Genomic DNA, 72,089 nt, shown 5'->3' on the forward strand with positions numbered 1-72,089 from the left:
CAAGAGTATGAAGGGTGGTGTCCTTCCATCCCAAAACACATCAGTATTGCTGTGGTTCATTGTCTCATCCTCTGCTATGAATATTTTCATTGTTTAAGCACCTAATATGGATTTCTGCTTCTTATGGAAGCTTGGCTCGAGGGTTTTGAGATGAGGCAATGTCTTGTGCTGCAGAGACAGCCACAGCTCTGCTCTCCTGTATTTTCAGTCCTACAGCTTATGGGAGTTTGTGTATCTACCTAACCTGTTTGATCAGTATATCCCTCTATCATCATGGTAGAACCTTTTGTGTCAGAGAGATGCTTTGTCCCTTTCCTCATAGGCAATCCTCCCTTGTTTTGTGTTTCCTTCCTCAAGTAGGGAAAAATGGTGTAGTTAATGAGGACAGAAGTGCAGAGACCAAAAGGCTGGGTTTGCTTTCCTTGCCTGCTATGATTTGTTCTGTTTTTGTGCTCACATATGTTTCAGTCCCTTCTAGGGCTACCAGGGTGCACTCAAGATAAGAACCTTAGAAATTCTCTGAGTTGGAACAAAACAATATTGGGGGATTTCAGATTTTTTTTTAATGTCCAACCCCTACAAGTTGGGAGTTTTTTGCTTGTGTGAGACTGCTTTGGCTCACCACTCTCCACCCCAATAACTTGAAAAACATGAGTTTCAGACTTACTAAATAGCAAAGTTTGGCAGGAAAGGGTCTGTCTTTTCAGTGTTCTGAAACATCTCCTCCCTCCCCCAGTTCTCCAGGTTGTATAAGGTGAATATCCTGTAAATTTAAATTACTTTTATACAATCTGAAGTAGAAGATAGTCAGGAAACTCAATCACCCAAAACTTGTTTTGGGAACAAAAATTACTATTCTGGGAAAAAAAGTCCCTGAAAAGCTTTAATAAAAGTGTTCCAGTAAAGCACATTTTACCAATTATGTTTCCATATTAAAAGGTCTCATAAAAACTGTACATTCCTGATCCCTTATCTGTCCTCAGATAAGGATTATTGTATGCTATAGGACAAAACTTTGTAGAAGTCCTTTGCAAATACATCTGTAGTATATGATGGCTGTTCCTATTTCATTATGAAGAACAGGGACTGGAAGGTCTACAAAGAAGGAAAATCAGATATTTTTTGCTGGTAGTGCAATAAGTCTGGCCAGAAATGTTCACAGTTTGCTAAAATGATTGAATAGTGGTTGGGGACTACTTCAGTAGGAGTACCTGACTGCTTAGTACTCCTGACATATGCTCCTTTTCTAAAACAAATGTAGAGGATCTGAGATTTGTCAGGGAACTTTTGTCTCAAGTAAATACAGAGAAGGAAATAATTAAATCATTGCTGTAATGCTGCTGTACTTAGCAAGGCTTGGGAACATTGCAAATGGCGTTCAACTAGAAGCTAAAGCAAAGTCATTATTAAAATAAATGATTCTACTTGTGAACCTAGAGTTGAAAAAGTGCCACAACAGTTGCTGAAAGAAGGAAAAAACCAGTATAAATTGAAGTAAAAAGAAACTAAAAGGATATACAAGAGTGATGAGACCTCAATGTAGCTGATCACAATTTTAATTTTTTTCCTCTTTCAAGGCATTACTTATTTGAAATGGAGATAAATGTCACGCAGCCACCCCAGTGTCTATTTTCCTTTTCTATCCTGCATAAAAGATCCTAAGATCACAGTTTTTGAGAAAAAAAGGGCCATGGATTCTCTCAGTTCTTTCATTTTGAATACTCCCTAATTATATTAACTTTTGGCAATTAGAGAATTGGGACATGAAATTTAAAGATACACCCTGTCTTCTGTCATCATAAAAAACTCAGAGCAGTCCCTCAGAGGAATAAAGCAGTATAAGGAAAGCAAGTTATTTGCCTTGCATGTCCCAGTTTTGATCTTTGATATTCTTCAGTGTGATAATCTAAGTACCAAAGACACTTTGTGATGAGTTTGAGGAAAGAAGAGAAGGAGTCATTGAATCTGAGAGATCATACAGCCCTCAAGTGGGAGTAATTCTGTAGAAGTCTGGTCTTACTCCATAGAGTGAGGAATCAGCATCCTGTGGCTTGAATGCCAAAGCTAACCAGCCCTATGTAATCTTAGTTCTTTTAGAGGAGCCAGAACTAGAACACTTCTTAAGGTCTTTTAAAAATCAGTTCTCAATCCCTTTATCCAAAAGCTGTCACAAGCCTCATTCCCTGCTCCTTCAGGCTGTTCTTCAGCCAGCATGAGTCCTCACACAGGCATTTACAGACAGGCTGTTCACAGCCACAGACTGAGCCCCAGAAGGCACAGCCTTCAGCAGCTGACATCATCACTTGCAAATGAGTGCATGTGTGAGGAACACTATTCCCTTGGTGATCCAACCCAACCCAACCCAATCCAATCCAATCCAACCCAATCCAATCCAATGCAATCCAATCCAATCCAATCCAATCCAATCCAATCCAATCCAATCCAATCCAATCCAATCCAATCCAATCCAATCCAATCCAATCCAACCCAATCCAATCCAATCCAATCCAATCCAATCCAATCCAATCCAATCCAATCCAACCCAACCCAATCCAATCCAATCCAATCCAATCCAATCCAATCCAATCCAACCCAACCCAATCCAATGCAACCCAATCCAATGCAATCCAATCCAATCCAATCCAATCCAATCCAATCCAATCCAATCCAATCCAATCCAATCCAATCCAATGCAATCCAATCCAATGCAATCCAATCCAATCCAATCCAATCCAATCCCAAAACCAACCCAACCCAATCCAACCCAACCCAATCCAATCCAGTCCAACCCAATCCAATGCAATCCAATCCCAAATCCAATCCAACCCAATCCAATCCAATCCAATCCAATCCAATCCAATCCAATCCCAAATCCAATCCCAGATCCAATCCAACCCAACCCAACCCAACCCAATCCAATGCAATCCAACCCAATCGAATCCAATCCAACCCAACCCAATCCAATCCAATCCAACCCAATGCAATCCAATCCCAAACATATTCCTGAGCCCTGTGCCCTACTGGCACCTCTCTAGGCAGAGCTCTCCCAGCTGGGGTTGCCTGTCTGTACAAAATTGATGATTGTCCAGTCACTCAGAGCACAATTATCACTACATTTATTAAAGGTGAAAATGCCTGAAAAAGGCATGTCTTCACAGCATATCACTGTGCTAAGCAGGAAGAATTTTCAACCCCAAACAAAGAATACCTTATCCACATCAACACTGATTTCCCCTTATCAGCAGAGGCTACTTCCATGTCTGTGACTCCTGGTATGAAAACAGCTAAAGTTTAGAAGAAAGTGACTCAATGTAACAGGGATATTTTTGCTTATGTGCCTTCGTGTGACAGCAAAAGCACTAAGAATGATAAAAATGAGGTGATATCAACAACCATAGCACATACATCAACTGCAGTAAGATAGTGTTGAGAGGTGGTTGGTTTGGTTGGATTTTTTTTTTTTTCCTGCTTTCTCCCTGCAAAAACACACACCAAAAGAAATATCTGAGCCCTCAGAAGCACAAGGGAAGGGCTGCAGCCTGACATCCAGCTTTCAGGAAGGCAGTATACTGACAGACACACGGATAAATAGCCAGGGGCTCTCCCAGGCCCCAGCCAGGAGTAAACACATGTGGGTTCCACATGTTCACTTCTGATCTCAGGCTGGTTTCAGGCTCTAAATAGAACTTGGCAAGCTTCTTCCAAGTCCTGGGGACTGTTTTCTTACCAGACCTGAGATGTCTGCTCCAGAGCCAGCCAACTTGTCCCTCAGCAAATGAACCCCTCCAATTGCTGCTGAGAGCTCCCACAGCTCCACCTCTGCAAAATCGTCCTTGCCTGGCACAAGGCTTTAAAAACTGAAACTAATTTTTTATTTTATTTAAGTCCCTTTATATCTTTGTTTTGCTTTTGAACTTTAGGCCATAATAAAAGATTAGCAAGCAAAGTTTTGAACAGAATAAAGTTTAGGAGTACGGAGATCTATTATTTTACAGGCTTAAAATATTTTACCTTTTAAATTATTTTTGTTCATAATTTATTCAGTATTCACATTTTTCACAAACATTACCAAGAGGCTCCTGATCTCTTCTATTCAGATACATATTAAAAAAGCTAAGGAGTTCCAAGAATACTGATAAACCCCTCATTTAATCCAGAACCATGGCTATTTTTATATCCTCCAGATACATACAAACCTCTGAAACACTTTATACTGTAAACAGATTTTTAAAATACAGTCCTAATGACAGAAGATTGGGAGGGGGATAAGTTAATGACAATTTTAGTGCACTGAAGCCGTGCTTTCTGGGAGTTCAGCTATGGTAACACTGATTTAGAGAACAGCCAAAGTCTTTAATCTAGAGATACTAGCACAATCAATGCTCTGCTCTGCTCTTTCAAGCCAAAATATTTGCACGCAGTTTTACCTCAGCCTTCCCTTCCTCTTGAAACATCATGCCTGTCTTCACAAGCCAAATCTTAAAATGTGACAGATGTTGAAGCACTTTATAAATGGCCCTTGAAAATTAAGACAGCTACTTCTAGAGATCTATCCCTGAAAAGTGGTGAAATATTTCTGCAGCACATACAATATCCTTGGCTCCTTCCATCATCATAGCCAAGAATGGCTCATTTTTTCCACAGAATGTACTGCAGGAGTTTCAGATACCTGAACTAGCCCTAAACACAAGCTCTGAGCTGTATCAAAGACCCAGACTTCAGCAAATCTTTTACTTGCCTAATACAGTGTGTTTCCCTTTTCCATGATCAGTGTTGTGTCCCTTAAACATGAACAGACTTTCTCAACAGAGAGCTTTTAGATATTTTGCTTTTTGGATATTTGCTTTTTCCAGTGAAACCCTATGCCTCAAAGTTCTTAACTTGAAAATTCATATTGTCTTTCAATTATTCTATTATCATATGTATTTGAAGGAGGTAACCAGTGTAAAAAAAACAGTGGATATTTTTAAGGTCCAACGTTTTGTGTTTATTACTAACCTTGCAGGTTTATCTGATGTCCAGTGGTTTGATCTCTCTCCTTCCTTTTTCTCTTCTTTTCAACAACAAACAAAACACGAAACCAAAATAATATAAATGTGCCTGAACTGAAAGTGTGAATTTCAGAGGTTGCTCACACAGATTCAGGAGATGAAAACTGATTTTATGTATAGGTGAAACACTGAAGCAAATAAAACTCCTCTGAGGCCTGAATTGCCTATTGATCCCCAGCCACACAACTAGTTCTGGTAATCTTTGGTACAAACTAACAGAAATCTAGATTTCTTTCCTCCAGGTGTGCAGTCTTGCTACCATCTAGTGGCTAAAATAAAACTTTACACTAGTTTCTTTCCATACAGGGATTCAGACAATACAGTCATCTGTATCTGCCCTAAAATTTTGTTTGGCAATCTTATATTCATCAGCAAAAACAAGACAGGTGAGAAAATTATAAACTGATGCCAAAAAATGAAGCCCAAAACAGAGTTTTTTGTGGTTTTGTTTTCCAGATGAGTAGGAAGGTATGATTTCTTTACAGTACAGAAACGTGGCATAATTTTATTGGAAATTTAGACCTCTACTTATTTCAAAAGAGAAGTCTGGGAAGCATTTGATGTTGGCTCTTTCTGCCAATCAAGTACCAAACTAGTAGATCTCACTTGGTCTTAAAAGACACACAAGGTGAATTATTCTGACATGGATAATGAGGACTGATAGCTAATGGCAAAAATTTTGTTGAACGGGATGTGAGACCTAAAGACAAATATTTTCTAGAGAACATTTGCTGCATCCTAAGTTTAGTAGATGGATGCAATCAGTGGAAGAAAATTAGATCTGTTCAGGACATGAACTGGGCAGCAACATCATGCAACCTATAAATTATTTAATCTTTTTTGCATGGTCAATCTCATTGTCAAATAGTTTTGCATAAAGTTTTTTATTCCAGGCTGGGGAGCAGTTTTCTGGTGGATTTTTGCATATACTGACACTGCCATCTAGTGACACATGTATGAAAAAATAACAAAAGTTGAATTAGAACCGCTGAGTGGCTTGGAGCTTCTGGTAACTCAAGGAAGAAACTCCAGCTATTAATGAATTTTTCCATTTGGTCTTCTGAATTAATCTTTCCACATTTATAACTGAACGAAGGGAGTGCTTAGATATGTTGGACATAAGTGTTATTTTTGAGAAGGAACTGCAGTGTGGAAAACTATTCACTCAGGTTTTCTAGGCAAGGCAAAGTATTGGTTTAGTAGTACCTCAAGGCCATGCTCATAATTACAGCCCCACTGGAGCTTAGTGAAGGATTAACAATGATTTTAAGCAAGTTCTCCAAGTAAGCCAGAGGGATGTTTGGCAATACTAAAGTTATTTCTAGTTTTTCCAGCAGAGAAATCAAGGCACATAATATTTTACAGAAATTCTCTGACTCAGCCCAACAAGGAGAACAATACCAGCAATTTCCTCAACCCTGTCTTCACCATAATCTCCCACAGTACTCTCCATATACTTTCAAAAGTGATTTCTTATGTTAGTAAAGGCATTTTGGGGTAAATCTTAAATGTTCAATGTGATCTAGATACCAACAATATTTATTTAAAACTTTATACTGTCTTTTGGGATCCCTGAGAATTACAATTGTTAGTGTTTATATCTGTATGTGTTCCAGACCTTGAAGACTTTGCTCCTTCCCTACCTTTAGGGAAAAGTCTACCTAAAGGCAAGCTGATGTAAATATTGTAAATAAAATAAATAGTGCATTAAGAAATTCCACAGGAATGGATGAAGGAGAAACTACTCCTAGCCAATTAATAAAAAGAATGAGTAATGCCCCAGGAAAGTGCGGGAATTACAGTATTTTTCTTCCCCAGTTTTAAAAAATTGACATTGTGTGAGTGCTGCTTTCAGCTCAGAGTGACAGAATGGGCTAGAAATAATGACTAGAATGGAAACATGCAAGTGAGATCAATCACATCTGTAACTCTTGGCAGGCCAAGATGCACAACCTGCACATGTTCAGTCTCCCTGTTGCCTGTTCTGCTGCTGAGCCAGTACCTGAGGCAATGTCCAGTGTATGAAATCATAAAACTAGAGACTTGTGGGGCTGCATTGTGCCAGGGAATGTATCACACAGCACAGTGCAGACAATAATAGTTTTGAGCTAGAAGTCCACACCAAAGCTGCAGGCTCAGGGCTCCTCCTGCCAGCCCCAACAGGCATCCCATGCTTCTGTTAACAACCAATCTTTAGCCAGACAAGGAACAGAAATGTCATCCAGAAGCTGACAAAGTCACAGGACTATCTCAAACATGGGGAGTTGCAGGTCTACTGATGTCTGAAGTCTGCACTGTTGCACAATTTGAGCAATGGTCTAGTGAGAGGTGTCATTGCCTGTGGCAGGGGGATTGGAACTAGATGATCTTTACCCAAGTTATTCTATGAACCCAAAACATGGTCACTTTATGGTTATTTTATTTAACTGTATATGAGAAGTTCATAATTTCTGATATAAGTTTGTGGGGAACATGTACATATTCTTTTTCCTTTCTGTATCAAAATCCCCTATTTTTAGGAGTTTACACCTCAGCTTGTAAAAACTGAATTACTTTACCTCATGCCTGTAATTTCACTGAGTCTGCATTTATCCCAGTTTGTAATTTCCTACGTTTAATTTGGACTTCCATGATAATTATTTTTTGTGCCCAGGTTGTAGGAGTTTGGAAGGCCTATGTCAGCTCTGAAAATAAGACAGTTTTGACCTGGCCATGCAATGAGTTCCAGGTGTGATTTCCATGTTCAAATGCAGAACCCCTCCTAAAACACCCTGTAGCCAAACCCATTTTTTTTGCATGTTGGTCTTGTCCCAGTGCTTACTGCAGCAATCTGCACTACAGAAGTCCTGAACTGCTATACAAGCCTGAACTGGAATTAAGCCTTGAACTCAGCTCTGAGCACAGCTCTGATGGCAGGAACCTCATCCACCATATGAACTTGCAGACATGTGGCAAAAATGTCTGCATCTTTTGATGACATCTTGTCTCTTACATTGCCAGAGGTTTTATTTTAGACTCTTACCTAAATTATCAGATGGAGAAGAAAACAAAACAGGCTTCCTTCCTCCAAAGGATATGACAGAAATGTCACTGGAGTAATACGATGATTACAGGTTAAACAGAATTTGAGTTTTTCAGTTCTGGCTAATATTTTTCACAAATATAAAATATCTACAGATCTCTGATGGACCCTTCAAATTTTGTCCAGTAAGAATTGTAAGATGCACAGGTTTACCATCTCCAAACACATAGTCAGAGACTAGGGCAAAATTCTTGAGCACCTATTTGTCTTTACTGTATTTTACCTCAAGGAGCAGTGGTGTTTTTCTATTGTCAAGAGCACAAAGATTAAGGGGAAAATGTGAAGGCTATTTAGGCATTAAATTGAAACCAAAATTGATGAGGTCTCAACCCTTAAATATTTTTTATGCATGTCTGGTCAGTTGAAAAAAATGCATCAGATCTATCCAGAAAGATTACTTCTCCTCATCATTTTCCTCTTAAAATTAATGTAGTTCCAGAATCATTTATAGTAGGCAAATATTTAGTTTTCTTAACTTTGTAATTACTATGATAATTATTCTTTCAGAGAAATAACTGATGGAATCAAGCTGGAAAAAGCAACAGGATTAAACTCTCATGGTTTCAAGTTAAGGTTTATTCAAGGAGAACACAATGCTCTTTAGATATGGTTTCTCCTGCTATAATATACCTGTCATGCATCTCTGCAATTTAAAATGAGATCATACCAAGAGACAGCACAGTGTAAAAGGGAAGGTACTAGACCATTTGTCTATCTTTGATTAACAGGTAGGAGGGAGATGAAAGATGATTAGCAAGTGGGAGATAGATGAAGGAAGAATTTAGATTGAGACAAAATTACATATAATATTTGGCTTTCATGTATTTTCAGTAATTAGTAAAAGACAGCCTTTCTGTGTTCAAAGGTAGTTTAATCATGAAAGGTTATAAATTCTATAAAGACAGGCAGATTAAAAGCAAGCAAACAAAGAATATCTCATGCTGAAATAAAAAGTCATATGTGGTAATGACATTAAAAATAATTTGCACCAAAGAACAGGACCTTGAAAGGTGGTGGTATCTTTTCACAGTCAGGCATTTGGAATCCTAACAGCCTTAATTAATTAATGGAGATTATCTGTTTAGGCAATGGAGATCATCAAATCCCTGGACAGATGAGCAAAATTTAGAAGAATTAATAGAGTAAACAACTGGAACAACAGCCTGGCAAAATTTCAAATTGTGTAATCGGAGAAGCTTAATGTAGTGTTTGCCTGAATTTATTGCCTGGAAAACAGCTAGTCCCTCAAACTGAACAGATTCAGGGAGGACACACAGGAGCAGGGTGGGATGAGCTGAAGCTCCCCAAAGTTCTGGTTCTGTGACCAGCACAGGAGGTGAGGGTGACCCAGGCTCTGATAACAGATCCCTTGGGGCAGATTCGAGTGAAACACTCTGAGTGATCAGTGCTTGTAGATATACACCTGCAGGCTTTGTTGTAGACATGATTTGGTTGCAATACAAAACAAGTGTGTAGGCATTTTGGTTATTGCTGTCTGTAATAAAACAGCAATGTGAAAGCACACATGCAAAAATATCACCCAAGGCCATGCAAAAGGGAAAAGAGAAAGAAAAATGGCAAAAGTGTGAAGCACAAAAGAAAGGGAGAGAGAGAAAGGACAGGAGTGTGAGACTGTCACCAGCCCTGGGCCCCATGATGAGACTGGTGCTGTTGTCATTGGTGGTCACAGAACAGATCTGTGGTGTGGTGAGGGAAGCCCAGAATAAATGGATAAGAAAATCCTCGGAAATTCCCCAGAACACAACTTCCATTGGGTTTATAGTCATGCATGTTCAGGTGGGAATCCCTGGGGTGGATGAGGTGGATCATGGGCACTCCAGGAGCCCTTCTCAGCTCCTGAGAGAGCAGAGCTGTCTGAGCCCCCCAGAGCTGAAGCAGCTATGGCCCATCAGAGATGAAAACCTCAGGGCACCCCCAGTGTCCCAGGGGAGGATGGGACCCACATGCCAGTGGTTTGTGCAAGGTGAGACAATTCATCGTGGCAGGAGGCACCATCTCCACAGGATTCCACATCTCCTGTCTCACTCAGCCCACCTTTCACCCTCTGTCCCATGAGATCCTCACGAGAAAAGCTCACCTGCTCCACCTCAGCCAAGCCCCCTGCACACACAGGGGACGTTTGGAGTCATTCTCCCTTGGCCATTCAGTCTCACACTGGTCTGAGCCCTGTGCCATCACACTCACATGGCCCCTGTGAAAAATGGAGGCTTAATTTTATCATAGTCCCAATAGGAGATAAACAAGGAGAAACAGAAAATAAATAAATTGAGAAACAAAATAAAATATAAGTTTTGGAGTGACAGCTGCCTGAGATGGACAGCTACAACCTGAGGCAGAAGAAGGTGTGAGCCATTAAAGCTACTGGATTGCTCCATTCTAGATTAGGTGAGGAGCTGCTCTTTCACTGTCAAGATCACACTGTACCAGACATCAGGTAAAAGGAAAATACAAAATTCTGTGCATTTCCATTGCTTTAGTCATGTCTGTGTGGTTCTGCTTTGCTCACTGTTCACTCACTAAAACTAAGTTTATTTTCTGGATCTTTTTTTGTCTGCATTGAGCATATTTAGTTACTTTCTCATCTGAAATCACACAAATGATAGCAGAATAAAACCTGAAAAAAAAAATTATCTGACTCTGCTTTCTCCTTTAGATACTTGTATTTAAGATGTTTGTGATTTTGTACTCGAGAAAAAGAATATTTCTCTTAGGACTTCCAGAAGAGCTGCAGCACTAGCAGACACCAAAGTCAATATTAAAGGATTTTTGCTCCTATTAGGCTTGTAGGTTAAATCCCATGGGAGTATCTACAGCACAGCTTCTCTGTCTTAGAGAAAATTTTTGCATGTATAGCAGGATTCTTCCAACAAACATTACGGACATTGTAAAATAAATATTTTTTCCCAGAATCCATCCCTCTTTTGTTTCTTTCCTCTTTTCAATACTAATCTCACAGCTGCCATGCTAAAAAAGTACAGTTTGCAGTTACGGAATTCAGACAAAGCAACTAACTTGTCCAAAGTGAAACTAAGTTCCAACCAGTGGTATTAATTTTATAAGTCTGGAACAGCTATACCTGGATGCTGGAGTAAGACCTGACTGCCCTAGTTAAGCTGTGGCTTTTTGAGATGTACATCAGAGTCTTTATAGTGATTGTGTTGAATTGAAGATCTGATTTCAAGCCATTTCTTCTAGTTGACTAAATGTTTCTTTTCCATCTCCATTTTTAACTTTGTATTAAAAAATAAAACCTTGTGTTAAAAAGAAAAGATAAGATGATTTTCTTTCACGAAGAGGATAAAAGATAGAAAGTATGGAGTTACTTTAACATCAAAATCAAAGGGTTGCTGACAATAAGCAATCAGTAAAAAACTTTTCACTCCTAGAGCCCTTTAATGTACCTGAACATTTTCAGTTTCCATCATCTGATTGGAAGCAAGACATAGACTGAAAAACAGTTCAGGCTTTCTTCTGATAGATTTGAAAACTTTTAAAAAATGTAACTAATGTTTTAAGTTTGGTTTCAGGTCACATTTTTTCTCTCTTATCCTCAGATCTCCATATCCACTTTAAGTTCAATGTACTTATTTTGAAGATATGTATTTGATCATGGGTCATTCAATAAGTGAATAATCCTTTGAATTAATTCAGTTAGGGTAGTTTTGGGGATAAACCATTATTGTTATGATCTTACTAATTTTTATGGGTAATACTGATAGAAGTATTTTTTCTTCAGAAAAATCTCAAGCCTTAAAGAAGTTGTACCTGAATTTAAGACTCCATCTAAAGCCAAAGTCCCATGATAGTCACTGTGGGTCTGGCACTCAGTACAGTTGCCTAAACCCTCTACTTTGTTGTCTAAGGGTTTCATATTATCTCTAGGGCAGAGAAATTGTAGTGCCCGAAGAGTTTGGTGTATCATATTATGCTGGATTTGTTAGCAATAAATTGATTCCTTTGTTTTGTTTTGCTTAATATTTAGAAAATGAGACCTGTCCTTGGTCCTTCATCATATCTGTTGGCCCATAAGAAACTTTTGGAAATCCAAAAGTAGCTGAAATGCTATAAGGCTTTTGCAACTGAACTGATTCTCACAGGTCCAGTGGTGTATTAACAGCCTTGTGCTGATATTCCAAATATACTTGTTCTGGCAGGTTCTGCTGACTGTATTGTCTGGAATGCTGTGATCTAAGAGATCTTAGACACCTAGTTTATACAGACAGCTAAATGTAGGTGTTTCATCTTGAAATGAATCCCACACAAAGTAACAAATCAGTCATTGGTAAATGACAAGTTTGTTATCATATGTCATGTATGATTTCTATGAAAATCTAGAATAACACTTCATAATTCATTAAGTAAAGTCACTTTTCTTTTTTGGAAATAGAGTGTCTCTCAAGCTAATTTAAAAATATGGCAAAAGTGGGAATGGAAAGAAACATTTGAAAGGAGTAACTCACACTTTCCATAATTTTCATTGCCCAAATCCAGAAAATAAAGGGAATTAAATTAAGTTGCTACAGTTTTATGTTTAATAAAGAACATTATGTTGTTAAATCTACTTTCTAAAGATAAAACAGTAAAGAAGACATTGGATATGAGCTGTGGAAATAGGACTGGGAAAAGAAACAGAAAAACTACTACCTGTAGTTGAGGAGATGGGAAAGAGGGAGAAGAGAGGGACAGGAGCTGTGGCAGACATTTCCCCAGGACCCTCTGGAAAAACCATACTGAGCACCTGGCTGGTGATATTCACACATCCATGTCTTGTTTATTGTGCACATCAGTGACAAGAGTAAGCAGCAGACACATGAGAGGATGAAGGCTGAGACAATGGATACAGAGCCACTGGCCTGGCACTGTGGAGATCTCATGGGAGTCATGAATTTCCAATTACCATTACATGGTTAAAAACTAATCAGCAAGAACACAAAGGCCCAGTGAAGATCAGCAGGACAATTTCCAGACTCAGGAACACTTAACAGGTTTGGGATTATCCAAGGACAGTGGTGGGAATGTTGTCCCTGGTGAGAAGCTGAACAAGAACCAGGGACCCCAGAACACCTTGCAGAGCTCTTCACCTCCTACACCACCTTGGGGCTGAGGGAGCTGCTGCCTGCACAGACAGAGGTCTCCAGAGGGGTACAGCAGAAACAGCACTTGAGGCTTGCATAAAACTTATGGGGTATTCTAAAGGAATTGTGGCAATGTGTGCAACATTATAGGATGCTTAGGGAAGGAATGGAAGGAGGAAAGGGAGCTGTCAAGGTGGATTATGCAGAAACAAGCAGGAAAGAACAGCGAGAAAAGGCAATAACACAAGCTGATCAGGTATAATTGTCTTAATTGCCTGTTGTTGTTACACTTGTAAAACAGTTTTTCATAATTGTGTTCTCATTAAATCCTCTTTCTGGTTCTGTATGGTGTGCTCTCTATTCTGAGTATGTTTGAAAACTGGTGAAATTCAAACTGAATTAGACAGCAAGTAGAATAGAAATAGCAGTTACAGGATGAAAGAGACCAGCCACTGGAGCACAATGCAGATCTCTGGGGTTTGTCTGTCTGCAGCCCAGCAGCTGGGGAGACCAGGGCAGCTGGGGAGCAGCGTTACAGGATCACACTCAGAGTGATTAATGTTTTGTGTTTTCTTTCCCCACCACTGGATTTCCATCCCAATAGCCAGAAATCCAGAACAGGAGCAGGGCATCCACACTGCTGCTGTTTGTGAGGGTGCTGTGTGCATTTCTGTGGGTGCTGAGCTGGGGGGCAGCTCTATGTGTGTGTGTCTGTGTGTGTGTCTGTGTGTCTGTGCATCTGTCTGTGTGTCTGTGTGTCTGTGTGTCTGTGTGTCTGTGTGTCTGTGTATGTATCTGTGTGTCCGTGCATCTGTCTGTGTGTCTGTGTGTCTGTGTGTCTGTGTGTCTGTGTGTCTGTGTGTGTGTCTGTGTGTGTGTGTCTGTGTGTGTGTCTGTGTATGTGTCTGTGTGTGTGTGTGTGTCTGTGTGTGTGTGTGTGTGTGTGTGTGTCTGTCTGTGTGTCTGTGTGTGTGTGTGTCTGTGTGTGTGTCTGTGTGTGTGTGTGTGTCTGTGTGTGTGTGTGTGTGTGTGTGTCTGTCTGTGTGTCTGTGTGTGTGTGTGTCTGTGTGTGTGTGTGTCTGTGTGTCTCTGTGTGTGTGTGTCTGTGTGTGTCTGTGTGTCTGTGTGTGTGTGTGTCTGTGTGTGTGTGTGTCTGTGTGTGTGTGTGTCTGTGTGTCTGTGTGTGTGTGTCTGTGTCTGTGTGTGTCTGTGTGTCTGTGTGTCTGTCTGTGTGTCTGTGTGTCTGTGTGTCTGTGTATGTGTCTGTGTGTCCGTGCATGTGTCTGTGTGTCTGTGTGTCTGTGTGTCTGTGTATGTATCTGTGTGTCTGTGTGTCTGTGTGTCTGTGTATGTATCTGTGTGTCCATGCATGTGTCTGTGTGTCTGTGTGTGTGTCTGTGTGTGTGTGTATGTATCTGTGTGTCCATGCATGTGTCTGTGTGTCTGTTTGTCTGTGTGTCTGTGCATCTCTCTGTCTGTCGGTGTGTCCATGCATGTGTCTGTGTGTCTGTCTGTGTCTGTGTGTCCATACATGTGTCTGTGTGTCTGTGCATCTGTCTGTGTGTCGGTGTGTCCGTGCATGTGTCTGCGTGTCTGTTCAGGTGTCTGTGTGTCTGTTCAGGTGTCTGTGTGTCCATGCATGTGTCGGTGTGTCCGTGCATGTGTCTGTGTGTCCGTGCATGTGTCTGCGTGTCTGTTCAGGTGTCTGTGTGTCTGTTCAGGTGTCTGTGTGTCTGTGCATGTGTCTGTGTGTCTGTGTGTCTGTGTGTCTGTGTGTCTGTGTGTCTGTGTGTCTGTGTATGTGTCTGTGTGTCTGTGTGTCTGTGTGTCTGTGTATGTATCTGTGTGTCCGTGCATGTGTCTGTGTGTCTGTGTGTGTGTCTGTGTGTCTGTGCATGTGTCTGTGTGTCTGTGCATCTGTCTGTGTGTCTGTGTGTCTGTGCACATGTCTCTGTGTCCCTGCATGTATCTGTGTGTCCATGCATGTGTCTGTGTGTCTGTTCAGGTGTCTGTGTGTCTGTGCATCTGTCTGTGTGTCAGTGTGTCCGTGCATGTGTCTGCGTGTCTGTGCATGTGTCTGCGTGTCTGTTCAGGTGTCTGTGTGTCCGTGCATGTGTCTGTGTGTCCGTGCATGTGTGTGCGTGTCTGTTCAGGTGTCTGTGTGTCTGTTCAGGTGTCTGTGTGTCCATGCATGTGTCTGTGTGTCTGTGCATGTGTGTGCAGCCTTGCTGCCTTGGGACACAGCCACAGCAACCTCACATCCATCAGGCTTTCAGCTGCCTCAAACAAGAAATATGTATTTTCTAAGGGAGGAAAGTGGGACAATCCTTCAGAGAGAGAATATGACACTGTCAGCTGAGATCAACAGAACTGTGATAATTTACCCACTAAAATATATTTTGCTATCACAGTTTTTCACACTTTAAAGGAGAAAGCTGTCAGTTTATTTTTTGAAAGCAGAGGTGTTTAGCCTAGCTTTTAATATTGGTCCTATATGGCTTTCTAAAAAAAAAAAGTTTGAAGCAATATTGGCAGTATTTCAATTAACTTGAGTTTGGAATATCCAGAAATAATGCAATGTTTTTTTCATGGCAGCCTACAAATGTGTCCTTATTCTTGATATGAATATATCAAAACAATAGTAATGGTCTTAGCTTCATATAAAGTATCATATGTTGCTACTTATAAATACGTGGGCAAAAGTGGGCTCTGATGTGATTGACATTGATTATTTAATTAAAGGATATTGCAATTCTGGAAGGAGAAACGCACTATGCATATCAATTTGAGGGAAATAAGCTATATTTGCTGACACTGCTGCTCTAGCCCTCAATTTCTCAATATGTCTGAGGTGCTCTGCAGCAAACAATGTGAAGTCAAGCAATTGTAGAAGCCACAACAAATGCATATCTGTCGTGTAAGTATCAGAAGGGAATATTTTCCCTCAAAGGAATTATTTATTGTTCTGTTCCAGGTGGCTTTCACAAGTAATATGTCAGGATTCAGACAAGTTGAAAAGTACATGGGTAATTTATGACACCAAAGGTATTGTAGCTTGGAAGGTCAAAGCCATATAAATTGAGAAAATAAAGAAACAGTCTTGAAGAAAATAACATTCACTCTTTCATGTTGAAAAAAAAGGTAAAAAGAGAAAAGAGCTTAAAGGCTCTAGGTTATGTCATCAAATCAACTATTATTTAAAATAACCATGTAATGAAGATCTCACAAACTGACCTTTCTTACCTTAAGAAAATTAAATATTCTTTTTCTCCTGGAATATGTAATGAAACTTAGTTCAAAAAATTAATCGGATCACAATAAAAAAACCCCACAAATCTAATATATGGAGCTCTATCTAATTTTGCAAAAATTTGCACTTGACATGTTTACTCTTGTGCAAGTGTTGCCCACTAATAACCTTGGGCATTTTTGCATTTTTTGGATGTATTTCATGCTTCTTCAACTATTTCAATTCCTTTCAGCTGTTTGGTTTGTTTTGGGTTTTTGTTTGTTTGTTTGTTTTTTATTTTTACTTAAAAAAACAAGAACTGTTAGGGCCTTGGATCTGCACAGGTCTGCACATGTACTGGCAGTGATTGAAAAGTTCCTCCCCAACTCCATAGAAAGTATAGCTCATTCTCCTCCCAAATATTTTTAAGCTGGTTGGCTTGCAATTTTTCTGATCTCAGCCTTTCAGTCCTTTATTGCACCCTCCTAAAGCAGGAGCAAGAGGCAGCACAGTTCTATGGACTTGCAGATCAGTAATTGTTTAATCAAAATTAATGCAGAGAGAGAAACTTTCTTGCTTTTGATATGTAGCCAGCATTTCAAGATGTTTGCTGGTAGAGAGGTGGTTTGGATGGGACTCTGAAGAAAGGCCACTGAAGGCATTGATAAGGCTGAATTTCTGATAAATGGAGAACAACTTTCTTGAAAATACCACAGCTACAGTCCTGGCAACAAGAGGAATTTCTGCAGATGCCATTTCCTGTGCTCATTTAAATGGAATTGATGTTCTGCAAGTCTCACTTTGCCCCTGAACCGGGAGCTAAATGCATTGTCAGACAAGATAGGAACCTGACAACAGCAGTGACAGATTTATTCCATTTATTATGTCAGCTGTCACATTTTGGCAGCTTTCCCATTCTCATATTATCTTCAGGATACAAAATAACTATGGTGGAAGAGAGTAATTTGGATTATGGAGCTGAAATTTTTCACAATCATTCTGTTTGAGATGGATTTGTTTATCCACTGCATTGATGGTTGTACTCCTCTTTCTTTATTAAGACCAAGAACCTGCAGGTATGGAGTCCATTTCCCCTTGACAGCTTCACCTTTCCATGGGCACTGAAGAGAGACCTTTATCTTCAGCCCTTAATGGTGCTGTCTGTTTGCCTCACTTTGGGAATCAGAGTTTCCAAAGTGACTTTGGAATCAAGCAGTCAGGCAAACAGCCAGTTGACAGCTATCAAACATTCAATCCTGTGTATGCTGAGATAGACCATGGGGTGAAATCTGGCTTCTTGGGTTGTACTGAATCAGTTCTGACATGTGATCCTACTGATGGATCTATAAAACTAGTTTATAGCAAGTTGTATTTTTGGTCCTCTGGGAGGCAGTTCTGAAATCCCACCAGTCTAAGACCCAAAAAGCCAAGGGATCTTGACTGGGCAACTGTACCACACTGTGGTGTTTGCCAGTGTCATCTGCACATTGTGGCACAGATGAAAATTCAGCTCCCTTGCAGGAGCCTGTGTGGGCAATTGCAAATTCAAACCTGAAGAGAAGTGTGGCCAAGTGCTGCTACTGCTGCCTTGCACTTGAGGGACAATTTTTGGCATTAAGTTCTCTTGCAGATGATGGTAGGCTGACATTTGAGGTACAAACTCTTTTTTAGGCATTCCTGAGTAAAGGGCAGGGAAAGCTTTGGAAAGTGAGAAATGGAGAATACTGATATTGTGAATTCTGTGACACATCCTGCCTTGCCTGGATACTATGGCAGAGTCCTTACCCTGAGACCCACACTTCATATCCCTGGTTAGAGAAGTCAGGGCCAGCTGCAGAGAAATTGGGTTGTAGCTGTCATGGCAACTTTCACTCAGAGTTCTGCATTGTGCCATTATAACTGCTATAGGGGATTTTATTCTGTTTATTATTTTCTCCCTTGGATGCTGCATTTCTATCATTTTATCCTCTTGCATAAAGCAGTGTGGGTATATATTACAAACTAATGAATGTTAGCACAGACCATGTGGCACTGTTTGTATTACAAAGTATTACAAATGCAAAATCAGTATTTAATTTTTTTCTTTAAGATCTTCTTAATATGTGCATTTTCCATGTTTCTGTCAGAAAAAGTTTTCAGACTAATCAACAATAAGAAGAGACTATAAGCAATCAAAAAATTTTTTTTTAAATTTAACTTGAATTTACTTTAGTGTTATCCACCTTGACCAATTATGAAATATTTCAGATTATAAAATTCAAAGAGAAAAAAATCTATGTGTAAAAATTCATTATAGCTTCTCTTTCTGTAGATGGCAATGGAAACACAGATTGACACAATTCATATGGAAAAACTCTAGAAATTAAATTTAAATTTTATAGAGAATGATTTCCATATTATAAGTTCTTTTTAAATAAACATGTATCTTACAGTAGCATCATTTAAAATTCCAGATGGATTAAAAATCCTCCCCTCACATCCTGACCTTTCATTTGTGCACTCACACACAGGAATATTTTTAACAGGGTAATTTTACAAAACTGAACAGAATTTCCTTTATGCCCCAACCCCCACCACACACAAACATCCTGGTTTCAACTTAGTTTTATACAGGAACTGTCTTCACTCTTCTGAGTCTGGGGACTTCTCGTGCCTCCCATCCCACTCATCCCCATGCCAGATTCTCTCTCACACTACCAGTTTTATCTGTTTTGTTTTTCATACCTGGCAGTCTGCTGTGTGGATAAATTAGCAGAAACATTGATTTTAGACTCCCCTTGATATCATAAAGGGGGTTTCAGCTGAAAAGGTTTTTTTTTCCCATAAGATTCCCAAGGCTCAGAAAAATCCATTTTTATCTGGCTGTCAGACATGCTCCAGATCTGCTGCCCCCAGACATCAATACCTCAAACACCATTGCTAAAGAAAAGCCTTCCCTTTGAAATTCAGCTTCTGTTGGGAAGAAGGGTGTGGCTCTGGCTGTCTTTCAGAAAACAGCTCCCCTCCTTTTGCTCTGCTAATTTTATGTGATTGGCAGCATCTTCACAGCCTGGTAAGAGCACTGTCCAAGTTTAGGACAAAACTGGGGAAAAGCCTCCAGAGGAGCCCCCCAGACTAAACCCCCCTCACAATTCCTCCCCCCCACTGGGCTCGGAGAGAATTTTACTCGGGGGGAAAAGTGGAAAAAACTTGTTTATTAACAAACACAAGAAAAAAACACTTCCCAGCAACAGGAAAGTACAATCCCAGATGACAAAAGAACTGTTTTCACCGAAGTGAGAGACGGTCGCTGCTGGGAAGGGCGAGAAGCTTCTTGGGCAGGCTCCGGAGGCAGTCTCTGATGCTCAGGTCCCGTCCGGAGCAGGTACAGATCTTGGAGCTGAAGGAGAGAAGGGGGAAGGGGAAGGCAGCAGCAGCCAGGGCAGAGCCGGGGCAGCAGCAGCAGCAGCGGGGCAGAAGCAATAGGGCAAAAGCAGCGGGGCTGGGGTAGCAGCAAGCAGCAGCAAGCAGCAGCAAGCAGCAGCAGCAGCAGCAGCAGCAGCAGCAGCAGCAGCAGCAGGGCAAGCCAAGCAAGCCCAGTACCCGGGGCACCACCCCCCCAGGGGGAAGAAAAAGGGCACCGGCGGCAGCTCCATGCAGACAGCGAGGTGTGGGAGCGGGAGAGGAGCAGACAAAACACCAACCCAGGACATTCCACCCCTTATCCCACATCGTGAACGTTACACACGATTGGGATATACACCCACTCACTACAACGTAAAAGCTTTCATCCGACTTCCGCAAACCTTCATCACTTACACATTTCCTCTCATTTCACTTACTCAGACCTTCAACACTTACATATGTCTTTCTGTCTCATCCTACAATCAGTTCTCCCTGTGGTACACACCGTGTTGTTCCATCTTCCTGCATTATCCACCACGTGCATCCTGGTCCTTGAGCAAAGACAATCCCACGAATGGGTTTGCCTGTACCCGAGGCAGGATTAACCCATACTGCCTTTCCTAACAGACCTCTGACATGGGCCACTGGGACTTTATCTCCATCCACTGTATTAAGGGAGTCAGACTGGGCAGGACCTGCTCGGTTGATGGAACCTCTGGTGTTAACTAACCAAGTAGCCTTTGCTAGATGTTGTTCCCAGTTCTTAAAAGACCCCCCACCTAATGCCTTCAAGGTGGTTTTCAGTAATCCATTGTACCTTTCCACTTTACCTGCAGCTGGTGCATGGTAAGGGATGTGGTACACCCACTCAATGCCATGTTCTCTAGCCCAGGTGTTAATGAGATTGTTCTTAAAATGAGTCCCATTGTCTGACTCAATTCTCTCAGGGGTGCCATGCCTCCACAGGACCTGCTTTTCCAGGCCCAGGATGGTGTTGCGGGCTGTAGCATGAGACACTGGGTACGTCTCTAACCATCCAGTTGTGGCTTCCACCATGGTCAGGACATAGCGCTTGCCTTGGCGGGTCTGAGGCAGTGTGATGTAGTCAATCTGCCAGGCCTCTCCATACTTATACTTGGACCACCGCCCCCCATACCAGAGGGGCTTCACCCGCTTCGCCTGCTTGATGGCAGCGCACGTCTCACAGTCGTGGATAACCTGAGAGATGCTGTCCATGGTTAGATCCACCCCTCGGTCTCGTGCCCACTTGTAGGTGGCATCTCTGCCCTGATGACCCGAGGCATCATGGGCCCATCGAGCTAGGAACAATTCTCCCTTGTGTTCCCAATCTAAGTCTATCTTCGACACCCCTATTCTTGCAGCTTGATCTACTTGCTGATTATGTTGCTGCTCCTCATTGGCTCTCTTTCTGGGGACATGGGCATCTACATGGCGAACTTTTACAGGTAGTTTCTCTAATCGAGTAGCGATGTCTTTCCACTCTTCAGCAGCCCAAATTGGCTTTCCTCTGCGCTGCCAGTTCGCCTTTTTCCATTTCTTCAACCATCCCCACAGAGCATTGGCTACCACCCAGGAATCAGTGTATAAATAGAGTTTCGGCCATTTCTCTCTCTCTGCGATGTTAAGGGCCAGTTGGACAGCTTTGAGTTCGGCGAATTGACTAGATCCACCCTCTCCTTCAGTGGCCTCTGCAACCCGTCGTGTGGGGCTCCATACAGCTGCTTTCCATCTCCGGTTCATTCCCACGACGCGACAGGAGCCATCAGTGAATAGAGCATAGCGTGTTTCCTCTGCCGGTAGCTCGTTGTATGGTGGAGCTTCTTCAGCCCGTGTCACTGGTTCTTCTTCTTCATCTGCAACACCGAAACTTTCACATTCAGGCCAGTTTGTAATTATTTCCAGAATCCCAGGACGATTTAGTTTCCCGATTCTGGCACGCTGAGTGATGAGGGCAATCCACTTGCTCCACGTGGCACTGGTGGCATGGTGGGTTGAGGGAACCTTTCCGCTGAACATCCACCCCAGCACTGGCAGTCGGGGTGCCAGGAGAAGCTGTGCTTCCGTACCAATGACTTCTGAGGCGGCTTGGACTCCCTCATAGGCGGCCAAAATTTCCTTCTCCGTTGGGGTGTAATTGCCTTCAGACCCTCTGTAACTTCGGCTCCAAAATCCCAGGGGTCGGCCTCGGGTTTCACCAGGCACCTTCTGCCACAGGCTCCAGGACAGACCATGGTTCCCAGCTGCAGAGTACAGTACGTTCTTTACCTCTGGTCCCGTCCTGACTGGGCCAAGGGCCACTGCATGAGCGATCTCCTGCTTGATCTGGGCAAAAGCTTGCTGTTGTTCAGGACCCCAGTGGAAATCGTTCTTCTTGCGAGTGACCTGGTAAAGAGGGCTTACAATCTGGCTGTACTCAGGGATGTGCATTCTCCAAAAGCCTATGGCACCTAGGAAAGCTTGGGTCTCTTTCTTGTTGGTAGGTGGGGACATAGCTGTAATTTTGTTAATGACATCAGTAGGAATCTGACGCCGTCCATCTTGCCACTTCACTCCCAGGAACTGGATCTCACGTGCAGGTCCCTTAACCTTGCTCTTCTTGATGGCGAAGCCGGCTTCCAGGAGGATTTGGATAATTTTCTCTCCTTTCTCAAACACTTCTGCTGCTGTGTTCCCCCATACGATGATGTCATCAATATATTGTAGATGTTCCGGAGCCTCACCCTTTTCCAGTGCAGCCTGGATCAGTCCATGACAGATGGTGGGACTGTGTTTCCACCCCTGGGGCAGTCGATTCCAGGTGTACTGCACGCCCCTCCAGGTGAAAGCAAACTGAGGTCTGCACTCTGCGGCCAGAGGAATGGAGAAAAACGCATTGGCGATGTCAATGGTGGCATACCACCTTGCTGCCTTGGACTCCAGCTCGTACTGCAGCTCCAGCATGTCCGGCACGGCAGCGCTCAGCGGTGGAGTCACTTCATTCAAGGCACGATAGTCCACAGTTAGTCTCCATTCTCCATTAGATTTTCGCACAGGCCAGATGGGACTGTTGAAGGGTGAGTGGGCTTTGCTCACCACCCCTTGGCTCTCCAGCTCACGGATCATCTTGTGAATGGGAATCACAGCATCTCGAGTTGTTCTATATTGCCGGCGATGTACTATTGAAGTGGCAATCGGTACTCGTTGGTCTTCTCCTTTCAGAAGTCCTACTGTAATGGGATTCTCAGCCAGTCCAGGCAGGGTGTTCAATTGGCGGATGTGTTCTGCCATTACAGCCGCTATCCCGAATGCCCACTTCAGGCCTTTTGGATCCTTAAAATACCCGCTCCGAAGGTAATCTATGCCCAAAATGCATGGGGCCTCTGGACCAGTCACAACAAGATGTTTCTTCCATTCCCTTCCAGTTAAACTCACTTCAGCTTCCACCAGGGTGAAGTCCTGCGAGCCACCTGTTACACCAGCAATGGAAACGGATTCTTCCCCCACATATCTTGATGGAATTATCGTACATTGGGCACCTGTGTCCACTAAAGCTCGGTACTTCTGTGGTTTCGATGTGCCAGGCCACCGAATCCACACAGTCCAAAAGACACGATTTTCCCTCGCCTCACCCTGGCTAGAGGCAGGGCCCCTCTAAGCCTGTTTATCTTTCTTCCCTGGGGCATGCATCTTAGAAGTTCCTTCGAGAGGGTCAGACATGTCATTATCACTGTCATATTTGGCACTTTGGGTACGGGCAACAGGAGCGGCTCTCCTTCGGATGGAACTTCCGCTTTCAATCTTGCCTTCCTTCAACTCCCTCACCCGTCGTGCCAGAGCAGCCGTAGGCTTTCCATCCCATCTCCTCATGTTCTCTCCAGAATCCTGCAGGAAAAACCATAGCTCGGCCCGGGGAGTGTACCTCCTCTCCCCATCGGGAGAACGTCTACGTTGGTTGCCAGGACGTCCAATTTGCACGGCTGAAATTTGGAGGAGGTCCTCCTTAATTTCCTCCCTGAGCCTCTTATGATTTTCCTCTATCTTGTCCTCTAAGTTCTGCAAGCGTGTTTCCACGGCGGCGATTCTGGCATGGGTTGGGCCATGCACAGCATCCGCGTATGCCCGGAGCTTCTTCGCCATGTCCAGCACCGTTTCATAGACCTCTTCCCGCTTCATTATGGCCAAAGCAGACGCATATTCAGATGGCCCGAGTCGCACCAGCTTCCTCCACATTACAGGGGTGCATGGTACCAGGTCTGGGTTCCTAGTTGTTACATCATCTGAAAAAATAATCTCCGCCACTGCCATCTCCCTCAGACGTTGGATCCCTTGCTCTATGGTTTTCCATTTGGTCTGCTGCATATACAGATCATCGGCACACAGATATCTTTGTGCTACGCTGTCTAAAACACGTGCCCAGAGGCTTTGAGGGTTAGCCTCCCTCATCATACCTTGATCGATGACCGGATCATGAGACAGGGATCCCAGGTGTCTCACCTCAGTGCCATCTAAGATGGTAGCCTCGCCTGCGGCATCCCAAAGCCGAACCAGCCAACTAATTATGGATTCATCGGGCTGTCTTGTATAATCCTTTCTTAAACCCCGAAGATCTTTTAAGGACAGAGACTCATTATTAGTTTCTGATCTCACACCAGTGGTTTTAACTCTTGATTTTACATCAGGAGGTGTTGAAGGTCCCTCTCCTGCATCCTCATCATCATCCTCCACTGGCCGATCGGTCTTCTTGGTGCACTTCCCACTCCTTGTACTGGTAGCCACAGCCATTGGTTGAAGCTTGCTTTCTAATTTCATCCCTGTCCTCGAGCCTGGGGTGTTAACTACAGCCTGAGTAGCTGGCATAGTAGCTGTGTTATCTCCCTGTTCCCTTTCCTTTGTTTGTTGTTCTCCACTATCTAACAGGGTACGATAAGCATACGCCAGTGCCCAGCTCACTGCAGTAATCTTTTTTTTCCTGGAGCTATTGTGGCATTTCTCTTTCACATATTTTACCACCTCAGCCGGGTTCTGAATTTGCTCATGTGAAAAATCCCAAACCATAGGATCAGAAAATTCCTTTAACATCTGGCCCAGCTCCTGCCATTTCCCACACCACTCAGGACTCCTCACACTTTGTCCTGCTGCTAAATCAGGAGTCGCACCAGCACCTCTAGAAATCTCAGCCCTGATTTTATATAAACTGTAAACTGTGTAGAGGAAGCTTACAACATTAAACGTCAGGAAGATGATCTCTTTAATACTAAAGGAGAACTGCACATATCCTAATAACGAGGTAAAAAATTCAGAGGAGACAAAGGGAAGCAAAGGCTGAAAAGCCTCCTCCCCTGCTTCTCCTCTAATAAACTGGATACATATCCATAACCAGGATCCAGAAGATATCCCTGGAACCGATTCCAGCATTTTCATAAACCTCTTACAAGCCATTGCAACCAAGCCCAGTCCAATCAATATTTTGGTCATTATCCCTCTAGTATAAAAACTACACATAAGAGACAGTACTGGAGCTATTTCCGGGCAGGAAAATAACCCCAGAGACCAAAGAGGCATTAAAACCTCAAAAAAACCCAGTATCCAGAACCACATACTGAAATCCATTCCAAACAGCATTCTATATAGTTACACAGTTTTTTCCACTTTCTTCAGTCCCCGTACGGGCCACCAAATTATTTGTCCAAGTTTAGGACAAAACTGGGGAAAAGCCTCCAGAGGAGCCCCCCAGACTAAACCCCCCTCACAATTCCTCCCCCCCACTGGGCTCGGAGAGAATTTTACTCGGGGGGAAAAGTGGAAAAAACTTGTTTATTAACAAACACAAGAAAAAAACACTTCCCAGCAACAGGAAAGTACAATCCCAGATGACAAAAGAACTGTTTTCACCGAAGTGAGAGACGGTCGCTGCTGGGAAGGGCGAGAAGCTTCTTGGGCAGGCTCCGGAGGCAGTCTCTGATGCTCAGGTCCCGTCCGGAGCCGGTACAGATCTTGGAGCTGAAGGAGAGAAGGGGGAAGGGGAAGGCAGCAGCAGCCAGGGCAGAGCCGGGGCAGCAGCAGCAGCAGCGGGGCAGAAGCAATAGGGCAAAAGCAGCGGGGCTGGGGTAGCAGCAAGCAGCAGCAAGCAGCAGCAAGCAGCAGCAGCAGCAGCAGCAGCAGCAGCAGCAGCAGCAGCAGGGCAAGCCAAGCAAGCCCAGTACCCGGGGCACCACCCCCCCAGGGGGAAGAAAAAGGGCACCGGCGGCAGCTCCATGCAGACAGCGAGGTGTGGGAGCGGGAGAGGAGCAGACAAAACACCAACCCAGGACAAGCACACTGAGCCAATATGAAGGAAAGTGTTAAAGTAAGCTTGTCTTTTGTTAAGGGACAGAAGTTTGTCTGATTTCCCAGGTTTTTTTCTTATAAATTTGGAATAATTTAAAAATAATCAAATAGGTATTTAAGCTACAAAAAGCTAGATTCCTTGCAGTGTCTTTCTTCAGATGAACAGTAGAAATATAGACCCATGCCTGTGAAGTGCAAGTCTCTGCACTCCTTTTTTTCTTTAATTCCTTTGTCTCCTTTTGCCCAGGACAAACATTGCACATGAAGTTGGATGATGAAGAAGGTGCAGTCCTTCACTTTCTCAGCTTCCTTCCCCTTGGACCTGGGGGTGGCCTAGGAGCTATTTGAGAACAGAGCTGGGCTCTGTGCACACACAGCTCACCCCAAAGCATTTTGAGTGGGTCTTTCTCATCCAAACATCTCCTGAGAGGAGGCTGTGGTTTCTCCAGCCAAGCAGCAATAGGACAAGAGGAAATGGCCTCAATTTTCACAAGGAGAGGTTCAGATTGGACATTAAGAAAAAATTATTAGCTAGAAGAATAGCTAAGCATAGGAACAGGCTACCCAGGGAAGTGGTGGAGACACCATCACTGGAAGTGTTCCAAAAGCAAGCAGAGGTGGCAATTTTTCATTTGTTTCAGTGGACATGGTGGTATTTGGTCAAAGGTTGGACCTGATCATGCTGGATGTCTTTTCTAACATTAATGTTGCTATGATTCAATGAATGATGCTATTACTGAAAAATCACACCAAATATTTGGGCATTTTGGGCCAATACCAAAGGTTTAGAGAGAGTAGGAGTAGCTGAGAGAATTGTGAGCTGTCTGTTGGCATAGGGAAAATGTGGTAAATACAATGCAGATTTAAAATAAGGTGATTAACTTATGCTGTAATAATTCTCAGCTCCTCTGGGAGGAGCTTGTGTGCAAGCTACAGACCAGATTTTCAGTAGGAAAACATCTCTGCATTATCTGTGTTTAGTACAACATTCAACCTCAATAATTTCAAATAGCTTAAATGCATCCATTTGGCAAAGCAAAGTGAGCATCCAGTTCATACAACTCTTAAGCACCATATAGTAGACTTCTAAATTCCAATATTTAGCCAGAAAAGTACAACTCCTTTGGTACTGAAAGAGCAGACCACAGGTATGTTTGCAGAGCTGGCAGCCACTGACTTAAAAAAAAACTGTTCTGGAGAAATCAGAATTTTTCAGTGGAGTAAATGTCTATTATGTTGCCCAAAAAGGTAGACTGTAAATAATTGTGGTTTTAATGTGCCCAAAACATGTTTTAAAATAAGTAAAATAATGCTATGTTATGTTGTTAATATCACTTATGGGATTTACATAAGCATTTAAATTTTTGTGTGTGAGGAGCCATCTCAAGCATACAGTCACCAATCAAATGTTTTTATTCATTCAACCACACTGAAAAAAAAGTTAATATCAAAAAATATTAACTTCTTTTATATAGAAAAATAGTCACACCTTTCACTCAAAATGATTTCTAAAAGTAATTTTTCAACTGTGACAGAAGAAATACTTGAAAAATTGTTCTCCCAGTCTAGCAGTATGTGGTATCCAAGAGAGATGACTCACAAAGCAAAAGCTTTTAACTGGAAGTTTGAAGAAAACCAGTTTTATTTAATTCAGCACTTTTCCATGGAAACTTCATTGTCCCCTGACCCTGTTGCCTTGTTGTCAGCAAACAGATTTGCTGAAACTTTTTAGAGAAATTCAGCCTGAGGCAGACCTGGTGTTCGAATTGCAGGAGTCCAGTTACAGTTTGGACAGGTAGCAGGACTGAAGATAGAATTTTCAAGTAGAAAACATAAGGCAAATTGTTAAACTGTGCCACTGGCACTAACTATAATCTGCAAATAGTTAAATGTGTGTAAAAGAGGTCTTTATGTTTGCATGGTTGGTAAAATCTGTTCCTTCAAATGGCTGACCTCAGCATTAATTTTTAATCATCAAATCAAACAGAACAGGCCAAAGAGCTGGATCACTACTGTCTGACTAGCAAATTCACTAGAAAATCTTTGGTGTTTTGCTGAGACATCAATAGTTTTAGAATGCTGACATTTTGAATATCCAGATGCTGGCTTGCACAGAAAACACATTACACTTTTCCCTACTAATACTTGTTTCCATGCAAGGCATTTCACTGTCAGATGCTGAACTGCCTCCAAGACAAAGAGCTGGGAAATGTGAAGCTGTTGTTAATGCTGAAAAAGTCTGAGAAATTATATGTTGGAAAGTGCATGGCAAAAGTTATGCCATGGGAAGGAGAGAGTTCATGTCATCTCATTTGTATTAAAATGTTAACTGTGCCAGCTCTTTGCTGTTCAAGAAAGGTGCTAAAATTATGAAAATTTCTCTTTTTCTTCTTCTTTTTTTGATTGTATATGTTTTCTAAACTGTGTTTAGTGGCTAAAACTTGTGTTTTTTAAAAGGGCTCAATATATGCTGAAAAGCTTGAATAAAGCTTACAGTAGGAAGTTAAGACTTTGACTGATGGAAATAAAAGTCAAGAAAAAACCCCAAATCCCAATAAAATCCAGATGTAAAGCTTGAGAATTCCAATAATTATACTCTAGAAAATTAATCTTCAGTTCTAAAGGTAATTGCAATGCTTTTTCTCCCCTTGTTTTTCTTTCTTTTTTTCCCATTCTTTTAAACTTTGCTGATGGTCTAAGCACATATTTATTTCTGCAGTATACTGGAGTTTGTTGTAAGGGCTAGAATCCAAAATCTGTCTCCCAGATAGATGTTTGATGTAGATTTGGGTACTTGGTCTAATCCACAGGAGTTTGAGTTTGTTGAACTCTCAAGGCACAGATACTGATTTTGGCAAAGAACAGAAAGTCTTTATTGCTTTTCACTGACAATAAGAAGGCTTTTATCACTTCATGATGAGAAGCACTCCAAACACCTTACCCAAGTCAATTATGTGCCTTTGGATAACTCACTCAAAAAAGAATTGTTGTCACTCAAGAATCTCATTCAAAACCTGTGGAAATTAATAGAAAAGCTTCTTCTAACTCAGCTTGAATCCCGATCCAACATCAACATAAGTTAATGGGTCAGCTCATCCAAGGCAGTGTTACAGGATCAGACCTTGTAGGAGTATTTATTCTTTGTTATAAATGCAGTGTAGACAGATCTGGTTTTGATGCCTTACAGAAAGGATGAAGGCAGTAGAAGGATTATTTTTAAGTCTTACAAAAAATGTAGAAGCAACTGTATTTCTATGCCATAGAAAATTCAAAACTTTATTACATCCAAATGCACCTAATTCCTATTAAGAAACATTTGTTTCCAACAAATAGACAAAATATTATTTGTGAAATATTTGTTACTTATTTATAATTTAAAAAAAATCACAGCTTCATTAACTTTGCCTGTGTTTGAATTCATCTGTGCTTGTTCTTGTCCTGTTGCTCCAGCTTCACAGGTGATTTTAATTCAAAGTGTGGCTCTGCAGTCAGGAATTATTGCTGGATTTGTACAATTTAGGGCAAGGGGACATCCCTGCCTATAGACCTAAAATATTAATATGTTCTCCAGCTCAGTACAGGTCTGAGTGAGCAGGAACTGAAATTTTACACAAATCAGGACTGATTCTCAGTAAGAGGTTTGTAAGCATCCAGTGTGATCTGCAGGCTGAGTGTAAAAGTGAAGGCAAGTCCAGCTGGTGGCAGATCCCCCAGTGCTGTCAGTGAAACCTCAGCAGACCTGGTGCTAGGTAAGAAATGCAGGACTGGCACAGGAAATCATGGAGGAAGTGCTGCCAAGTTGGGTGGGAGAGAAGAGAGAGGGGAAAAAAAACTCTGCCAAACACACATCCACACCATATTTTGCTGCAGAGGAAGTGCTGTGCAAGCAGTTGTTACAAGCACAAAAGCATCCAAATTTGTCAGTAAAGGAGAAAATTTTCATTAGCAGGCGTGCACTGAGCTCCTTTTGCACCTGGAGCCTATCAGGCTTCACAAGGAAGTTTCGTGTCATATTTAACCTTCAAATAGTGACTGATTTTCATAGCTGAGATCTCAGGGGACAGGCTTGTGAAAGATGACAGCATGAAAGTCAGTAGTCCAGCTTTTCTTCAAAATGCATTTTAGTGGGAAATAATTCCACTAGACAAGTCAAACTAGTCTCAATTAAACCATTGGAAACCTGGAAAACCAGATATCTTGCTGATAAACATCACCTACATTAATCTAATTTATCTAGGAGTAATGGGATAATGATTACCCCTAGATGAGACTACACAGTGCCATGATCCAAAGAATAATGAAACACAAAAGCATGTGTTGTTTATAGATTATGCTACATTAAGTTTACAAATCAGCCACCATATTCTGAAGTTAAGTCTGTGTCTTCTTGTCTAACAGAAAATATAGATATTGTTGTGAAAAATGCAGAACTTAATCCAGAATGTCTTCCCTGGAAAGAAAATGTGAGGATTCATGACTAAAAATAGTGATAACTAAAGTGACAGAACACTGAAATCCATAGTGTTGAAAACTTACTCTGTGTTCTCTGCAAATGATGAATGCTCTGCTCCATAGTGACACTTGGCAAAAGTCAGTGGAACTGTTTCAAACTTGAAATTGAGCATTTCTTTACCCACAGAAGTATAGGAACTCTTATAGCAAATCCTGTCTCACCATACTTGAATCCAGCAGAAGGGATCCAAAGCCCAAACCTCAACCCTGTGTGTGCTTCCAGGAGAGAGTCCCAAGCACAGGTGCAATTGCCATATAAAGTCATTTTCAGTCACACAGGAATAGTTGCAGATGGATTAACCTATTTTATTAAAGATAGACTGATGATTTGCATGTTAACCCATCCTTGGATCTTCCTTCTTAAATATGTGTGGACAGAACAGTTTTAAATGATTAAACTATTCATTAATTAAACAATTTTAGTTAAACACTTAAAGACCTGTCTTTACACTTATTTTCACTCTTCTTTTCTTTTCTTTTCTTTTCTTTTCTTTTCTTTTCTTTTCTTTTCTTTTCTTTTCTTTTCTTTTCTTTTCTTTTCTTTTCTTTTCTTTTCTTTTCTTTTCTTTTCTTTTCTTTTCTTTTCTTTTCTTTTCTTTTTTTTCTTTTCTTTTCTTTTCTTTTCTTTTCTTTTCTTTTCTTTTCTTTTCTTTTCTTTTCTTTTCTTTTCTTTTCTTTTCTTTTCTTTTCTTTTCTTTTCTTTTCTTTTCTTTTCTTTTCTTTTCTTTTCTTTTCTTTTCTTTTTCATCAATCCTAGGTTGTTTGAATATGTAATTTATCAAAATTTTCAGTAGTAGAAACAAATTTGAGATTGAAGCATAAGAGCTACAGGGATAGAAAGTCAAACTGTAGGACAGAAACTGCCAGATTGTGAAAAGTTCAGGTCCTGTGTTTCAAGGCAGAAAGCCAATGTCCCTTTTATACAGCAAAATCAATTAATGTTTACATTTTAGATTTTTAAACTTATTTCCTCATAAAGATTCTTAATAATGGATGAACATTCAGGTTATGAAATATTAATTCATTAAACAAGGATATCTAGAGTCTGAAAGCTTCATTTTTGATCTTGTTCTCCAGGCATAGCTTTCCTGTTTTTCTAAATATGATACAATAACAAAAAAGACATCTGCTTTTTATTTTACCATACCTTCTTATGTTTGTTAAAGCAAGGGAATCATACAAGTTTTACATGTTTTCATCACATACTGAGCATATAATGTTTATATATGTTACACAGTGTTGTGGAAGTGCTTAGAACATGGCAGGTGCATTGTTTTGATTTGAGAAAACCCAGTTGCTTGTTTCTGGCATTTAACATTGAACCATGGTCAGAATATGATATTCTAATTATTGATCTTCATATGAAAATTATTAATGCTGAATCTCAATAACTCACCTGAATGGACAGTAATTTTTCTGTTCTATTTCTTCTCCAGTTCTTCTGCAAGTAGACAGGATATGACAACATTCTAAGAAACAATATGTCCTTCAAGATCATTGTGTTAATTGGTTAAAGGAATGTCAGATAAGTGGATATTTATGCAAAAAAGAACTTTTTCAAAAAAATAGAAAACTGTTTGGGAAATGCAGCTAAAATAAAAGAGTTTGGATGGAGAACTCACAGGGGTTGGGCTCATACTGATAAAGGATTAAGCATCACTGTGGTGCCACAGTAAGGACCTGGCTTACCATGCAGCATTTTTGCTATTCACTTGAGCATTTGTGTACCTTACACTGAACAGAAAGAGTGCTGCATTGGTACAGTCAATATTCTGAGCAAGAAACACCTGAGCCACCTCCCAGGACATGCTGTAGAAAACCAGTCAACACTTCTGTGTGTACATTGCTTTTTATAGTTCTACAAGAGGTGTGTGTTAGACTTTCCAAATAAATCAGTGACCTCAACAAACTTATGCAATAGTCTTATATTTTTAAGATTTTTACCTAGATGCTAAAAGTTTGATGTGGAAAATTGCCAGCTTAAATCTTTTCCATCTTAGAAATTTTACTAACAGCAGGTAAGAGCTAAAGCCTAAAGATTATTTCTTGAAGTGGGACAATTCTGTTGAGAATCTCACCAAGTTCAAACACAAGAAGTCACAACAGAGAGGCTGAATTCAGAATTCACTCTCTAAGGAGAGATGTGAACACTAAGATGCTATTCATTCTCTGTTAAAGCATCACCAAAGTGTGGAAATGGTTGTATTGAGCATTGGATTCCTTTCCCTGGGACATAACCACTTGGACTGAAGAGCCTGTATTCTACCCAAGCTGCACATTAGGGTTGTGAGTGCCTGTCTGGGTCTCATCCCTAAGCTGAGGATCTTCTGTTATCAGCTGGAGCCTGTGCTGCCCTGAGCTCTCTGCCACATCCCTCCCCTTCCCCACTGCAAGGTGACACATGTGTGCTCTGTGGTTTGGCAGCAATTCCAGCCTGGGGCTGGGCCAGCAACACAAACTGTGCTCAGGACACCTCCACATGCCACTGCTCACCTGGCTCATCCCAGCTGGATGGGCCACAAAGCTCTGGAGGTGGCTGTGGAGAGCAAAGGATCCCACCTCAGTGCGGGGTGTTCGGGTTTGGTGTCAACTCTAAAGTGTGATCTTAGCCCCACTGTAACTAACAAAACTTCTGTTGGGTCAACAAGATTAAAATTAGCCATGCAACACCATGGAGTAATAAACAAGAATCCAACAGCTTGGGCTTTGAATTGTCGCTGTATCATCTGTAATGCAGTGGTTCAAGGCTGATGGGCACAAATTAGACTTTTGTTTGTGTGGTACATTTTGAAGGATGCCTTAAAAACTCAGGATAAATTCTTCCTCCTCCTAATGCCTCACAAATACTATTCTCCTTTTTTATGCAGTTTATCAGTTGAATGAGAAAAGCAAGAAATGGGACAAATCCAGAAAAAAATGAAGGCATGTTAAAAGTTGCTTTACTCTGTTTCATCAGCTTCATTTATATGGTTGTCCTTGGGCCTAATTCAATGCAGAGAAGTGAAGTAATATTGTTAGATGGCTGCAAACCTCAGGGAAATCCTCTATTTAGAGAATGATGGCTCTAAAGGGAACATCAGGCTTTATTGTTACTCAATTTCTTAGAACACCGTGTTCTTCAAGTCCCAAGCAGCATCAGCATGCAGGAATTTATTCACTAAATCAGGATTGGCTAGATAATTTGTTTATTCTTTACAGACATACACTATAATAATCTGTTGAATTTTCACTTCAGAAGAATTATTTTTCTGCTTCAGAATTATTCCAGTGGAAAAGGAGAAACATTTCCAGAGGCTTGAACCTTGAGGGAGAAGACACAGAATTAGGGCTCCTGCAATCAATATCGACAGTGTAGCCCTGGCTTACAAGAAAAACAAGTTTAAGAGCCTCTCTGGACCAATTCAGGGGACAGAAAGGTAAATTTTTATTTCTAAAATGTTAATTCAGACCAAAAAAAGATATTTTATAATTTTATTTTCCGCATCTCTGGCTAGTGCCTCACACTTTGAAATATAGGAATTTCATGTGCCTTCACAGCAATCTTTTGAAAAAGAGATTTTAACTTTAAAATTATTTCAGCTACTTAATTTTTTTTTAATGCAGGTATTCTTACATGTCAAATATTTTTCACATTTGAATAAAAGATTTGATGATAACTTTGTACAACATGTAAATTCTTTGTGCATTTCAGTTAATCCAGATATTTCTTTAGAGTGGACAACTTTATAGTACACTACCTAATGCACAGATGTAATGTTTATTAACAGACTCAGACCAAAATCCAGATTTTTGTGTTAGTGTCAAATATCAGAGATGTCCACCACTGCAATTCAGAGCTGTACAGTTTGAAATCCAATGAGGCATTGATCAGATAGAAATGCATTAGGAGGCCTTAAAGCAAGCTGGACAAAGACTTTTTTAAAAGCCATGAGACAACAGGACAAGGAGGAATGACTTTAAACAGAAAGAGGCACCGTGTGCCCATGGAAAGGGCTTGAGTTGATGCAGAAATAGAAATGTGACAGCTAGAAACAAATATGTGTGCTTTACCTGTGTCAGAACACAGGCAGCTATTAATGATTCTGGCAAAAAGTATAGCTGTTCAGTTTATTTTGAATATAAGAGAGGCCAGACCCCAACTTAAATTCTTGCCTTCCCTTGTCTCACTCCTTTCAGAAAATAATTTTTCTCTAAGATTCTTTCTTTAGGACAAAAGGAGTGGATAGCTCAGTATAACCATTGTTTTATTTGCTCCTGAGGATTTGATTTATATTTTGGCTTATATTTCTGTTTTTTACAGGAATTTTCTCCAGTTCCCTTCTAATTTCTGACTTATAAGGCAGTTTTGTTATATTTTGGCCCCAACTTGCCCTACATGTCCATATCTCAGGGGCAACACAAGCAATAGCCACCTGCTCTGTCTGTCCTGAGTGGTCATAACACAAGTTTGAAGGGCATTCAGCAACTTGATGAAGCTAAACTTTTTGATTAGGAAATTTCAGGATGAGCATCATTGTCAAAATTATCAGCTTGCACTGGGGACAGAGCTGCAGGCTGGCTTTAAGGTTTCCTGCAATAAAAAGAGCAATGAACTCATTGTCCTGGCTGCCAAACACCAGTGTGAGGCCCTTGACAGCAGGATGATATCAAAGCTAAAATAAAAGCAATTCTCCTCGCAGACTGTGGCTTCCGGCAATGCACACAGCTTGATACAGTCATTAGTTTTTATGCAGTTTTAGAGCAAACATTTTACTAGGAACCCAATTTTCTTCTGACAGAAGAGACTATTAGGGACCCCAAGCATGACAAGTCTCAAGAGTCCTTCCAACTGAAACAGGCCATTGACAGAAGGTGATTTGCCATCAAAGCTATATACATATACTTTGGTTGATTAGAGCATTTAAAAAAAAATGGAAAAAGAGAAGTATCTTAGCTTATCTCTACTGTTTATGGTTAATGCTCATCTTAAAGTTTGCAGAAGGGGCTTCTATAAAGGCTGTATTCAGAGGATGCTGTGATTTTTTAATAGGTAACAGCCTTGAGTTTTGCATTATGCAAGGACAGCTGGCAAAGCATGTGGGCTGTGAAATAAGCGGGAGGCTTGATAAAATCCATCCTGAAAGAGAAAACAAGGTTAGGAGCAATGAGCTGTGACTGACTAGAGCTGTGGGAGCTTCAAAACCTTCCCCCCAAATGCAAATGCTTAAGGTTACTTATCTGGATGGTCTGTTGAAGACATTGTGCTTTGCAACAACGTGGAAAGAGGGAAGATGAAACTCAGCCCCATCCTTTGCTGTTCTGCAATGGCCAGAAACCCAAAAAAAACCTAAAAAAAAAGTGCTCAGCTTGAGAAACCAGTCTCAGTTTCTACTGGAAGGGAACATACTGTACTGGAATACAAAATTAGTTGTATTCTGTTATTTTAATTTCAATGTTTTCCTCATGCAAATTTTTAAAAAGTTATTATATATGAAGTTATATATTCTCAGATGAATTCTCACCCAGGAGTTCATGTTCTGGCCCTTTGGGATATTGGGCTCCAATAATGGTGCCTCAGAAGAGGAATTTCAGCACTGCACAGTGTACAGGAGTTTCTGTTAGCCTGAAAGCCCCAGAAGCCAAAATTAGGCCAGATAACATTTTGTCCAAAGGAATCTCCTCTTTAAGTAGCCATCCAGTCATAGAAATTACTCAAACACCAAACATTTTTTTCTAGATAATTTCTAGAGAACCTTTCTGCTCTTCCTATTTCTATTACTCCATTTATTGTGAAATTTTATTCCTGAGCTTTATGAGGCCTCTGAAATCTATTAACAATTTGCCATTTAGATTTGATGAGGATGAATAAGGAAAAGAGGATTTTGTCTTGCCCATTATCTTCACAAAGTATGTCTTAGAGATATAATGTACAAAAAACCATCACCCCCCAACCCAGACACCATATTTATTTAGGATTTAATGCAAATGTAGTAAAAATTCTCAAATCTTAATAATTTTTAAATATTTTATCAGTAATGTGGCAGACAGTAAAAGATAAAGAGACTTTTCTTTTTCTTGTGGAGGTTATACTTATCACCTCAGCTTACTCTAGCAGTGTTGGTATTAATTAAATATAACATTATTGTCCTGATTAAATAATGAAATTGCAATCAGACAAGCTAACCTCACCAAAAAAAAAACCCAAAAAAACCAGGTGGAATTGATAAAGATGTAACATGAAGTAAAAATCAACCCTGATAGATTGATGAAATGCCAGAATAAAATAACAAACAAAATTAACTTAATTAACCTTCAAGGGAATAATAAAAGCAGGACAATTCCATGTGTTAAATGGTGCATTACATTACTAAGCTTTGATGTTGTTTGGCAAGTGATCCCTTACATGAACAATTTTACAGAAGCCAAAAGCTTCCTTGTATACTGGGGGTTATTCAGTCATTTGTAGCAAATTTTATTTTGCTAGTCATTCTAATGATTTCAAAGTTACTTCTCAAGTTATGCTGCAAATAATTTGTCTTTCAATAAGAGGTACATGATCAATCATTGTTCATACAAAGATTTTATTCATGGAAGAAAAAAATCCTGATATTGTCTTGGCTTGCTTAGGACATTTCTGGAGGATGAAAAATCTATTTCTTTGCACAAATACTGTGAAAGTGTTCAAGATGAATAGACACAATATTGTCAGAAATCAAAAATCCACAACACAGATGCCAAAGGTCTGTGTGAGCAGATTAAGTGGTGCAGAGGGCCCAGACCAGGTCAAAAGCTGGGAGCCTGAAGTGCTGAAAACAGGAATATATGGGAAGGTGCTGCCTTGAGCTTTTAACTCAAGTAAATACTGAACTAGATCTAACACAGAACCTGCACCTTCCCACAGAGAGGTGTGATATTATCAGTGAGGTAATCAATTGCATTTTGTGTCAGAAAGGAATGTCTTCTGACTTGGGCTGAGTTTCTATCAGAACATTTAATCTCTACTCTGCAGAAGAAAAAGCTTTATATCATAAACCTGTGAAAAGATAGAAACTTTTCAAAAACTTGTTTCAAAAGTGATTGTACTTTATATGAATGCTTTAGGGAAACTGTGTGGAAAGATACATTTTTATTAAGCTAGATACATTTTTATTAAGCTTAGATTGATTAATCCCTACCAGAGAAGAATGGAAGTGGTAGATAGTGACAGTATTAAAAAATAAACTAAACTGACTCACCAAAGAAATATGTCATGGTTGAAAGACAAAGGCAATTTCTAAGTATTTTCTCATTCCAGGAATAATGGAAGGACATCAACAAGGTAGGTTAGATTTGATTAGATTGCTTGACTTTGAGAAATATAGAGGAGATTTGTAAAATATAGGCACATGAAATGTGATAATGGCATTTGGTATTTATTTAGGATAAAATCTTGCCTATAGGAAATCTGCACTGTTTACTTGGAAGAAAATATTTTTTAAATGTCTACAATACAAGAAAGTGTTTTTAAAGACCTGGAATTTCATGGAATAATTTTAGCCTAATTTCACACTATGACAAAAGCCAATTTTTTTTCTCAAATGGTTTCCTGTTGAATTCAATAGGATACATAAGCACATTCCCAAAATCAAATTCTGACAATTGCAATAGTTATCTGTCTGTTAACATCTCTTAAAGTAATGGGCAGTTGCAGGCCAAAATGACTAAATATCCATTTAGGAAAAATTTCCAAAGATCTATTTAGAAACTATTTTCTGTGATATAAAACAACATGAAAAATTTTCAGTTTTAAAATTTAAGTTTATGGAACCATGGATCTGAAAATTGACACTGTAATCTGTACACCCCCTACTATCTTCTACTGTAGTAAAAAAAGCTTGAGAGAAACTCCCCCTGCACTACTGTCAGCACCCTGGCTACTGCACTGCACTTCTCCATAAAATTCACTGCAGCCTTGCTGATCTGATGGTGCTCTCATGGCTGCAGATCAGGTGAGAATCACCTCTACAGAAAAATAGCTTTCCCATTTCTGAACTAAAACTCAGTATCTTTCTTCAGAGCATGATCTATCTTTTAAGTATCTGCAGAAGCCTTTTTTTTTTCTACCAACACCTTTCTTTTCAGTTCTATGTTGGTGGCAGCTGTATGCTCATGTCTGCATTTCCAAAGGCTGGACTGTACATTTGGGATTTTCTATGTTCTTCAAACTCTTCATATTAATAAGAATATACCACAGGTTTAAGCATTTAAATAAGCAGAAGAAGTGTGCCAGCATGAAAATACAGAAGCATACAATCCCAGTCTGCTGAACACACTGACAGGTTTTCTCTTGTGTAGTCAGAGCAGCTGTTACAGAAAGAGACAGATTTTCATGGATTTTGTGGAATTTTGATGTGTTGATGTGTTCTGTATTAAGAGCAAATATTGCTATATATGAAGAACAAGTATTAATTTTTGACATTCAAATTTATTAATTAAATTTTGCTAAATACATATAATGCTCATTGATTTTTCAGAAAGTTATATAAAAGCTTACAGCAAGTTTATGATGTCTGACAAAGATGACCCATAAACAACCACAACAACAGATGGAAAAACAACAAAACCCAAGCTATCCATCTCCAACTGCACAGAAAAGTTTTCAAAATGTATCTGTGACATCCTTGGTAAGTTCATTTCTCTACCATCCCCAAAAGAGACAAATTTTCAAAATCATCAGTGTTGTCACTCCCTCACTATTTAGCACAGACATGAAAAATAAAGCTGTCTTTCTGAACCTGTGTATACCCCAAAGAGAGTCAAAGCTCATTTTTATCCCTGTACATGATGTGGGGACAACAAGTAACATAATCTGTATGTAAAAAAGTTCTAATATCTATAGGTGATCCTAAGATCAATGGAAACTGGGTAAAGAAATCTTTCATTGCTTAAAGATTCTGGAAAATCATTGTCTTAGAAATTATTAAATAGTTAAAATCCAAAAAGGATTTCCGGCTTGGCTAATATTATGCAAGAAAAGTAGAAACCTTGGCTACAGAAAAACATATGATGGGCAAATCAAATTAAGACCATAGGGGTGTAGGGGAGTGCTTTAAAATTCGTCTTGGAGTTTTTACTATTATATCACTGAAGACAGGAGGGAAGCAAGAACAAGGAGTGCTCTCTTATTTCAGTATTTCTTTTTGATTCCTTTCTTTCCATCTATTTTTCTCTCCCAATATCCTTTCAATAGAAAGGTTTTTCCACAGTCCATGAGCTGCTCACAATGTCTGCAGCTTTCATTGTGTCTGCAGATTGTGCAATGGAGCTTGTATCAGACAGACTCACATTCAAAAATTTACCCTAATTATGACTCTGCCTGCTCTTTTGTGCAAGACCTAGTCCTTTGTATTCCTATGGACTCCTTTCCACAATGTCAGCCAGAAAATCTCAGTACTAATGAAAATGACAGTCATCTTCACCAGACACATACCTGAGGTGTCTGTGGGAATGTCACATATAAAAATATCCTGAATTTGCTCCTAAATCTTTGAAGTTTCAAGCTGACCATAACCTCCCAGCCCATCATGAACTGAGTTTTGTGTTCACCTGTCCTGTTGACTGTCCTGCACTGCCACAAGTGCAAGGACAGGGGCAATACTGTAAATACCCAGGAGCTTAATGGCTTCTTTGGACAAAAACAATTTGCTGCTCCACTAGTAAACTCTCCCAAGAGTATGCGAATTTTAGAATTATTTTCCAGATGATGGGAATAATTTAATGTTTCAAACTGAGTGGTTCAGATGACAGGTATTTCCTTCCCTCCACTGTCAAATGGAATTTCAGTTGATATGCATGTTCTTCTTTCTGCAGAAAGTCTTACAGTAACAGTTCAATGAGCAGAGACAAATATTATACATTTTGCAGGTTATAGAGATTTTTGTAGTTTTAAAGCACTTGCTTCCCTGAAAGAATTCTAAGCAGAGCAATGATTGAAAGATCATTCAGAATAAGCACAAATAAACCACTTAAATGCTATATCATTTTTTTGAGAGGATGTTGTAAAAAGGGAGAGAATAGAACGACTGTGGTTATCTTGCAAGGGTGACATGTGAGAATATAATTTCCTTTCCCAATTTAAACTTAAAAATTTGCAGAAGAGGCCAATACTTGCAGCTCCTGACTTTTCCTTGGCCCTGATGAGCACATCTCTAGTACACTGTTTATTCTTAATTTAGAATTTACAGTCCAGAACTTGATCTTCTACCTTGAGCAGATCTCTTATGTGGTGCCTCTCTGTCCTTCTGCTGAAGGGCAGGAACTGTGTGTTTGGACAAATATTAATGATGTATAACAGTTAATCTAAATCATGCTGTAAAATTCTTTAGAAGAAATTGTATATTCCCCACACAGTTTCCTGTAGGGAGAGTCATCTCTTCAAGGACATGACTCAAACAGGTGTGGTGTTCAAACTGACAAAATAGAGAGCACTTCTTGCACTGGATGGGCTCCTCTGTATTTAAGGAGAACCAACACATTTTGGACACCTCCCAGCAAACCTCCTAAAGTGGGGCTTGGCACCTTGGGGATATATTACAATTTGCAGTAAAAACCATGGTACTCAAGGATATGCACAGAGTGATACTCAGCACCTTTTATTCTGATCTTAGTTACTTATTTGATTCAACAGAGGGGTGTTATAAGTTTTATTTGTTTGTGTCTCCTCCATCTTCTCAAAGTTTCTATTTATGCAGAATTTCCAAAGTAATTAATATGTTTAGTCATGGCTATTTTGGAATAAGTAGGATTACTAAAAAGCAAGCTTTTAAATGCTTTTCAAAATAGTTAGCTACTGACCTTCCAGGGATGGTCATTTCATAAATAAATTGTTTCAGCAGTAACTTTTAAATGTTTAAAGATAAATCCATAGCGTAGATAAACTCTACATAAGAGGGAATAAAAATACAGAGGCATGTAGAGTACCTTTTAAAACTAGTTGTCTTTGTTCAGTTTGGCATAGGAATGAAAAAACACCAATCTCAGGAATGTAGTTACTTTATTTAAAAGGAAGCTGTGTCATTCAGATAAAATAATTTAAATTCATTGAGCCTTCTGTCTGTCTTTTAATTGAAAAATATGAGTAGACTTCATAGGCTGATCAACCTTGGCAATTCACTCATTCAAGTTATTCTGGTTAACAGCAATATCTTTCCTTCAAAAATCACTATTAAATGTGCCTGGGGATCCTGGCACTGGGTAGCCAGAGGGAAGAACCTTTGCTGGCTGCACAAATGCCAAGGGCTGGAGGTGTCCCTTCCACAGAATGAGCTTTCTGAGGAGAGGTTAATACAAGAGCAGGGAGAGTTTTACAGCCCCAGCTCAGGAGTCTAAAGCCAAAGCTGCCAGACACGGTGATGCAGGCAAAAAAATGAAATTTAATATTCTAACCCAGAAGAGTGAAGTACTAATCGTGTTTGCCTGCAGAAGAATGAACACTTCATATATTGCACAATTTATTGAAAAATATATCAGTAATTTTAAGTTACAAAAGCAAGTTCAATTCCAGTATCAGTACCCAAACAAAACTTCAGATTTGGTCCTTCAGTTCCATATGAATACTGAGTTAAACTTTCTGAGAACCTTTTTAAACCTTTATCTCCAGTCCTGTGCAATTTTACAGCATGTTCTTTTTTTTCTTCTTCTTTTTAGAACTGACCCTTTACATTTAAATTGAGAAAGGAACTTTTAATACACTGCTCTACACTGTGACATTTTAGTGATGAGAATGCCAAGGGACATTGGCTTTCATTAGAGAAAAACAGCAGCCTTAGAGCCAGGATATGTTTTTCTGGAGTTCCATTTCAGAAAAGTATGCTCATTCTAGCTTAGACATCCTGAAAGCAATTGAGATAGATCACATAAGGGGGAAAAAAGAGATCTTAGGCTGTGTTTCAGCTTTATTTCTTCTGCTCTTTTCCCCTCTGTTTTTGCCTGTGCCTGGCCAGAAGAGAGACAAGCTCTCCAGGGAAGCTCTTATCTCTAGTGTTACAATTCCTGACTCCATAGGGCTTACTTCTTCTGTAGCATGTATTTACCTCACACTTTTGAAATATTTGAGATAAGTTTTCCCTAAGATAATGCAGTTACAGTTCATTCCAGGAAACCAAAGCAACACATTCACCTGGATCTCTGACAGATATTCCTGACCATTTTCTGGTGAGAACAGTAGATCAAGAAACAAAGGCTCAAATATGATCCAACATGATTCAATACTTCCATCAACCTTTGAAATGTTTCCCATTCTTTTCAGTTTGAGAGAGGAGGATTCTGATGGACACCTTTCAAAAGGGACCAAAAATTACAAGTAACATTTCCCTTGTTGTTTGAACGGTGAGATATTCCTGTTATCTGTAATCAATATTTTGAAAACCAGCTCTTCTGTCTCTCTCCTGCCCTTTCAAAAGCAAGCTGCAAACATACAACTGCTTGCTGTCATAAGCTAATAGGAACAGGAGATATTTTTAATTCTAATCTTCATTAAGTTTTATAATAAATAATGGAGAAGGAAATCTTAAATGTTTATTCCTTAATTGATTTTATAGGTTATGCAGTCACAGGGATAATAATTAATTTAAAAAGACATATCACATAAGGTCAGAAACAATTTTTATTAGCTGAAACTAAAGTAAATAATAACAATAATTTAAATAAGTAAGTTAATCATGTGTGACAACATTCTGCCACCATTGGTCACATAGATTAGTGTCATTTCCCTCAGGAATTATGTTACTATGGGACCAACTACTCTGCAGTTATTTCCTGTTCTGCATTATCCTTGTTGGCAAAAAACACGAAAATATTCAATCACTTTTGATACACAAATTGAGGCACCTCTATGCTGTACTGCAGGATTTCAGAAACACCCACCTCTACCTCTTACTAGGAAGCCAGTGAGAGGTTTAAAGACAGGAAAGCTGAGGAGATGCCCTAACTGAAGATCTTTGTGTCCCTTTAATTGTATAAATTTATAAAAAGTGAGAAATGAGACAAGAGCTGTAAAGATCCAGCTGCTTATTAAAAACTGATCAGCTATAGAGCTCACATAAAAAAAGAAAAAATAGTGTATAAAAGCACCTCAATTCCTCCTATTTCTGCTGCCTCTGCAGTGAGAATTCAGTTCCCACTTGGATATGAGGAATGTGACAGGAGCTCAGTCCCATGGACCTCTGGTCAGAGGCAACATCTGTAAGAAGAATGGAGCATTAATAAAATGTATTTCCTCCGTAGTTAACATCATTAAAAACAATGAGATTGCCAGGCATACTGCTTAAAGCCAAAAAATATTCTCATCTAAATCACCTCATTTTCATTGCACTTCTGCTTGTTGACAGGCTTTGTTGAAAAAGTATTTTCATATCTCAAAAGGAAGACATTGTAGCATAGTTCAGAAATAGCTTATGAATAAGATACTGAAGTGCCTAGTCCCTAGCAAAATGGAGGCACTAAAGCAAAGTTCTGTAAGCAAAAAAAAATCAGTTTTGTAAAAAAAAAAAAAAAAAAAAAAGCCTTAAAAATTTGCAAAATCTCTTCTTTCCATATGGTTTAACATATCTTGTATCCAGACGTGCTCAAAATGTGTCAAGAATTACTATTGTGGGAATATTATACAACTTGGCTGTTATATGTTTAACCTCAAGAAAAGAGAGAAAGATTCTGAGAATGAGAAGTGAATAAGAGCTTCACATTTTTTGAGGTACATCAAACCAAAGTCACAAGACATGTTCACACACACACAGAGCCCGCCTCAAAATTACTGCTTTGCAAAGTCCAACTGCCATGTTAGAAAACACCATGATGGGAATGGAATTCCTTGTGCAGCCTTCCTGGCTGCTTGTGGAAAATGTGTGTTAGGGAGGCCAGAACCCCTCTGTAGCACTTCAGGGTCCTCACAAAGAATTGTGATTTATTTTTCTGCTTGTGCAGAGACCTTGGCACCACCCTTGATGCGCACAATAAAGTTCTCCTCAGTTCTTGCTGCAGCTTGTCCTAGGTTCTCAGCAGCAAAGACAGTTAAACATAGTATGACATTTCACAGAAGAGTGGTGCAGTGCTTCCTCAGCTCCTAGCATGCTGCCCGCTGAAATGATGAACCTCCCACACCCACCCAAAATCCGCTGACACGAGTTCTTTCTGAGAGATATTTGTACCACCTCCTCCACCCTGTTCTTGTCTTCATATGTGGTACAGAACAGGCTAGACTTGCTTCACTCTGCAGATCAGCATCTACAGTGTCTGCCTCCAACAACTCTGAGACACCCTCATTAAACTTACATAAGTGCCTTAAAGTTAATTTTACCAGAGTCACAGTTTCTCAGTTGCAATTTCTATTGTGTCTGCAGAGCTGCAGCTCTCTGGATCTGCCAGGTAAGTAGATATCAAACTTTTCAAACAGGGATTGTCACCTGAAATACACTGAGCTCCCCACTGCTGCAGTGCCAGCTCTTTGCAGAAGCACTGGCTAATCAAAACTTGTTTGGATGAAATTACTTCTGTGAAATTCTAGAGCTGTGCATAACAAAAAGAGCTTTGGTAAGCTTTTCCTGTGACTGCAATAGAGGCACTTTGACATGACAGTATAATGTCACTGTCTGATCCCCATAATCTATTCAGCCTAATGCTGTTTTTAATATTTACCCATGGAAATGGGTAGTGACAAAATTTGTCAATATAATGAGTCTTGTTGCTGAGACTACAGAAAGTCAATCACTTTGGGTTTAATATTTTTTTCTATATTACTTTGGATATAACATATAATAAATTACAATATAAATTTGTAAATAGGTTCCCATAGACTCAAGATTATCTATCACTAGAACAATCCTTCCCTCAGAGCCAAGTCAGTAAAGATGATGCAGCCCATCCTTTCTACTGCATCCAGTCCAGGGCTACCTGTGCAAGTCAAGATTTCTGCACTACCTTAGCTCTGCCCATTTACAGGCAATCAAAAATAGCATAGTATTGTATCAATTTTTAAACCAAAGGGCTGGGCATTAACTGAATGTACACTGTGGGGTCTGGTATTAAAGCATTAGCCTTTATTTTACTTTCTTCATGTTCTCCCATGTAATAATTTGCCACCACATGAAGGCATGTTGTCTTAGATTTAGTGTCTGCTTTAATGTGGCAAATTAAGCAGGTTACAGATAGAGCAATATCTGTGTCTGAATGGGTGACAAGTGCATTAAAAGCTTGAAGAAACATTTGTGTATACCAGCCTCATGGCCTATCCATTCAATTAGATTAAGCTCTGACATTTGACCTCTTGGCCCTAAGTGTTTACTCTGGAGAAAGCACATCAGTAGCTTATCCAGCATATACTGAACAGGAATATAAGGAGAAAAAACTCACTTATAAATAAGTGGTACTGCAGTTTTTGCAGATCTGTTGCCATGCCACCAGCACTAAAGCAAATTTTTTATCCAGCCAATAACTGCCACAGGAAAAGTTTAGTCTGTGTACTTGAATGAAAAGCTATTTTTAACAGTTCAGACCATAGATTTTCTACTGGTTTACCAATTAAAATGCTAATTACCTAAGTCTTTGAGGATACCTTTTTTAATACTAATATTTCATAGTATGTTATCCCCAGAGAACTCTGAAAACTGTTGTTAAAATCCTGATACTAATTCATACAGAATCCACTCACTAAACTAACCTTTGTCTGTTTTATATAGTTTTTTTTGTATAACTATTGGACAGGCAAATATGTACAGTATTTTTCTTTAGGTGATTGCCATGTCAGCTCTTGCCTTTTAATACTGATGCACAATGAACTGTGTTTTCTTCTTTAAGGGAGCTCTCCCACAGAACTCTTATCCATATTTTAGGGTTTCTTTTTGCCTCTGAATCCTCCCAGAACCCTTCCCTCCAACAGAGTTTGTTCTGAATTGTCACTACCAAAAGCAAAGACTGAGAAAAGCCTTTGATGAAACCAATTAAAATTATTAGTCCATTAAAAAAAACAATCTGAAAGGTGGTTAAACCATTGGCCAAGATTATTCATAGACCACTCCTGCCTGGAATTCATGTGAGGAGCAGCAACCAGAGATCCTGGATGTGGCATGGTTGATTGAATTTGGCAACAGGTTTTTTTGTTGCATTTTGGCCCCAAGATTTAGTTAAGAAACTAAAATCTATCTTCTCTGGATTGTCTAAATTTTTAGAGGTTCATAATTTTTAGATTTTTTCCTTGTGCATCTTGTTACTACCTTCCTCTTTGGACAAAGCTGATCATCTGTACTTCAATTTCCATAAAATACAGCCTTTCCTTTTTTTTTTTTTTTTTTTTTTTTTTTTTTTTTTTTTTTTTGGGAATTCAGTCTATTTAAAGAAAAAGTACCAATGGGGTGTATTATCTCAGCAAGTCACTGTTTCCAAATCATCACATGTGCAATAATGTCTCACAGTTCTCTGTATGTTATCAGCCATCCCATGTTTTCTGCCTATTATGATAATGACTAAGTGGTTATTAAATATTATGACAGTTCATTTCTCTAAGAAGTGCTAAAATATAAATATAATGATTCTGAAGGAGACAGAATCAAATAGCTACAGCTGACAGTATCCTGTAACATGCCAATGGAATTTTTTGCTATACAAAGCAATTATCCAGGAAACACACAATGAAAATGCAATTTTGTGGCAGAGGCAAACTACAATATTGTAAGCACAATGTTCACCAGCAGTGTAAGGCACATGTTTGGTTTGCAGGCTGCTCAGACTGGGGCTGTTTCTATTTTCAGGTGCTGATGATTTGATTTTTGGGACTCTTTTCCCACCTGTTATTTCAGTGCCTGCACAGGTGTTTAAGGTATTAAGGCATCTACTTACCTGCTGAGTATTTTTCTAGTGAAAATTTTGAAAAGCAAATATGTTTCCTTCCAACAATCTTCTGTAAAAGTGCTTGTTAGACATTGTGTTGTCCACTATGTAGGAGTACTTTCTATGTCTGTTTAGATTATAAACTAATGAGGCTGGGAATTACTTTATGTAATTCTTCTAATGCAGATTTTGAAGATTTGAAAATTTAATCCATTGAAAAAATACCTACTTGGTTTCTTAGACTGGGATTTCAACTAATGTTATTCAGAGTGACACTAAAGAGATAAAAAACAGTTGTGCAGTACTTTTTCACCTTTTTGCATCAAATAGCATACAGTAAGAAAAGGAAATTTAAGGATAGCTGTAAATGTGATGCTCTGCATTTAAGTAGTTATCATTATTACTAAAATTACTGTTTGAATATGTAGCATGACCTAAATGTGCCTCTAAATGCAATTTTAAGAAAGTTCACACAAAACTGCTGTACCATTATTATATTAATATAATACTTGAAGTTTAAGGCTCTAAATAATCTCTAAAAATGTTACTTTCTCTTGAAAGTTATCTGCAAGTGAAACACTACTTGAATAGAGATATTTCCATTACATATTTTATTCTTATCTACACTGAAAAGGTTCACCTAATGTATCTGTTTAAAAGGAGAGGTAGAATACTTTACTGAGTGGTTACTCTGCTTTGTAAATTCCTTTGGATGCAATTTTACAGGGATAGAGGTGCCTCTTGATCTGCTAATAAAAATAATTTACTTTGAGGCAACCAAAAGGAAAAAAAATGACCAATAAAGGTTTAACTGTATGAATATGTAGCTCTGGAGAGGCAGTGAAAAACTGTAGAGGAAAGGGAAGTGTTTGTATAACTCAAATTGAACTAATATGATCTTTTTCCAGGATAGACTATACTCAGCTTGTTTTCTCTCAGGTTGGTACAAAGCAGATCTTGCTACTTTAGGGTTAGATCTAGGAACCTTTTCCTGAAACAATTTTAGATATGGATGCAGTGTTTCATCTTTTTTTCTTTTAGAAGGGAAATGTATTCTCTTCAGCAATACTGAAACATACAATATAAATATTATCTAGAAAATGGATCTTTCCAAGAGATGTATTAGATTTCACTTTAAAATTTATACTTCCACTTAGAAAATATGAATGAAAGACCTTTTTAGTTGATTTTAAAATATAATTTTAAAATAACCTTGTTTTTAACTTTGAATCAAAATCTCTTTCTGCTTATTTTGAATTGACTGAAACAAAATATTTTCACAACTGCAGCATTAACCTCCCAGCAGTACAAGTCTTATGCTCTCAGTGAAACTTTTAGGTTGTAGTACCACTGCAAAGACAGCAGGTCTCAAGACCTGGCTGAAAGCAGAACCAGAACCTGGGTACTGTGTTTCCCTCAGCTTCCCTCCTCATCTGCTATTTATTTATCCTTCCTTAAGCCTCTTAATGCTCCTTTCATTTTCCTAGTTCCACCTCCTCTTCCCCATTGGCACTCAGATCTCTTGCACTCACTGCACAATTACACATTGCTTTGCATTTAACACAGTCTAGGCTGTCAGTAGCAGCTGTGAGTGCCCAGTCTGCATCTTACTAGATGTGAAAAGCCCTGAAAGAGCTTTGGATCATGACTCCATGAAAAAACTGTACTGAAACAGCTCCTGGGTAAACTAGAATCATAGCAATCTCTGGAGGAGCCCCAGCTTCCTAAATTAACCATCCTCAGCTTTGACTCGTTAGCTACAGCCAAGTCAGTGAAGAAGGTTGACCAAAGAATATTTTCACGCTGGCACTCCTTTGAAAGCTTCTCAAAGATCACCACACTTATTTTAATCTTTTGCTTTGTTTTATGCATTGTAAATTCTGACAACCTGTAAGTTGTTCTATTGCAGAATCATTAACAAATTACTGTTTCTGCAGCTGCAGACAACCCCATGAATTTCTCCTGAACCTTGGAGACAAACCCATGACCTGCTGAATTTCAAATGTTCAAAAAGCAAAAGCAGAAATAAAATTATATGGCCTCTTGTTCAGCTGATCATCTCTGAGTTATAACTCATGAGAAATGTGGAGAATGCAGAAGGGATGTTGAGCTATACCACTCTCTGGCCACATTCTGCACATCCTGCCAGTGCTGAGCTGCTAGATCCTGTAGGTGCTAGTTTTCTCTGTCTCACAATATTACTTGTCCTTTAGCTGGCTGTGCCTGTGAAGTTTCTCAAGGCTCTTTGAACTCTTTAGCAATGTCCTCTAAGGTGTGAGCCACAGTTCCAGCAGTGTTGTGTCACCAGCAGCTGAGATGAGGCTGAGGGGAGGTGGCAGGGGACTGAGACCCTCGTGGTCAGATGTTGCCAGAGGAGGCAGGAAACTTGAAACATAACCATAGTTTAGAAAAACACACATGACAAATAGGGAAATTAAATGAAAGATATTGTTAGGGAATGGAAAGTAGTGACAAGTTTTCTCCACGCTCGTTTTTCCCTCAAGTCATTCTTCTCAAGACTATGCTTTTATTAATCCACTGTTTATAAATATTGGTTTGCTCAGAACTTAAGAAGCCAGTCCATGCTGGATTTCACAACTGAATAGCCTTAATAATATAAGAAAATAAGCCTGCAGATCCACCACAAGCCTCTCAGTTTGGCAGCAGCTACATGATTTGTATAGGACCCAGAAAAATGGAAGTGAGAGCCATTTGTTTCTGGCAACCAGAGTGCAATGAATGAACAATAGAATCAACTGAAAACTTCTGGTAAAGTATAAAAGTCATTACTTTTAAAGATAAAAGAATATCTGAATTTGATGATCGACAAGATACATCTTGGCAGTACATTTTAGCTTAATACACAGGAATCATACAGCTATTTTCAATGATAAAACACAGCTTGAAAGTGCCATTATGGATAAATTGACTTTTATCACCTTTTTTTAAAAAACCTACTTAGATTACCTAATTTAATAATGCAGAAAAAGAAATTTAATATTTCTGGCACAGTTTGGTCTAATGTCCAGAATTTGCATAATAACTTTGGATAACTAAGATCATGACTAGCACATCAATCTGTTTTAAATTTGGAGCACAAGTATATTTCACAGCCATGTAGAAACTCTGCACAAACCATCAGAAGTTCTGCAGAAAGCTGGTTTGAATATAATTCCCTCTGCTCAGTTGTTCCTACTAAAGAATTTTTCATTTTCTGTGAAAATAAATCTTGGAGAGCAGAACCTAAAAGGTGTGGGAAGAGATGGGGCACATGGCGAGGGGCAGGAAGAAGAATACAATCCATGTTTTAGCCAAAAAGTGTACTCAAAATAAATATAATCAGTTTGTTGTTGTTGGTTTGGTTTTTTTTTTTTTTTTTTTTTTTTTTTTTTAATATTGAGATGATCATCTATATGTGCAGATTGAAATAGAGATCGAAGTACTTTTTTGGGATACATCACTAAACAGTTCTTGCCTTTAAATGCAGCTAGGTCCCTGTTGGATGGGGTTTGCCAGTTCTGTTGAATAATGCACATATTCATTCAGAGCACTAAGCAGATTCCTGGGAAAGATTTTGTTAGGTCTGTTAACTTTTTGGTTTATTGTTCTGTGCATTTGCTGGCTGTAGTCTGCCATGTGCCAAATGTCATTCAGAGATTACTGCATGTCAGTAGTGCATGAAATTTTGTTTGTCTGCATCTTATATCAGCTTATTGGCCCTTCAAAATGATTGTGATTTCTTGAAGCTGAAAAGCAGTACATGTAAGTGATAGTCTCTTTTATCCATCTAAAATACCAGGTCTCCTGAGTCCAGTTATCCCCTCTATTTGACTACATTTCTGTTTAAAACTGATTTCTTCTCAATTGCCATAATAAAAAGTAATTAGCATAATGGACTGAAGATGGCACCTGACAGCCTGTGATATCACAGAGCCAATTTCAGCACTGTAGCCTCTCATCATGAGGGATGTGTTCTCCAAACCCAGCATTTGGCAAGTGTGGTCCTCAGGCTTGGGGCTCCCCTGGCTCAAACAGCTCCGGTTCTGTGCTCACATCCCAGGGACAAATGCTAAACTTTACAGTCCTGTGTGGGCTTCAGTGAGATGGAGCAGATGCAGCTCTGCTGCACGGGCACAGTCACTGGCCAGGAGGATTGCTTCTGCACTCTCTGCTTCTGTAAATGGCTCATCCTGGAATGGACTGCACGGCAAGGTGATCAGATCCGGGGAGCCTGACGGAGGGAGAGAGGCAATCTGTTTCTGTAATGTGAGACTGAAAAGAACAGATCTGATGATATTCTCCAGATGTCCACAGAAGGGGAACGTTTCTCTTGGTGGAACTGTCTGATCTAACAGATGAGGCTGGATGGGGACCAGAAACAAATCATGCTTTGAAAAACGGGTAATGAATTGTTGGCATAAACTGTCTTGGGAAGGAGGAAAGGTGAGACTCCACAAAAAGTGAAAGACTGAATAAATATATTTTTTTCAAAAAAATTAAATCTATATTCTAAAAATAGCTTTAAAATATCTAAGTCTGAAGGAGGAGATCTTTAACTTACTGTTAGAAATAAATTTACTTCATTTATAGAGTCTGAATAATGTTAAAATGATACCTAGTGACCATTTTCTTTTCATTTACCTTTATCCTCTTCCCCAAGAGAACACCAAGAGAATAGAAAGGCCATCTACATGCTGGCTAATGTGGTACACTTCCATCACAAGATGATTTTGCACCAGTTTTTTTTCATCTTTTTCAAATTATATGCCTTAGTACAATTGCAAATTATGAAGTGAATGTAGTGAAAGCTGTGGGTATTTTCAGAAGGATGTTGCAGTAACTTATACAAGTTGGTCAAGTCTGGCATATAAATGTAGGGCTTCTTTATCAGCCTTTTGTTACTCCTCTGTCAAGCCAACCATGGCATGGCACTGAGCAGAAATGTCATTCTTTAATGAATATCATTCCAGATATTTCACATGCTTATTATCCTCTCAGTTCTCTCCAACATGGAAAACACTGCTTTATTGCTATTATTACATAGCCACAGCCTCTGTATCAAACAGAATGAATCTAGAATCTGATATATCAAATGAGAAATGCAAAACCTGAGATGCATGATGATACCTGACATCCTATTTCAATGTCAGATGTCAAAAAGAAGTCCCAAATCTATGTTTTGTATCCAAGAAATTATAGAAGCTTTTTGCCTTCAAAACATTTGTTCCTTTATGTGTTCTAAGGAATTCACTATTCATTGTTATTTTTCTAATTTTGACAAATCATTTTTTCATGCTTTAAACCTGCCTCTGAAATAATGAAAATTCTTTATTCCAAATACAAGAGCACATTATAATTATTTTTTGTTATCTAAGTTTTGTTTTGTGTCAAAATGATAAGCCTGCTTTTATGATTGCATTGAAACTTCATTTATCATTGCTCTGCAGCAACAGATGGGAAAGCTGGAAGTGACAAGAGCATGCAGCTGTAAAGCCTTGTGCTTGAGATGGGACAGAGAACAGATTTTTTTGGTTTTTAAATTAGGAAATGGTGAATAATGAGCGAATATAATTCTAATCTGTCTAAAACATTTAAATTCCATTGTGTGCTGCCTGGATTTTTGGCAACTATTTTTACTAACTGCTATTTAATGTGTAAGTAGGGTGACATGGCATTTTGTAGCATGGCTGAGAAGATAATAAAATGTCTGCTTGAGTTTCTTCACCTCTCCTCTCCCACAGTGGAATAAATAAGCAGCAATTTTTCAGCTGTTCTGTTGATGTTGATATTGCTTCCACTCAAATTTCCAATAACAAAATCAGTTCAGGTCAGATCGGCAGTAAGGATCCCTAGAGTAGCTTTTGATTATTGATCATGCTATCTGGTTTGCCTCTATACCAAACTGTCAGGGCCCAACACACTGGTTCTCAATTGCAAGAAACAAAAAACAAACAAACAAACAAACAAACAAACAAAAATAAAAAAATTAAAACAAACAAACAAACAAACAAACAAACAAACAAAAAACAAAAACAAAAAATTGATTTTTTTTCACGCAGCTGTGTGTTTTCTTAGTGTAAACCTTTTTCACCTGTTCTGCAACAGATATAAAGCATCCACAACCTTCTAATCTTATTCTATTCTATTCTATTCTATTCTATTCTATTCTATTCTATTCTATTCTATTCTATTCTATTCTATTCTATTCTATTCCATTCCATTCCTCCCTTTTAAAATTTTTATTCAGGTACATTAGATGTAATCCCAGGTATTCACTTCCTCCTCAGGTGTGTTTCTGGTTACACACACAGAGGCAGAGAACAGATGGTCTTGCTGCTTACAAGATGTTTCCTCTAAGAACCCGTATAAAGAGAATAATATTTTTGTCCATAATGAAGTGTTGCTCATTGGGAATAAAGTGTACATTTGTAACATCCATCTCATGCATCCTTCTATAAAAATACTGAGACTTCAGGTGTCTCCCTGTGTAGCTACAGTGCAAATGCAAAAAGGGTTAGAGAGGAAACAATCTGTGAGCTGGGGTCACTGGATGTCACCTGTGTATTTACAGACAATGCTATCAATTACATACCTCTACAGTACCTACTATAGATCACAAATATACATACACACACTGTAGCTGTGCAGTAAATTTCCACTCACAGGGAAGGGTAACAGTCACAGCAATCTTTGCACAGCCAGGATCTTGGCTTGCAGAGGGCTGGATTTTGCTCTTCATTTCAATCTGCTGTCAGGGCTGTGCTGAGGAGAGCCCTGCTCCTTCAGGAGGTGCTGCTGGCTTCCAGGGCAGAGAGGGAGACCCTGGCACAGGGCTCAGAGCAGGGTGAGCATTCAATGAGCTTTCTGACACAAAGACAGGCTCAATACCTGGTAGACACTATTTCCTCCCTCCTCTTTGTACACTTGTTTTCAGAATGGATTCATTACTTTTTAATAGTCTGTTGTTTTTCTTAAATTCTAGGCAGATCACCTCATTGGAATTCTTTTATTTATGCTGAAAGAACTTAGAAGAAATTCAAAACCTTCTTTATTGTATCTGTACTCTCCAGGACAAGCCTTCCCCTGGCATCCAATGCCAGCTTTTCACAAACATTTTTACCCTGTTTTTCTCAGTCTCAACAGTCCACAAAAAGGAACAGGAGGATTGGAGGTGTAGCAGTAAACAGGCACATCCTTTGCATACAGCAGACAAACATAACTGCTGTCTCTATAACTACATGTAAAAAAATTACATTGTCCCTGTGCAAGTAAATTTAATGCCAAGAAGGAAGTGTGCATCAGTTGACATGACGACACAAAAGATTTTGCCCCAAGACATCTGCAAACTCTGACAAGACAATGAGAGGTTGGAAATGCCTGCCCAGTCCAGAGACAGTGCTGCAAATTCACTGATGATGGCAGCTTGTGTAACTAGATGGGTAAGTCTTCCCCTCCCACACCTATCCATTTCTCAAAACAACAGCAGAAGAAAATAGTAAGATTTGAAAACTACAGAGGGGGAAAAGAAAAAAAAAAGACAAATAGGGGAAAAGAGGATTTCTGTTTTCTATATTGTCAATGGTTTGAGTGCAGGATAAAGAAAAAAAAGAGAGTGAACATCTAAGGCAGTTCCTCAGCACTGAGCAATAGTGATAGTCATCAAGTGTGATCGTTATGCACTTTGATGCTAAGAGTTCTTTTTGTACCCATCCACAAACTGTGCATGAGTCTAAACTGAACCCAGGTATTCAATACTGTCATGGAAGCTATTATCAATAACTGGCCTCTGTGGATACTGTGAGAGCTAGGGAAAAACAGCTGGGTGAATTTTCCCAAGCTATTCAAAGGAAAACAGGAGAGCAAGAATTAATAACAAAGCTAGCACCTGCAGTTGTGCACAGAAGAGTATGTGGGAAATGTGATGTTTTGGTGAAAGCATGTTTACAAGAGGTGTTACCTTCCTTGCACCAATGAAATTACTTTTATCCTCAGCTCTATGATCTAGTCTATAAAAGAGTAGTTGTTTCTTTAATAAAGGGCTTCCTTCTTTTCTGAAAGAAGTCATGGTGCTAAATTTTTCACTGCATCCTAGACTGATAGCAACAGGTTTCATTCATGCAAAAAATTGATGCAATTATCTCTGTATCATTTAAGAAGGAGACTATTTTGAAGTGGTTTTGGTATTGTCTGTATGGGTAAATTGCTGTCAAAGAAAACACTTGTAGATGACTTTGTACTGTACATCTTCCACCATTAATATTTGGTCAAGACTGAGCAGATTTGATTAAACTTGTGCTATAAATTTCTTTCATTGTCCACAGAGAGAACTGGAATGAGTAAACTGAGTGGAGCATCAGGTTTGGATGGTCCAACCAACTTCCAAGAAATGGAAGGAATGCAAGAGAAATCAGGACAAGCTGAACATTTCCCTGTGTGGTCAGTTTTCACCAGGCTTTATTTTCACACAGGTACAAAATACCATTTGTCATCCTACACAGTACTCAAGATACTGCTCTGTTCTTCAGGAAGCCAATAAGTATTAAATTCACAGATGAGAAAACTGAAGCCAACATCCATGCTTCACTTCAGCTACAATATAAAAATGCTCTTGACCAGCATCAGCCACAGTGTTAGCTATTGCTATACTCTCCTCTGATTCCTCACTGGAATGCCACTGGAACAGGCATACTCTAAACAATATCTTGTTCTGAAACCTTCCCAACAAAGCCTTAATGATTCAAAGAACATGTTGAACTATAGATGTTTTGTTTCAAAATAGTTTTATTCAATAACCCCTAACAGGGAAACACTTTTTCTGCTTTTCTGCCTGGTATCTTGGGGGGCTGTTAGAGGATGGGCTCAAGGCCATGCAAGACTTTTTCTTTACAGTGTCACGTATATCAAAGTTGTGGGAAGGAGAGAGGGATAATTTGATTTTCCATCAGAGGAGGAGGAACATAACACCAGTTGGTGGCTCCATACTCCATCTCTAAGGTACTGCAGACTGACACAAAAGGCAGTGTCAGGAATCAGTGATTCCCATCATGGCCAGATAATGGACAAAGATGAAAGGCAGCAAGGTAGGGAATTTATCATATAAATCTTTAAAATCAGGATGGAATGTTTTCTCTTGGGCAGATGGCATCCTGGGTCTCTGCAGGAAATTCTGGCAGCTTTCCTCACCCTTTTTCCCCCTTCTTCTCTTTCTGCAAACACCCTTTCATTACTGTAGAGAGTACCAGGAGTAGACAGCATTTAACTGAATGTAGCACAGCACAGGAGAAACCAGTGAGGATCCATTCAAACCTTGTGGGGGCCCCCATGAGCCTCCCCTGCCTTCCCTTGCCATAGGGATGCTGCTCTGGTGCTCTTCTGCCTCACACTTGAGAAAGCTGTTTCTTACCCACTGTCATCATAACCTGCTGAGATCTCATGTCTCTCCTACTCTTAATTAGAGAAACATGTGCCTTCAGTGCCCATTAACCAAACTCCAGTGTTTCCAAAACAAAATTCTCACATTTGTTTTAATAGTCCAGCCATAGTCTGCTTAAAATGGAGAGAATCTCTCCCTGTGCTGAGGGCGATCAATAACCCAAAAGGCATAGAAATGTGGACTGCATTCACTTTTCTTTAAGGTAGGGAAAAACTGAGCTCAGCTGTTCAGGCAGTGGAGCAGCAGCTTCAGCCACCCTGTGCTGTCAGCAGCAACCCATCACCTGTCAATCACTGACACTTTGGTAGAAGCCATGCTAATTTGTTATACCATGGGCTGCACCCTGGGATTCTCAAGTATTACTGAGACTTTCACAACCTGACACATCAGAGCCCGGGACTGTGCTGCAGCTCATCAGAAAAAAAAATTCAAAATAAAGTTTAGTCATAGAGGCATGTCTGCTTAGAAAAGGTTGTCTCACCCTTCTTGGAATGGGTCTCCTTCACTTTATCCGTGTTCCTCGACAGTGGCCCTATAGCAGTACTATTTATTGGATTGGGTCTCAGCTCTTGCACATCCATTCAGTGTGCAGTCCGTGGCCAAGCAGAAGCCAAGGTCACACAGCAGATTTGGTCAGGTAATCCCAATGGGGTTAAGGACGTTTGCACTCAGCTTCCCATCCTTCATCCCTGAGCTGTGCATCACTTGCTCTAGGACCTATTCCCAGTCCCACATCTCATTCCAATGACGTGGAGAAGAAGGTTTTGCTGCAAAGTGTTTGCAGCTGGATCCAGGGCAAACCAAAAGCAGTCTCAGAGACGTACAGTTCTCACACTGGTTTCAGGAAGGTGTCTCTCTTTGCCCTTTTTAGAAGAATGTTCTTTGTCCACACCACACAATAATTAGGCTAGTTTCACATAAGAAATTATTTATTCATTTCACAGCCACATAGAAGAGAAGCTTTCCTTTTCTAAACATTGGAAGGATGCAGACAATAAAAGTGGCATTCTCTAAGCTCGAAAAATCTAGTGAATTTTAAGAGGAAGGAAAAGCTTGAGCCCTGCAGTCCAGAAAAGACAGCAAAACAGCACAGCTCATAGAATGAACAGACTCTACAGAGCTAGATTTCAAACTGTGTTGCAGTTGGAATTTTACTTGGATTAACATTGCCTCTTTTAGAAAAATTTGAAGAGGCTCCACTGTCTTTGCTCTCCTTGGTGGACTCTGCACATTGCTACAAAGCAATGACCACTCTTCTGACATATCAAAGAGCAGAGAAACCCAGGCTTCTTATTAGTACATCTGCATTAATTCTTTTGCTTAAATGCTAAATAAAATAAAGGGCTCTGGAAGATGTAGTTGCAGTTGTGGTACAAAAGTATATGGTCTTGCTCGCTCTTTTAATACATAAAGACTATGGATCTTTGTATACAACTGCAGGTATGAAACACATTTCACAATTCCTCTCCATGATGTGCAGACTCAAAAACTGCCTGCTCAGGTAATCTTAGGAATTTGACCATGACACCTTAATGGTCTCACATCTCTGCTTAATGTGTTTGCTTTATAGATCTGTTGGGGAAAAAAAATACCACCAAAAACTGGACTTCAAAGTGAAGGACTATTGACAATATATACCTAAATGTCTTTATTACTTGTTTTTTGTGTCATTCTTAATCACAGTGAGCCTATTTGTCAAGTTGAAAAAAACTATATAAAACTCATAGAAAAAGCAAAGCTGAAATTGCTCAGGGACTTTTAATACACCAATACCTCTTATTTATAGAAATGCTCACAGATTTAAGAGCAGGGTCTACTAGAATGTATTCTTTCAACAGCTATTGTTCTTTCATTTGATTTTCAGGCTGTCATGTGAAAGGAGTGTTCATAATCCAGCTGATCAGAAGGGGCTCCTTTGAAGGCTATGATCAAGAAAATGGACTTAAGCTACAGAACTTTGATAAGACTCCCACAGCACGATAGGCTGCTGTAAGGCTGTGGTTCTTGTGGTTGTAAAGTCCCACGTTGATTTAGCTACTGAAGCAAAAATTGTCTATTAGACCCTCCTATGGCTAGAGCATAGGTGGCCTAGAGATTTTTGATGGCATTGTTAAAAGACTGACTGAATGGTGCACAAACTGTGCTGTCAGGAATGTCAAACAGCCTCCATCTATCGTGCTCTGATTTAGCTTTTCAAGATACAAGGCAGAATGACAGAAAAATGGATTTTTCTTTCTGTACCAAGTCAATTAGTTTGAGGCAATGAGAGTAAACCATGGTAGATCTACCTTGCACCATCCTAAAGGATTTTTCCATTATATTTCACAAAGATCATCTTGAAAAAAGCTATCAGGTTGGCAGCTGAAATGCCAGTTGTATGTCTTAGATTTGATAAACTGCATTTTTCAGAGTACAGGGAATTGCTTTTTAACCTTAAATTTGGGTTCATCTATGAGGGGTCAATTGTCTGCCAATCTTGTTATTTTCACGATATTGAGAAACTAAAAGGATTTTGTGTATAGTGGCTTTTTAGCAATTTCTGTGGAAGAGGAGACAGAAGTCCCCTGACATGACATCACTGTAAAAAGGCATTTGAGCTACTAAAACTGTTGTTTCTTCCCAGGCTATGAAGAACTTTCAGTTACCATGGGTGAAAAGAGGAAAAATATTGTGACATCCTTCCCTCATTCTGTTTTCATTCAAGACATTGGCAAATTTTGCATTTTTGGCATTCAATTCAAAACAATTTTCAGAAATGAATAGAGTATTTGGATGAAAGTTTGTAAACTGAAATAAGTTCCTTTGTAGATGCCAGAACATTTCATATTATTTTTGGTAGTGTAGTTTGCATTGAGAGTGATGTTGAAATCCCTGAATTCATTTGTTTCTACTAAGAAAGATGAAGACTGGAAAAAGGGAAGGAAGGAATAAAATTCCAAAATTACCAACCCCAAAAAAGTAATTTTGACACATTTCTGATACATAGTAAAGCTTTCAAGGACCTTGGGAAAGATAAAAAAAATTCTTTCCAATAAAACTTGGTCCAATAAAACCTGGTCTAATAACACCCAGGTTTATTAGACAGATGCACTTCTGTGATGGAGTTGGCAAGATGTCACATTTAAAAAAAAATCTAAATCAATTATGATGGCAAAGGTGGTTTCTTCATTAGGCTCCTGACTTTTGGCTTTCCAGCTGTATTTTGCCAAAAGAAGGAGTCATGAAGTTTTATACTTTTTTTTTTTTTTTAAGAGAGAATAATAGCAATATGTCAGAGATTAGGAATTTCTATCCAACTGCTCTTTCAATAAATTCTTTATTTCTTAGATGTAAATGTGAATGAACATTGGATATAAATGTTGACCTTCATACTGCTGTTATTTATGGAGCTAGCTTTTCACCATATCAGGTGTTGAGGGAATCAATTCACTCTGTCATGCTTGAACCTAACAACATTGAGGTAACTGCAGAAGAGATTTTAACTGAATGGTTCTTTTTGATGATTTTTTAACTTGTTTTTCCACTGAGTTTTGACCTTGGTGTTTCTATCAACACTAGAAGTCAAATCTGAGTTCAACTTACTGTTTATAAACTTCTGTGAGCAGACTTGGGTTAGACAAGTCATTTTTTAAGATCCGAATTTTAAGAGAACAGCTCCAGCGTGGACTTCTGTACATCACAAAAAACCTTTTTCAAATGCAATTTTCCAAAATGACCTTTCCCAGTCAAACATTTAAAACACTAAAATTGCTGACTTTAATGCAGGTTTTCTGCTACATTTAAACAATGTAGTGATAGTACCAGTAACCAGCTAAGACTCTACTATTTATGCAAAATGAGAGAAAAAAATCCATCTTTAGGTACAAGAGAAAAAGGAAACAGTCAGTTTTGTCCATAAATCTTCAGTCTGCTGCAGACCTCACGTCACATTCCCATTTTTGTAATAGAGAATTAATATTTTTTGCATAAATTTTTTTTTAAAAAATTAAATATATAGTAAAGAGTCTGAAATAATGGGATAAAGTGCTGTAGCTTCAGGGACTGGAAACTGGGGTCGAGTTTGGCATGTGCTGTGGGTGATGCAAATCTTGCTAAGATATTTGGAAGAATAGCTTGAAAGGAAAGGGAGCCAAACTTTGTGTAATTTTTGTCTCTGCTAAAAAAGGCCCTGACACATAGAATTCCCTGAACCAGAGACAGGAATTGTCAAGCAGAACAACATTTATACCAGAGCATCTTAACAATTAAATGACAAGAATAAAATCTCGCTCTCTGCTTGAGGGGATAACTACACTGACCCAGAAAGCCATTCTTTGGGACACTCCAGCCATTTGTCCCCACTCTCCATTCCACAGCCACAGTCAAGGCTTTTCTCATGGAGGCATGAATCAATGGGTCCCAAATCACAGAGCTGTTTCATTCATGTTTATCTCTCTCACTATTTTTTCCCTACAATTCCTATGAATTCCTCCTTCTCAGTTTTCTGTCAGGAACAATATCAACAGATGGTTACTCCTCTCTCATTTGTGCTATTCCATTTTGTAATAGCTGTGCAATTTAACACTGATAATCACATCTCAGTGTCTGGCTGGGCAACCTTTATTATCTTGACATAATTTTTACCATCCTTCACTGAAGAATGTATCTTCTTGATGAGACAAAGAGATCAACAGATATTAGCACCACAGTCAATTGCTTTTCTCATGCTGCTGTAAGAAATTGGATTTTTCTCCTCCAGTGCAAATAACTCTGAGATATTCAACTGATGTTTAATTAATAAGACCTTCCTCATTATGACACTCTGGGTTAATAACTACTAAAAGATGAATAAGGGATCCTCAACCCCTTTATGTCCTGCCTCTTCCTGTTCCTCCCTACTAGGCTACACCACATAAGATCAAAAAGTGGGTTTCTGAAATATACTTCTCCCTGTAAAACAAAACTGGGTCCTAAAATCTGCAAGGAACTTGGCAAGTTCATGGACATCTCAAAAAACTTAAGTGATATATAAGGGTATAATGTGCCTTTATGTTGTGATACAAGGATTGCAAAAGCTAACCAAAACTGATTGGTGCTAGACTGAAGAGAAAATATCCACATCAATTGGCCACTTAAAGAGTATTCTGCACATATTTTGAGGAAATCAGAACATTACTGTTTGGGTTTAGAGGGGTTTTTTTGTGTTTGGGTTGCTTTCTATTTGGCACGGGTTTTTTGTTTGTTTAGGCATTTTTGTTTAGATTTTTTTTCCCCAATAGGCTATGTGAATATTTTAGACCAGAGTTAATTCTAAATTGGATTATCCCTCCATTTAATCTTGTTGTCCTATCAAGCCCATAGCATAGCACACTACTGTTAAACTGCTCAGATCTGATGTAATCTTCCCTATCCTGCAGTAGTTGTTAATCTGTAAAGGAAATTCCTTTTGTTCATGTAGTCACTACAGCACAAAGTATCTTCTTTCAAAAGGCTGCCTCCAAAATCCGTAGTGTTCAAGAGAGATGTAAATGGTTGCCTGAAGCTTTCATTAAACCTTATAACCCCAGAACAAAGGCACTCAGGAGGAAGCTATTGATAAGAACAGGAAAGACTTTTCTATTACAAATACTATGCTATAGAGACAGAAAGAGACATTCAGTGATTTTTTTCTATCAAAGTTTAATTTATTTGGAGACAGAAATTATACTAGCTAATAAGGAGATACAGAACAAAAGGACCAGCATGTGATCTAATATAAAAGAAAACTGGAGATTGTTTTCTAATGTCCTGGATTATTACTTCTTTAGTGCAATGAGGTGAGTACATAAGAAATAAGAAATGGATTTCTACTTTATACAGGAGAAGCCTGATATACAGTCCAATAAAATCCAGGGATGGACAGAAGGACAACTTCAGACAGCCCGCTAGATCATAGACTCTTGTTTTCTAAAATGGAACTCATGGAGCCTAGATCCACGATTTTTTTTTAGAAAATTATTGAAATTGTATTTTTGAGCCCTCAGCACTGAGTCTTAAAGCTGCATATATCAGTAGATAGGCAGAGGCCAAAGTGGACTGGAAGATGTTGGTATGTCCTGTGGCTTACCAGTGTTTCTGAACCAAAATAAAATGGAGTAACAACATGCCAGGGTGGGGATACCCATAGCAGTACTTCAATTACTCAGTTCTAATACACCCAGAGTCCCCTTCTAATACTGTTTTTATGTGTGATAATAAGAGTAGCCCATTAGGTGAAACTACACAGGAGCATCAGAGTCTGGAAATTCAGGTCCAGATAATAGGAAGCAGCAGATGTAATCTCTAAGGTAAACACAACATTATACTTAGCAAAAGCAAAACAACAGTTGTCAGAGAGAATCAAGAGAAACTGATAATCTGAGAAACAGTTTTTGAAATATTTATCACTGAAGAAACTTTTTTTGCAAGATCAGCTTCGAAGAAGAGACATAATAGATGGCTTGGAAAAGCCCAAGATATTTTATAAATATAGGTTCAAGCCTTTGTTCTATTATTCTTATACACATAAATCATATGAAAGAAAGAAAGATGAAAGAAAGAAGATGGAGATCAACACAGCTACAGCTGTCTTTTCTAGTATCTTTTTTACAGATAATTTTCTGGCTGCAGGATATTATTCCCCATGGGGACAGCATCTACTGTGTAAGGTAGCAAGGGCAAAAAACAACTAATTGAATTAGATAAGTTTACTGCTCTCCCATGCCAGGGTCCACAGTCAGAACCTGGTGTGAAAACCCCACACACACATGCATTGATAACTCATTGGTAATTCCTTGGCAGCTGGAGAGGCCTCAGAAGGAGCTGCACACATGATGATTCATTTAACTAAACATCAGCCAACACAAACTCTGGAAAGAAAACCAGAGCTATAGATTAAAACTGAATCAAAGCCCACAGCACTATTCAACCGTATTTAAAACCCAACACTGAGTTTGTCAAAAGTGTTGATGAAATATTGTTGCCATATGTTCTTCAAGGGTATTATCTATCCAGATCTTCAGACAAATTCCAGTCTAACTCTGAACTCTTAATTTTTGTTAGAGAACACAGAACCAGGAAAACATATTATTGAACAGATCTGGTTGTTCATTGCATGGAATCTCTCTTCAAAAATAGCAACAAAGAAATTGAACCAATATTTTACACTGTCTTTCTCCTAAAGAAAACGTTTCTTAAAAATATAAAAAAAGCTTTTTTTAAAAAAGTATTTTATTTTAAGACTGGTCAGTCCACAGTTTATAGGCAATGCACAGTTCAGCTACTACGTAATTAAATCTTTATTTATAGACTGTTTTATGTCCTGAGATGGTTTGAAATTAGTTTGTTGCAATCTGGCACAGCCACCAAAACAAGTGAAGTATTATTAATATCTCACAGCCTATCAAGCTTTTCATCTCCCAGAAGCCTGAATAATCTTATTCATGCTGAATATTATCCAGCACATTAGCACACTGCTATTTCCACACAAATTGTAGCTACTGTTTTGTGGCCATAAACCTGCTGGGCTGTGAAATGCATTCTAATGGTATTACACCTTCAGAGGAAGAATGAATTTTTAAAAATAATAAAAATATTTCTAACTAGTTATAAAGCCTGAGGTTGTTTTTTGTTTTGCTTCGTGTGTGTATGTGTGCTAGAAAGGCTGAAAAAATTACTGTGGAAAATTCTATGCTTTACCTTGTTCTTGTAATATGGCATATATATTTTTACCAGCCTAAGATGGTTAACCATGATGTACATATTCCAAAAGCATTTACTAACTATCTGATGTAAATTTGGTTGATGGATGTAATAGATCTGCTCTCAAACTTTGGCCTATCTTCCCTGGCAGAACGCCACATGGGTTTTCCAAAATTCCCTGGAATTCAAGAGATTAGAATGGATAGTACCTACTTCCTGAAAGAGCAGTTGCTAAGGGCAGTTCTGCAGTGTGGATCTGCAGAGAGGAAAGTGCACAAGAGAAGATAACCGTGAAGAACAGAATGAGCTTCAAGCCAGAAGAAATGTATAAACACATTTCATTATCTGCTGCTGTGGAAACCAAGTTAAAGATCAGAAATGCTGATATACAAACCAAATAACCTTAATCCTCACAAGTTTCCAGATGTAAAGTGAGCAGATTAGAAAAATTCAGGTGTAGAGGCAAAGGATTATTCTGTATGAACTGGACCAGAGATCAAAACAGGTTTTTTGTCCCTTTCTCAGAAGTGCTTTGGTAAAATATCTGTCTTTATCTTTTAACAATTCTGGGGAAAAAAAAAAAAAATCTGTAGAAATTCTTAAAATTAAGTCAATTGTATTGATTGTGATACTTCTTTCTGGTTCTAAAGAGTAATGGAGTTATGTCAGATAAAATTAAGTAAGCTTAGATTAAGTTGTATAGATTTAGCTTTTCCATGTCCTGTAATTTCCCAAGTGCTGAAGTAATCTGAATGAAAAAAAAACAATTTTACCTATTTCTATTTATTTGAAAACCATAAATGGAAGTTGGAAGGTTGGTCAATCTACTTTTGGACATAGATCTTTTCCATGCACTCTTTATTGGGTTTTATCTGCCTTTTCACTTGGCTGATCTATAGTTATTTGTGGAATTTTATAACTGACAAAATATACTGTTTAATAAGGGGTGAATTGTTTGACACCAGAAATGTTTCTTCTAGCTTATTTGTAGGAATAATCCCTGGCTTTTTTCTATGGAAAAATGATGAGAAGGACTGTGATGTGGGAGATCTGTTATTTGCTCTTCCCCCAAAAGATATTTCTATATTTTATACTCGTCATGTTGGAAGCATATTAACCACTCCTCTGACGGGAAAGATAATGGCTGTATGTTACTTTGCTTTAATCTCTAGTGAGCCCCAAAATAAAGAACAGGCAATAAATTATAGAGAAAATTGCTCTGCAACTTCATCCTCATGATATGAAGGAAGTTGTGTCCATTTGCGGTATAACTTGACTAGTTGTAAAATTAATAGATTTTCAGAATTTATTCCACAGTTAGGAGGTTCATCACCTCATCTACCATGTCTTCTGTTTTCATATAGGCCAAGTGTCTGACCAGAAAGCTGTTTCTCCAATTTTCCCTGCTCCTGCATTCACAAGATTTCCATATCCCATAGAAGTTCTGAATGGGTGTAAAAAAACATCTGTCTGGAAGGTATAAGAGAGTGACTGAGATCTATTACCTGTTCTAGTTTAAAGAATAGTCAGAAATATCCAAATTAGATCTATACATAGTCTGTGCAGCCTTGTACTCCACTCATTTATTCCCTTGCTTCTCCCCTCTCTCTTATCTTAAATCAATAATGAACAAAATGTATTAGTTGAGGAAATATTTGTCTCTCATCATAAAACCAGCCTGATAGATCTTAAAATAGATTCATTATTTAATATATTTCTGGAGGTTTCCATTAGAGAAAAATATATTATTAATAATAATAATTAATATTAAATTAACCAATTTTTGCACACGATTCATATTTTGGATCTAAGCCACTTTTAGCTATTTATCAAAGGCCAAGCTGAATCAAATTTTAGTAGTGTCTGTGTATTTTGTGATAAAACATGCACCCCCTGACAGTGATCAATCTCATCCTAATAAAATTACTGAAGTGGGAAGATTTGCCTTCTGAAGTCACTTATTCCACTGGCTAGGAGGGGACTCTAGATTCCAAAATATTTCTAGGCATAGATATATTTTTAGCTTGCATATCTTCCATCTTAAGCCCAAATGACCTCAATCTGTTGTAGGAAGTCCAGAGGAAGCCACCAAGATAATTAAAAGGATGGAGGAGCTCTCCAATGAGGAAGGGCTGAAAGAATTGGAGAAGAAAAGGCTTTTACCTAATTGCTGCCTCCCAATACCTGAAGGGAGCTTACAAGAAAGAAGGAGAGAGACTATTTACAAGAGCCTGTAGGGACACAACAAAGGGGACTGGATTCAAACTAAAAAGAGAAGGTTTAGATGGGATGTTATGAAGAATATTTTTTACTGTGAAGGTGGGGAGGCCCTGGAATCAGTTGTCCAGAGAAGAGGATGTCTCATCTTTGGAAGTGTTCAAGGCCAGGCTGGATGGAGCTCTGAGCAATCTGGTCTGGTGAAAGGAGTCCCTGCCCATGGCAAGGGATTGATGTTTTCCTGGGCTCCAAAAATGATATCCAGGAGCTAAGGCTGTGTGACAACTGTGTGGAGAGAGGGAGCAAAGAGACAGCAGTCATTTCAGCTATATGTTGGCATGTTGGATCTGGGATCATCGGGTCCAGCTCCTGGCCCTGCACAGCACTCCCAAGAATCACACCTGGGGCCTGAGAGCACTGTCCAAGCACTCCTTGAACTCTGCCAGCCTTGGTGCTGTGACCATTTCCCTGGAGAGCTTGTTCCAGTGCTCAAACAGCCTCTGAGTGAAAGAACCTTTTTCTAACATCCAACCTAAACCACCCCTGACACAACTTCATGCCATTCCCTCAGGTCCTGTCACTGCCTACCAGAGAGGAGAGATTATATGTTTATTTTTAACAGAGAAATGAGGTTTCAAAACTCTGTGCTGTTACAGACCAGTAAAACTATGCAAACAGAATGTGACATGTTAACAGTCTTGCATGCTGAAGTATAACATTGCCCATTCTCAAGGAATTTTATGAGTTACTTAGATGCACTGGAAACCTCAATGACTCTGAATGATGCAAATGTTGGGTTCTCACCCCCTGTGCAATGCAGACTTCAATCCAGGTTATAAAAATCTGCTATGGAGGGAAAATATATTTTCAATAGACAGATGAACTGTCCATAACAGCCCTAAGGGAGAGTTGTCTGAATGTCAGCAGTGTTTGTCCTGCTTAACCAGTTAAAATACGTGCTCTGGTTGCTAAAATATACCAGTGTGTGAGTGACATGCACTCCTCCATTACAGAGACTGACAAAATAAACCCTGTTGCATGATAATTCCTTTGAGACTTCTCTTTGTGCTGCTGAGAGGGATACTGTCAGCAGTTTGTTTCTTCTTAAAGAGCTTCCTTCCCAGAATGGATCCACAGTTCTCCCACTGATTGTAAAGGGCTTTGGATCACACTTGGACATTCTGAAGGAATTTTCTTTGTGTGTAAGTTTTGCAGGATGATTGCCATCAGCTATATTTGAAAACATCATCCCAAAATAATGTTGGCTTTGGGGTGAGACATACACGATCTGTAAAACTGAGGTGTCTCATCTAAAAGCTAGGTGTCTCATTTTAGCAATTTATTTACAGGGAAATTATATAAAAGATTTACACCAAAATCTTGTGGGGGGATTCCTCTGACCTGAAACAGACATGTGGTTCAGATTGAGTTCAGGTGATGGTTTCAGACAACCAAATTGAATAATCTGAATTTCACCCTAAAAATAACTCTCTAACTTCTAGCTATTTCAAGATAGTAGAGATGAATCTTTACTTTTGTCTTAGAATACTATCCAATTTATGAGAGAGTACTTGCTACACATGATGAATGATAATAACATGCTGGGATAACTGATTACCTCTTCATTTAGAAGTGAGAAAAAAGGGAAACAATACAAAGAAAAACTCAGTCTTTTGATCACGAGATCCCTTCTATGACGTGCAGGAATTCTGATTGCATCTGCATGCAGATCTCCAGTGGGATTTCCAGGAAAGAGTTCAACTCATGTTTTTTTAAATTGTTAATATCCATGACTTAAAGAAAAGTTTTCTAAATTCTGTTGGGAGTTATAACACAAGGATCTGGAAATCAGCACAATGAAGTAACACTTCATTTTTCTGTAAAGTTTTTAGAGAACTATTCTAGACATAAGGGAGGATCACATGTAAAAAATAAAGATTGTAACAGGTCAACAGAATAGCAACTCTAAAACAACTGACAGGAATATTTGGTTAACAAAATCCTCATCCTCCCCTGAAATGTCTTCACTGTCATCACCTTCATTCCAGCAAGATTTTAAAGCAGCACAATAATTCCTGCAGTAGGAGCCAACTTCAGAACCAGTCTATTATAAGTGAAATTCATTCTTCCTCTCATATGCTCTTTCCTGGATGCCCGCAGAGGAAAGCTGGAAAATTAGACTAAACTTCAAACAGTCCAACAACCAAAGAAACAGAAGATACCTTATGTTGTGAAGCCTGGAGGGATATCATGAAGACTAATTCAAAGAGTCTTCTTCACAAACTTAAATTTCTCTCAGACCAACAAAGGTAACAGCTGCCCAGGTGAGACACCTTTGTGGCATTGTTTACTATATGTAAGGCTCATAAGCCTCTAAGATGATTTAATTTTCTTGCCTGCTGAAAAGGAAGCTGCCAACAGTTGATTAATAGGAAATATGAGGCTCAAGAGCATATTTAAAATTCCAGACACTGTGCCCACTTCTGCAAGTAGCCAACACTGTGGAAAACAAAGTTCTCTGATGGGAAATCATCTGAAAGGATTCAGAGGCAAGGCCTGTGCAGATCAAGTGCTCAGCTCCAGCATCCTCTTCCAGCAGACAGGAAGACATTAATTCAACAATGATGGTTTTAAACATTTTCTTTGGGGAGGGTGTGGAATTGCATGTAATGTCTGCTGATAGTCAGACAAATGACAGGACTTAAGGCAATACTGAATTTAACCCCTGAATTCCCCATTACAGAAGTTCAATTCGCCTTTGTGTTAGTCAAGTAAAAGGTTTTGCAGTAAGGATCTGGCTTGTTTCCATATAAAGCTCTGTCATTAGAGGTTTAACCCTCCCAGTGGATGATGGCAGAGGAGGCCAAAATATGTCAGATGAGGTTTGGCTTTAACAGCAACAGTAATTGATTTTACGTTGGTAATTGGCATTTGATTGGCTGATTAGTCAGCACAGGTTGTAGTGTTCAAGGAGTGGAAATGCCACCTCACTGAAGTGCAGAATACTGAAAAGGTCAAGGAAAAGGAGAATTCCCCCTTTAATTCATGAAGAAAGAGACATTAGAGCCCAGGGAGCTCACACACATGACAAAGGTTATAATGAGAAAAGAAAATGGAAAACAGATAGTTCATTTTTATGAAAAAGATCCTAAGGATCTGCCTCTAAAAGGGCAAATGTCCCATGTTTATCCCTCTTGTGAGTGTTACCACATTGAGCATGCAGACAATCATTGCCAGGGGAAAAAACCCACCATATTTTCAGTAAAAGAAAATATATATTCCATATATCTCTATGCTTATGTAGACAGAAAACATCTAGATGTGATATTTTTAAACAGAAAAAGACACAGTGGGAAAGATGTAATGAAATGAAAGGGTGTGGGTTTGTTTTAAAAATTCATACATTTCCTGCAGAATTCAGGAACAAAGAACTGTCAACTGTTCTTATGCAACTGGAAAGACTGAGGTAGAGAAGATTGTGGTTGAATTTTTTTTCTAAAATGTTCCCGATAAAGATGTTTGGACCAAATAAATATTTTCTGCCTTTTTTCTCCTAATTTCTGGAACTCTTCTTTCATATTGTTTACTTGCTACATTAGCAAACTTATGCATATGCATTTATCTGCTGTGCAATAAATCAAATACAGAGTGTGTTCCTCTCATGTTACTTAATTCTGTATATCATTGTGTGTAGGTTAACATTCCCAGAGAAATCTGCTTTGGTCAGTAAGAGATATACTAACTTAAATTAGCTTCCTTCTCCACTTTCTTCATAAATATGAATATATATGTATGTGTGTATTAGCATTTGTATGCAAATATTGCTATGAGATTTCTCATTTAATCATCCACATTCATGCACACAAACACAAATGAGGACATACACATATAAAACAAAAATAAAAGCATCATAAAAAGGCATCCTATAATCTTCCCAAAAATTCTGAATTCTGAATCCAAATCTTTCCAAATGAGCTCTCCCCTCAAAGCAATTACCCAGTGTATATCTTCAAACATATGTTAGTTCTGTGAATAGTTGTTTTTAAAATAATTTGGACTTTTGCTACTAAAGCCAAAATCCAACACTCTGGAACATTCTGCTTTGACAGCTTTTAAACTGGAAAGTCAGCTTTATGATAAACACTCCTCTCTGTCTTCCTCTCCCTCTCAAGCTTTTTCATACAGTTTTTTATTTACTTCTTTGCTGTTATATTCAAGCCTATAAACTCCACACAGAAACCCTGAGCATTCAGTGGGATTACAAGGAGATATAAGATATGAAAACATGTGCTTGAAGAGAACAAAAAGATGGCAAAATAGGGCAGTATCCCTTTGCAATTAGATGAGTCTATAGTGTTATTCCTTTGCATCTGAAATTGTCCAGGAAAATGATACCTACATGAAGAGAAAATGTGTTCTTTTTCAAGATAGGATGCAGAACTGCTGAGAAATAACATGAGCAAGTTTTCCTTTTCCCCCATTTTGCTGTGTGTGAAGTGCTGCCTTTGTTTAGCAGCCTGCACTTACAGAAAGAAGACTGAGCTGTTATCTAACTATTCTAAAGAGATTTGAAATAATATTGTACTTTCAGAGAAAATAAAGAACTATATGAGTTTCATAACAGATCAAAAACTGGGAGAAATTTTTGAAGCATTTATGCCACCTCTGGGGCTACTAAGCCAGACATGCAATTTGGAAGGTTTTGTGAAATCCCTAATTTGAGAACAGATTATGACGATGCTTGGAGATCTGAGATAGAATATCCCAACTCAATCTTAATAGAAAAGCAATCCTGTTATTTTCCAGAATGTAGTCAGAGACGATTACGTATTTAGAAAAGTTGTGGCTGAATTTTTGAGAACATGGGCCCACAGAAGTATCAGAGGCAAAACAAAAGTAAAACTCAAAGAGTCTGAAGATAGACAAGAGGTGGGGAAGAGCACATGTCCTGCAGGGGAAACTGGCAGATGTTGGCAATGCCCCAGCATCTCACAGGAGTGTCAGATCTGCAAGATCCAAACACATTTTTCCAAAGGGCTGCAGAGAAGGACAGAAATTATCCATGAAGAAGTATAGTACATGTGTTTTATAGAGCACTGCCTCTGTGTCCAACACAGAGGTGTTTGCAACACTAACAGCTACTTTAGAGAACATTTCCTGGTGGGAATTGCTCAAGAGTAGCTACACACTGTGACGGAACTATTACTTTAAACATCAGGAATGT

General features: G+C 39.1%; 1 protein-coding gene across 1 annotated transcript; it reads left to right on the forward strand.

The window, feature by feature from the left end:
* Positions 1-13,930: 13,930 nt before the first annotated feature.
* On the forward strand, positions 13,931-58,933 carry LOC130248357 (keratin-associated protein 5-1-like; the record flags this gene model as incomplete). The annotated part of the gene is made up of 2 exons (XM_056482066.1): positions 13,931-14,636; positions 58,815-58,933. Coding segments are annotated over 2 exons (825 nt in total), but the record flags the coding sequence as incomplete, so codon positions are not given.
* Between the last annotated feature and the right edge of the window lie 13,156 nt (positions 58,934-72,089).

The sequence above is a fragment of the Oenanthe melanoleuca genome, chromosome 1A (genome assembly GCF_029582105.1).
Source record: "Oenanthe melanoleuca isolate GR-GAL-2019-014 chromosome 1A, OMel1.0, whole genome shotgun sequence".
NCBI classification, from domain to species: Eukaryota; Metazoa; Chordata; class Aves; order Passeriformes; family Muscicapidae; genus Oenanthe; species Oenanthe melanoleuca.